This window comes from Petromyzon marinus, chromosome 34 (genome assembly GCF_048934315.1).
Source record: "Petromyzon marinus isolate PM22_M1 ecotype Great Lakes invasive population chromosome 34, UKy_Petmar_22M1.pri1.0, whole genome shotgun sequence".
NCBI classification, from domain to species: domain Eukaryota; kingdom Metazoa; phylum Chordata; class Hyperoartia; order Petromyzontiformes; family Petromyzontidae; genus Petromyzon; species Petromyzon marinus.
Window position 1 is genome coordinate 7,829,749 of NC_133700.1, and position 72,089 is coordinate 7,901,837.

At 49.2% G+C, this 72,089-nt stretch overlaps 1 protein-coding gene across 1 annotated transcript; it reads left to right on the plus strand.

Annotated features, from left to right (window-relative positions):
* Positions 1-2,152: 2,152 nt before the first annotated feature.
* LOC116948660 (homeobox protein Hox-A13-like) lies at positions 2,153-35,400 on the plus strand. The gene is made up of 3 exons (XM_032965562.2): positions 2,153-2,670; positions 6,261-6,932; positions 34,560-35,400. Exons 1-3 carry the CDS (start codon positions 2,532-2,534, stop codon positions 34,805-34,807), a joined length of 1,059 nt encoding a protein of 352 aa, XP_032821453.2. The 5' UTR covers positions 2,153-2,531; the 3' UTR covers positions 34,808-35,400.
* The last annotated feature ends 36,689 nt before the right edge of the window (positions 35,401-72,089 follow it).

A 72,089-nucleotide genomic window follows, 5' to 3' on the forward strand; every position in this document is an offset into this window, starting at 1 on the left:
GCAAAAATATATATCTATATATAAAGCTCCGGGCTGTGAACTATGTAAAAAGTTTAAACATCGGAGTTTCAGATAAAAGAGATGAACAGTCTAGGCGGAGGCCCGAGACTGGCTCCGATAATCACCACCACCACCGATGTTCGCCGTGGAAGGGAATCGAACTCGTACCGTCAGGTCCGTGGCGCGCCGCACACACGCATGCAACACACATGACAAGACACGCTCACAACACACGTACGCACAAAGATAAAGACCCCCCTCCCCTCGTGTAGCCTTAACAGACTGTTGGGACAAGTGGTGTTAGCGAGCAGCACCTAGGAAGGTCGGCACGGCATAAGAGGTGGTTAGGTGGTCAGCACCACGCCCGGCCTCCCTTTGTCTCGATCGTGGCGATGTTTACAACACCGCACCAGGTTCCCATTGGACAACACGCAGCCACACACCTGTACACAACGCAGCCACACAACTGTACACAACGCAGCCACACACCTGTACACAACGCAGCCACACACCTGTACACAACGCAGCCACACACCTGTACAACACGCAGCCACACACCTGTACAACACACAGCCACACACCTGTACACAACGCAGCCACACACCTGTACACAACGCAGCCACACACCTGTACAACACGCACCCACGCACCTGCACAACACACAGCCACACACCTGTACACAACGCAGCCACACACCTGTACAACACGCACCCACACACCTGTACACAACGCAGCCACACACCTGTACAACACGCACCCACACACCTGTACACAACGCAGCCACACATCTGTACAACACGCACCCACACACCTGCACACAACGCAGCCACACACCTGTACAACACGCACCCACACACCTGTAAAACATGCAGCCACACACCTTTTCAACACGCACCCACACACCTGCACACCACACACCTGTAAAACACGCAGCCACACACCTGTAAAACACGCAGCCACACACCTGTACAACACGCAGCCACACACCTGTACAACACGCACCCACACACCTGTACAACACGCACCGACACACCTATGCAACACGCAGCCACACACCTGTACAACACGCACCCACACACCTGTACAACACGCACCCACACACCTGTACAACACGCAGCCACACACCTGTACAACACGCAGCCACACACCTGTACAACACGCACCCATACACCTGTACAACACGCACCCACACACCTGTACAACACGCACCCACACACCTGTACAACACGCACTCACACACCTATACAACACGCACCCACACACCTGTACACAACGCAGCCACACACCTGTACAACACACCTGTACAACACGCACCCACATACCTGTACACAACGCAGCCACACACCTGTACAACACACCTGTACAACACACACCCACACACCTGTACAACACACAAACAAAAGACAAATATCCCCCCCCCCCCTCCCATATACCCTGAACAAACAATTGGGGCGAGTGCTGTTAGCGAGCACCTATGAAGGCCGGAACGGCACACGAGGGGGTGGGTGGCCAACACCACGCCTGGCCACCGCACCATTCGAGGCTGAGTCTACCTACACGCGCACTTACACACACAGAACACGGAACACGCACAAACACAGGCGGCAGGAAACAACGATTGCCAAAAAAAATACACGAAAAACCGCGTCTCATTGCTTAAACCCACCCATCACTTCTCGTCCCAAACTCCTCTTTGGCAATTTAGCATTCCTTCCACGGCCCGCTAACCCCCCCCCCATCGCCCTCCACCTTACTCCCCTCCCCTACCCTCCCCCCGAAGAAAGGTAGATTCAAGTGAAGATTTTCACGTCTGCGCGTCAATATCCAATTTGCATGTCACGTGGCGGCGGTGGTGGTGATGGGGCTGACAAAGAAGACCAGCCAGTGGCTGCAGTTGCTTGTACACCCCCCCACCATCACCCCCCCACCACCCACCGACTCCACCCAGCCTCCACCCACTACCCCACCCCCCACACCACCGCACACTCAACCCACAGCGCCCCCACCACTAAACCACTCCATCCTGCCTCCAGACACGCTCCGTAAGAGCCACCTCCTCCCCAAAAACCTCAAGACCCCCCCCACCCACCACCCCCCCCACGTCGCGTTAAAAAGGAGAAACCCGTGGCTGGGTCTCGCTCGAATGCCGGACTCGAGTGGGCTATGACTCGGGACTCGAGTGGGCTATGACTCGGGACTCGAGTGGGCTATGACTCCGGACTCGAGTGGGCTATGACTCGGGACTCGAGTGGGCTATGACTCGGGACTCGAGTGGGCTATGACTCCGGACTCGAGTGGGCTATGACTCCGGACTCGAGTGGGCTATGACTCCGGACTCGAGTGGGCTATGACTCCGGACTCGAGTGGGCTATGACTCCGGACTCGAGTGGGCTATGACTCCGGACTCGAGTGGGCTATGACTCCGGACTCGAGTGGGCTATGACTCCGGACTCGAGTGGGCTATGACTCCGGACTCGAGTGGGCTATGACTCCGGACTCGAGTGGGCTATGACTCCGGACTCGAGTGGGCTATGACTTCGGCGTTGGTGTTGCACCCGGGTCTGGGAGACCGCATCATGTTCCTTTACGACAACGGCGCTTTGGACGGCATCGGCAAGGGGACGCCGCTGCAGCAAGACAGCATGGCGCCCGCGAACGCTGGACAGACGGGTTAGTGTGTGGTGTGGTGCGGTGTGTGTGTGTGGGGTGTGTCGTGGTGTGTGTGGTGTGTGTGGGGTGTGGTGTGTGTGTGGGGTGGTGGTGTGTGTCGTGGTGTGGTGTGTGTGTGGTGTGTGTGGGGTGTGTCGTGGTGTGTGTGGGGTGGTGTGTGTAGGGTGGTGTGTGTCGTGTCCTAGGGAGCGATAGTGTAGCGGTTAGCGCTCTGCGCTATGAACCCGGCGACACGGGTTCGATTCCTGCTCACGGCCAACACCGGTGACGATTATCTGAACCGGTCCCGGGCCTCCCCTAGGTCTACCCAGCCTCAAATGAGTACCTGGTGCGGTGTGTAAACATTGCCACTAGGGAGACAAAGGCGGTCGGGCGTGGTGCTGGCCACCCACTCCCTCGTGTACCGTTCCGGCCTTCATAGGTGCTCGCTAACAGCACTTGCCCCTACAGTCTGTTAAGGCTATACGGGGGATCTTTGTTTTGTACGGTGTGTCTGTGCGGTGTGTCTGTGCGGTGTGTATGTGTGGTGTGTATGTGTGGTGTGTATGTGTGGTGTGTATGTGTGGTGTGTATGTGTGGTGTGTGGTGCGCGCGTGTGTGGTGTGTATGTGTGGTGTGTATGTGTGGTGTGTGGTGCGCGCGTGTGTGGTGTGTATGTGTGGTGTGTATGTGTGTGGTGTGTATATGTGGTGTGTATGTGTGTGGTGTGTATGTGTGGTGGTGTGTGGGGAGCGGTGGTGTACCGGCCAACGCTCTGCGCTACGAACCTATAGACCCGAGTTCGAATCCCTCTCACGGCCAACACCAGTGGCCATTATCCGAACCCGTCCTGGGCCTCCCCCAGGTCGACTCAGCCTCAAATGAGTACCTGGTGTGCGGTGTTTAAACATCGCCACTGGAGAGACAAAGGCGGCCGGGTGTAGTGCTGGCCACCCACCCCCTCGTGTGCCGCTGCGGCTTTTATGGGTGCTCGCTAACAGTACTTGCCCCAAAAGTCTTGTTACAGGCTATACGGGGGATCTTTGTCTTGGGGTGTGTGTGTACTAGTTGTGGTGGTGTGTGTTGCGGCAAGAGTTATGTTAACGAGCACCTATGAATGCCGACACGGCACACGGGGGATGTGGGTGGCCAGTACAACAACAGCCTTACAGGCTACACGGGGGGATCTTTGTGCGTGTGTGGTGTATGAGGAACGGTGGCGCAGTGGTTAGCGCTACGCCGCGCTACGAGCCCGGTTACCCGAGTTCGATTCCCCCTCACGGCCACCAACATCAGTGACGATTATCTGAACCGGTCCTGGGCCTCGCCTAAGTCGATTCGGCCTCAAATGAGTACCTGGCGCGGTGTGTAAACATCGCCACTGGAGAGACAAAGGCAGTCGGGCGCGGTGCTGGCCACCCACCCCCTCGTGTGCCGTTCCGGCCTTCATAGGTGCTCGCTAACAGCACTTGCCCCTACAGTCTGTTAAGGCTATACGGGGGATCTTTGTCCTGCTGGACATGTGAAAAAGAGCGTCACAGTTCATTGGATTTAAACGAATCCAGCAAGGGCCAAGTTCGATTGCCGCTCACGGCCAATGGCATATTTTGACCTTCCACCCCCCTCTAGGTCGACTCGGCCTTAAATGTGTGACCCGGTGCGGTGTGTATCGGGGAAAAAAAGGGCGGCCGGGAGTGGTGTTAGCCAGGAGCGCCTTCATCGGTGCTACTCCCTAACATATCTTGCCCCAACAGTCTGTCACAGGCAATACGGGGGATCTTTGTCTTTGTGTTTTATACATAGGTGGGGAGTAGTGGCGCAGTGGTTAGCGCACTGCGCTATGAATTCGGCAAACACCCGAGTTCGAGTCTCGTTTATTCTCTTGCCAATATATCGGACCATCTAAACCAGTTCCTGAGATAGATTGAGTGAGTGACCTGGTGCGATTTGTAAAATATCCGCACCGGGAGAGACGAAGGCGGCCGGTCGTGCGTGGTTCTGGCCAGGCCAATCCCTCCCTTTGTCCGCTCCATGATAGACGCCCTCCTCCTTAATCGGTTCTCGATTGCCGTGCCGGCTACACTGATGATCTTCATATTATTCACACACACACAAACACACAGACACACACACGCGTGTGTGTGTGTCTGTGTGTGCGCGCGAGAGAGATTGGTTGCATGTACAGTACTGTACGCACGATGGGGGTGGTAATGATTGCATCGATTGTGATCATACGTCGACGTCGTGGTTAATTTGCGTTTGTCCCGTGATCATCGTGATTTATACAATCATGAATATGTCGCTGATGGTTGCATCTAGACATCGTCGTCATCATCGTCGTCATCGTCGTATCTTCGGACAGCATCGTCGTCATCGCAAACGGCACGCGTCATCATCTCGATGAAATTTGACCGCGAGCCATGAAGGAACACCGCGGATACTCGCCGCGGTTGTGTGACAGTCTCCAAATCAATCAATATATTACCATAATAATAATCATCATCATAAATATTGTCATTATCATTGCGTGCTGTGGCATAGTCACAGCATCGTGTACAACACCAACACCATCATCATCATCCTATCGATGTCTTTGTCATTGCACCATAATTATCATCATCGTCGCCAACACCGTCGCGTGACCATCATCATCATCATCCCCCCATCATCATCATCGCATGCCTTCTACGTGGCTGGACTAGTACACGCATCGGTGTTGCAAAAGGAATGCGTGCGCCTCAAAAGATCACAGAACACAGCCATCGTCAGCATCACGATCACTGCATCGTCATCAACAATCTGCCACCTCCTCACTGGCCTTCAGCGGGAATCCAACTCGGGTCATCGGCGAGTTCTTAGCAGCGCTACTTCAGAGCTCCCCACAATGTGTTCGTGTGAGCGCATTCGGTAACACACAAAGACAAAGATCCCCCGTGTAGCCTTAACAAACCTGTAGAGGGGCAAGTGCTGTTAGCGAGCACCTATGAAGGCCGGCAAGTGCACACGAGGGGGTGAGTGGCCAACACCACGCCCGGCCGCCTTTGTCTCCCTAGTGGCGATGTTTACACACGGCACCAGGTACTCATTTGAGGCGACCTCGGGGAGGACCACGACCGGTTAGATAATCGTCACTGGTGTTGGCCGTGAGCACGTGTATACACACACGCGAGCACGTGTATACACACACGTGAGCACGTGTATACACACGCGCGCGTGTACACGTGGCACACAATCCACACACCATTTAACACGTAGCACACTTTCGCGACCAACATCGTCCACAAGAGAGGTTGCTTTGGTCAGATCGCGTAAATATAAAAACGTCGTACTCGGAGTGTAAATGTTGTGGCTTGGTTCTCCAACACAACGGTGTGCTGAACTAGTGAAGAATTGTCACGTTCTGTTTACGTAACAAACCCTTACTAGTTGCCTGCGTTGGGTGGTGGCGGTTTTAACGACACACACATTTGCGCGATCTAACGCAGCAAAAACCTCTGGACAATACACCATACATCCATCCGCGCGCGCGTGTGTGAACACTATAGTATCGTAATCAATCAAATCACCCACTACCGCCACGTGTGTCCACCCCCCCCCCCATCGCTTGACAGACGGCGTGAAGACCTCCTCCTCCTCCTCGTGCCCACCTTGCCAGGCCCCGCAAGGTTCCCCGACGGCCGCCACCCTAGGCTACGGCTACCCCTTCGGCGCGAGCGGCTACTACGGCTGCCGCGTGGGTCACGGCATGGGCGGCGCCCACGTTAAGGCGGCCTGCGGATCCGCGGCGCAGACGGCCGCGAGCCTCGCCTCGGGCTACGGGCCGCACTCGCTCGTCGACAAATACGTGCAGGACGTCTCCGTCGGACTACAACCGAGCAACGGTGTCGGCTCATCCGTTGCTGCCGGAGGTGGCGGTGGTGGTGGTCTCGGTGGTGGTGGAGGCGGTATCGGTGGTAGCGGTGGTATTGGTGGAGGTGCCGGCGGTGTGGGTGATGATTACACGAGCGGCCGGGCAGCCAAAGACTTCGCCTTCTACCCCAGCTACGGCAGCGCTTATCACCACCACCACCATCATCAGCACATGCCGGGCTACTTAGACATGCCCGTGGTGCCGCACGCGTCGCTCGCACCGCCGAGCGAAGGTCGCCACGACCCCATCCTTCACCACGGAATGGACGGATACCACCATCAGCCATGGGCGCTGCCCAATGGATGGAACGGGCAAATGTACTGCGCCAAGGAGCAGAGTCAGCTGTCGCACCTGTGGAAGTCGCCCCTTGCAGGTGAGGTCGGAGTGAATGCGAGCGGCTGTGAGCGTGTGGGTGAGCGGCGTCTGCACGTGTGTGAGCGGCGTCTGCGTGTGTGTGAGTGTCTGTGTGTGCGTGTGTACACGGGTGAGTGTCTGTGTGTGTGCGTGTGTACACGGGTGAGTGTCTGTGTGTGTGCGTGTGTACACGGGTGAGTGTGTGCGTGTGTACACGGGTGAGTGTCTGTGTGTGTGCGTGTGTACACGGGTGAGTGTCTGTGTGTGTGCGTGTGTACACGGGTGAGTGTCTGTGTGTGTGCGTGTGTACACGGGTGAGTGTCTGTGTGTGTGCGTGTGTACACGGGTGAGTGTCTTTGTGTGTGCGTGTGTACACGGGTGAGTGTGTGCGTGTGTACACGGGTGAGTGTCTGTGTGTGTGCGTGTGTACACGGGTGAGTGTCTGTGTGTGTGCGTGTGTACACGGGTGAGTGTCTGTGTGTGTGCGTGTGTACACGGGTGAGTGTCTGTGTGTGTGCGTGTGTACACGGGTGAGTGTCTGTGTGTGTGCGTGTGTACACGGGTGAGTGTCTGTGTGTGTGCGTGTGTACACGGGTGAGTGTCTGTGTGTGTGCGTGTGTACACGGGTGAGTGTCTGTGTGTGTGCGTGTGTACACGGGTGAGTGTCTGTGTGTGTGCGTGTGTACACGGGTGAGTGTCTGTGTGTGTCCGTGTGTACACGGGTGAGTGTCTGTGTGTGTGCGTGTGTACACGGGTGAGTGTCTGTGTGTGTGCGTGTGTACACGGGTGAGTGTCTGTGTGTGTGCGTGTGTACACGGGTGAGTGTGTGTGCGTGTGTACACGGGTGAGTGTGTCTGCGTGTGTGTACGGGTGTGAGTGTCTGCGTGTGTGTACACGGGTGAGTGTCTGTGTGTGTACACGGGTGAGTGTCTGTGTGTGTACACGGGTGAGTGTCTGTGTGTGTACACGGGTGAGTGTCTGTGTGTGTACACGGGTGAGTGTCTGTGTGTGTACACGGGTGAGTGTCTGTGTGTGTGCACGGGTGAGTGTCTGTGTGTGTACACGGGTGAGTGTCTGTGTGTGTACACGGGTGAGTGTCTGTGTGTGTACACGGGTGAGTGTCTGTGTGTGTACACGGGTGAGTGTCTGTGTGTGTGTAGCGGTTAGCGCGCTGCGCTATGAACCTGGCGACCCGGGTTCGATTCCCGCTCACGACCAACACCAAGTGACGATTATCTGAACCGGTCCCGGGCCTCCCCTAGGTCGACTCAGCCTCAAATGAGTACCTGGTGCGGTGTGTAAACATTGCCACTAGGGAGACAAAGGCGGTCGGGCGTGGTGCTGGCCACCCCACCCCCTCGTGTACCGTCCCGGCCTTCATAGGTGCTCGCTAACAGCACTTGCCCCTACAGTCTGTTAAGGCTATACGGGGGATATTTGTCTTTGTTGTGTACACGGGTGAGTCTCTGTGTGTGTGTACACGGGTGAGTCTCTGTGTGTGTACACACGGGTGAGTCTGTGTGTGTGTGTGTACACACGGGTGAGTCTTGTGTGTGTGTACACACGGATGAGTCTTGTGTGTGTGTGTACACACGGGTGAGTCTTGTGTGTGTGTGTACACACGGGTGAGTCTGTGTGTGTGTGTGTACACACGGGTGAGTCTTGTGTGTGTGTACACACGGGTGAGTCTTGTGTGTGTGTGTACACACGGGTGAGTCTTGTGTGTGTGTGTGTACACACGGGTGAGTCTTGTGTGTGTGTGTGTACACACGGGTGAGTCTTGTGTGTGTGTGTACACACGGGTGAGTCTTGTGTGTGTGTGTACACACGGGTGAGTGTGTGTGTGCACACACGGGTGAGTCTGTATGTGTGTGTGTGTGTACACACGGGTGAGTCTGTATGTGTGTGTGTACACACGGGTCTGTATGTGTGTGTGTGTGTACACACGGGTCAGTCTGTGTGTGTGTGTACACACGGGTCAGTCTGTGTGTGTGTGTACACACGGGTCAGTCTGTATGTGTGTGTGTGTACACACGGGTCAGTCTGTGTGTGTGTGTGTACACACGGGTCAGTCTGTATGTGTGTGTGTGTACACACGGGTCAGTCTGTATGTGTGTGTGTGTACACACTGGTCAGTCTGTATGTGTGTGTGTGTGTACACACGGGTCAGTCTGTATGTGTGTGTGTGTACACACGGGTCAGTCTGTATGTGTGTGTGTGTACACACGGGTCAGTCTGTATGTGTCTGTGTGTACACACGGGTCAGTCTGTATGTGTCTGTGTGTACACACGGGTCAGTCTGTGTGTGTGTGTACACACGGGTGAGTCTGTATGTGTGTGTGTGTACACACGGGTGAGTCTGTATGTGTGTGTGTGTACACACGGGTCAGTCTGTATGTGTGTGTGTGTACACACGGGTCAGTCTGTATGTGTCTGTGTGTACACACGGGTCAGTCTGTATGTGTCTGTGTGTACACACGGGTCAGTCTGTATGTGTCTGTGTGTACACACGGGTCAGTCTGTATGTGTGTGTGTGTACACACGGGTGAGTCTGTATGTGTGTGTGTGTACACACGGGTCAGTCTGTATGTGTGTGTGTGTACACACGGGTCAGTCTGTATGTGTGTGTGTGTACACACGGGTGAGTCTGTATGTGTGTGTGTGTACACACGGGGGAGTCTGTATGTGTGTGTGTGTACACACGGGGGAGTCTGTATGTGTGTGTGTGTACACACGGGGGAGTCTGTATGTGTGTGTGTACACACGGGTGAGTCTGTATGTGTGTGTGTGTACACACGGGTGAGTCTGTATGTGTGTGTGTGTACACACGGGTGAGTCTGTGTGTGTGTGTGTGTACACACGGGTGAGTCTGTGTGTGTGTGTGTGTGTACACACGGGTGAGTCTGTGTGTGTGTGTGTGTACACACGGGTGAGTCTGTGTGTGTGTGTGTGTACACACGGGTGAGTCTGTATGTGTGTGTGTACACACGGGTGAGTCTGTATGTGTGTGTGTACACACGGGTGAGTCTGTGTGTGTGTGTGTGTACACACGGGTGAGTCTGTATGTGTGTGTACACACGGGTGAGTCTGTATGTGTGTGTACACACGGGTGAGTCTGTATGTGTGTGTACACACGGGTGAGTCTGTATGTGTGTGTACACACGGGTGAGTCTGTATGTGTGTGTGTGTACACACGGGTGAGTCTGTGTGTGTGTGTGTACACACGGGTGAGTCTGTGTGTGTGTGTGTACACACGGGTGAGTCTGTGTGTGTGTGTGTTTATGTGTTTGCGTATTTGTGGGGAGCGGTGGTGTAGCGGTTAGCGCGCTGCGCTACAAACCTGACGACCCGGGTTCGATTCCCGCTCACGACCAACATCAGTGACGATTATCTGAACCGGTCCTGGGCCTCCCCTAGGTCGACTCAGCCTCAAATGAGTACCTGGTGCGGTGTGTAAACATCGCCACTTGGGAGACAAAGGCGGCCGGGCGTGGTGTTGGCCACCCACCCCTTCGTGTGCCGTGCCGGCCTTCATAGGTGCTGCTCGCTAACAGCACTTGCCCCTACAGTCTGTTAAGGCTACACGGGGGGATCTTTATCGTTTGTCTTTGAGCGCGTGTGGTGTCTGTGGGGGGAGCGGTGGTGCAGCGGTTAGCGCGCTGCGTTACGAACCCGGCGATCCAAGTTCAATTCTCGCTCACGGCCACCAACACCAGTGACGATTATCTGAATTGGTCCTGGGCCTCCCCTAGGTCGACTGGACCTCAAATTACTACCTTGTGCGGTGTGCAAACATCGCCACTAGGGAGACAAAGGCGGTCGGGCGCGGTGCTGGACACCGACCCCCTCGTGTGCCCCAACAGTGTGTTAGGGCTATTTGGGGGTCTCTTGTCATTGCGTGTGGATGTGTGTATTTGCGTCAGGGAGTTTGTGTTTATCTGTGTGTGTGAGCTCGTCTGTGTTCGTAAACGTTGCGTTTGTTTATGGGTGTGTGTGGTGTACTGTATTGTGTGTGTATATGCGTGAGGATGGGCTGTGTTTGTGTTTGCGTATTTGTGGGGAGCGGTGGTGCAGCGGTTAGCGCGCTGCGCTACGAACCCGGCGACCCGAGTTCGATTCTCGCTCACGACAAACACCAGGTGACGATTATCTAAACCGGTCCTGGGCCTCCCCCTATGTCGACTCGGCCTCAAATGAGTACCTGGTGCGGTGTGTAAAATCATCGCCACTGGGGAGACAAAGGCGGTCGGGCGTGGTGCTGACCACCCACCCCCTCGTGTGCCGTGCCGACCTTCGTAGGTGCTCGCTAACAGCACTTGCCCCAACAGTCTGTTACGTGTATAATAAATACGTGTTGTGGAGTTATGTGTGTGTATATATTGTGTGTATATTATGTGTGTGTAGCGACATGTGTGTGTATATATATTATTTGTGTATATTGTGTGTATATTATGTGTGTGTAGCGACACGTGCGTGTGTATATATTATGTGTGTGTAGCGACACGTGTGTGTGCTTTAGTGTGCATTGTATGAACTGCGCATGTTTTACAATTATTATTCATGTAAAATACATAGACCTGTATATTGTTTACACTTTTCCGTTTACAATTGCATATTACGTTCACACACACAAAGTTGTATAACGTCCGTGCCATTTATTTATACATTGTGTATATTGTATATATGAGGTGCGTAATTATTGTGTGTACACGGCAGACATACGAGTGTATATGTACATATATATGTACACACCGCGTGTAAATTGTTAATGAAATTGGTATGTACATATGAAATATATGTTATTGTGTGTACACGGCAGACATACGAGTGTATATGTACATATATATGTACACACCGCGTGTAAATTGTTAATGAAATTGGTATGTACATATGAAATATATGTATTAAACGAGTGTATATATTATGTACAGCCTGAATGTACACTATACACGTAGTGTACATACATGCCATGTGCCCATTGCGTATTATATTCCGTATGTAATCGTTACGTGCATATCTAACAAGTACATACATATATATGTACATTCACATGTGTGTGTATATACGCACACACCTGTAAAGGTGCATTTAATTTGTGTGTACGTATCAAAGACGTACACACGCATGGTCTGTGTAGATTGTACACGCTGTTACTGTGTACACGCACACTCTCGTGTTGTAACAGTGGCATTCGTTAGTGTGTACATAATCAATTTCACGGGTAAATACGCGCACCGTGCGCATGCATTCGAGGTGCGCGGTACGCACGGTACCGATGGCCGTATTGAACAAAACAAAAACCGGTTAAAATACCGGTTACCGGTTTGACCGCACGTGTCGAAATCTGTGCAGCTCCCAAAATAACAAGGAGAAACATTTGCTTCGAATTCGGTACAACAACATAAACCACAGTGTATAGAGCCGCAACGTACGTCAACACAAGACGGTACTTAATAACGTCAACTCGTGTACGTGCGTTTTTGTTGTTGTGTAATTGCTACTTTTAGAAGGGCACGCGCGCACATTGATTCGCAATACCGCGTCACGAATCGTTGTTGAGATTTTGTTTTTGTTTTTAGACGTTCGCCAATTATCGAAAATAATTAGGGAGGGCGTTGTGTGATGTTTATTTTTCTCGTTACTTTGCAACTCGAGCTGTCGGGAGCTTCGAGGCGGTCCGCGTTAAAGAGTCGCGCGTTGCCGACCCCGTGCGCAATGCGATTACCCCCCCCCCGGCTCCGCTCGGCTATCACGAAATCACGCCGCTTGTCCCTTTACACCCAAATCACGCCGGCTGCGTTAATATAATTAAAATGCAAGATTGAGCTCCGTGTGCGTGCGTACACGCGTCCCGCGTGCGTACACGCGTCCCACGCGACGCAGACCGCGTGAATTGTTGAACAATCATCGGGCGCGTGCGGCGTGGAACGAGTTTACGTGTATTTAAAGGCGGGGAGTTTGGTGAACCCTCGGTTCGAGTGTTAAATGGAAAAAACGAGGCCAAAGTGGGCCACGCGGTTTGAATTGTTCGCCAGAATGGCAATAATTATACTACTTTTTTAAAAATGCAAAAATTCCACTTTAAAAAAAGTAACCGCCGGTTTCTCGAATTTTGAAACGGGAAAATAAATTCCTGAAACCGGTTCAACTACATTACCGGTTTTCGTTTCAGGTTCCTCTACTATTATGGATCGTGTCTTGCGCACGTAATTCTACATATCGAATACGTACACACTTAACGTATCAGGTACATAAACACTCGTGCGTATCGTGTCTGTGTATATTTCTAATATAAACAATAATAACATATATCTACATAGACACGCACATACGTTTTCAAGGTAATCGGGTATCCGATGCAATACGCCGTAAGATTTAACCGATGTCGAATTTTTTTTTATAATTAATACGTTAAAATCCAGTACATGGTCTTCAACACACCCTACCTGGTGTAAGACCATAATGCACATTGTGTGGTGCGCATATACGTACGACGATCGTATGCAACTTATGTTATTTGAGCGTATATACTTAATCTATTTAGGTACTTTAAAAAAAAAGTAATTTCCTTTACTTCGGTCGTGTTGAATTGTTTGTTGTTGAAACTTTCTGGCCCGCCCCCACTGGGTATCTGTGGAAAAAAGAGCTTCATAGTTCATCGGATTTCTCCAGGATAAATAAAGATTGAGTCTGCATACTAGTACTTGGGGTGAGTATCGTTTCAATTAATAAATATATCGGATAAAATTGCCTTTTTGAGAATATTGAGTCAAAAGTATTATTATATTCCATCATTACCATCTAGCATCATCAGGCATGATCAATCCACTGCTGGATGAATAAAGGCTGTCTACGCAAGAAGGCCTTGGCATGGTGTCCGTGCCTTCCCGCGAGATGATTATCATTTATTTTTGTTCACTAAAATTATATAATTGTGTCTCTAACCAAAAGAAAACGCAAAACAAACTTGTGTTTTAATTTAATCCGGAGATATAGCTGCAGCTGATCAGTTAATTGACATGGCGGAGGGAGATAATTTCCAGTACAAAGACAAAGACCCCCCCCCCCCCCGTATAGCATACACAGACATTTGGAGCAAGTGCTGTTCGCGAGCACCTATAAAAGCCAGCACGGCACGCATTTAATAGGACACGCACACAGCCACTTGTGAATGTATCTCCTCATAGGATTTGTATTGTTAAGAATATTACATTCAAAGTTACTACATAAAGTATTATTTACAGGCCCCCTTCATCAATCACACGCTGGATGATACCCTCCCCTCTTCCTCCTCCCCACGCCGTGTCAGTCATGGAAGGTTATTTGGCCATACTTCACCACACTTGACAATGCGGTTTGTTGCCGAAGGATGTGGTGGAGGAGTGGAAGCGGTGGGGTGGTGAGCGCAACCATCACCCATTCAGCTGTCACTTCGCCACCGATGTTAGCCATGGCTGAGAATCGAACAGAGGCTGCCGGATTTTACTTGTTACTTATTTTCTTCTCTCTCAGCGCGTTGTTGCTAACCACTGCGCCATCGCTCGCCCGCTCGCTCCTTCGTGTACACTATAGGTGTGTGTGTTTTTTTTGTTTAGTTTTATTACCGTCGAACTGATTATCAAGTCGTAGTGCACGTGTAAATATGTACTTTGCACTTGCTAAACCAGAGCTTCCCTCGCAATCGTACACATGGGCGGCAGGCGCAGGCGCAGGCGCGCGCGCACGTGCTCGGCACGTGCGTTGCCGTGACTTGGCTCAAACCATCGCCCACAGACTTGCGCGCGGCCGCGTTGACACGCGGTCGCCTACGACTCGCTCGCACCGCGAAAGCAACGCGTTTCCCGCCGAGCGGATTTCCCTTTCAAAAGCGAGCACCCATCGCCACGTCCCCGTCACCGCTCCACCACGTTCCCAGCACCCCCCCTCTCCCCCCGTCGCTGATGATTTCACGAAATGATGTCGCACGTGCGCGCGTCGGAGGAGCGGCGGTGCTGTGGTTGGGCGCGCCTAGCAATTATCTTCTATCAATTCCGCAAGCCCTCTCCCCCCCCCCACCCATGAGTTCGATACCCGGCCATCGGCTTGCCACCGGTGGCGAGCAATATCCTAGCCGGTCCATGGACAGCTACCAAAATCGTCTTTAGCGAGCCGTCGCTGACCCGGAATGGTGAAGTATGGTCAAACAATCCTGCGTGGCCGACAACAACGGTGGGTGGAGGCGTTTGTCCAGAAATGGCTTGATAAACGGCGGTGTTTCTATTTTTATATAGGGGGCGCTTTATTTACATCTGAAACCGTGCCATCTGTATGCTATGTAATGTCCCGACAGATACACATTATTGTAGATCGACGCACGTTCTGATACGAATTGTTGTACTGTGCTATGCGTATGCTGCCACGTCAATGCTCCCCGCTTTCAACTAACCAACTAGCAACTGCGCAGCGTGGTGAGGTATGGTCAAATGCCCGATGCGACCCAGCATTTGATGGACAAAAAGGGGACGGTCTGCGTGCTCCATGTTTCACTCCACCGTCATCATCAGCCTCAGCCATGATCAATCCACTGCTGGATGAAGATTGCCACCATCACTCGCAATCGATCCACTGGTGGATGAAGACTTCTCCCATGTCGGTCGGTCATCGGAGGTGTTTGACCATACTTCACCGCACTGGTCACTGCAAATTCGGCGAAACGAGGCCCACGACCGGTTCTGCAATTGCTCGCCACTGATGTTAGCCGTGGCCGGTAACCGAACTTCGGGTTCGTAGTGTAATGTACATGTGTGTACTGTATGTTAAACTTCTTTCGCACTGTACGTAGCCAACCTTGGTAATTGGAGGTGCACACTGAGCTGATCTTCATCAATGCTCCATCTCCTCCTCCTGAATTGACATCCTCTCGGTCACGTTCCATTGCTTGCCTGCGACTTCCTCATCATTCAGGGCCACCATCATCATCATCATCACATACACTGCGTCTTCCATCATCATCACCACCATCATTACTACCATCCTCATCTTTCATTATCATCTACCATCATCGTCATCTACCATCAACACCACCATCCTCATTCCATCATCATCTTTAATCATCATCACATACACTGCATTTTTCATCATCATCAAACACGCCTGATTTTTTTTGGCCGGGCATTCCAATTTCCTCCAACACATATAAAAGCACTCATTCACTTTTGATGAAAACATGTTAACATATACATAGAGGATCGCAGAGCTTGGATAAGTATTGGTACGCCGGCTCGTCACCACGTGGCGGCTGCTGCTGCTGCATTCACTGCTCCTCGTCTGTGGCTCCTCCTCCTGGCGCTTCTGAGTCGTTCCCTCTCTCTGAGTCGCCCTCTCTCTGAGTCGTCCTCTCTCTCTCAGTCGCCCTCTCTCTCTCTGAGTCGCTCTCTCTCTTTCTGAATCGCTCTCTCTTTCTGAGTCGCGCTCTCTCTCTCTGAGTCGTCCTCTCGCTCTCTCTCTCTCTGAGTCGTCCTCTCGCTCTCTCTCTGAGTCGTCCTCTCGCTCTCTCTCTGAGTCGTCCTCTCTCTGAGTCGTCCTCTCGCTCTCTTTGAGTCGCCCTGTTTCTCTCTCTCTGAGTCGCCCTCTCTCTCTGAGTCGCCCCCTCGCCCTCTCTCTGAGTCGCCCTCTTTCTGAGTCGCCCTCTCTCTCTCTGAGTCGCCCCCTCGCCCTCTCTCTGAGTCGCCCTCTTTCTGAGTCGCCCTCTTTCTGAGTCGCCCTCTTTCTGAGTCGCCCTCTTTCTGAGTCGCCCTCTCTCTCTCTCTGAGTCGCCCTCTTTCTGAGTCGCCCTCTATCTCTCTCTGGGTCGCCCTCTCTCTCTGAGTCTCCCCCTCGCCCTCTCTCTGAGTCGCCCTCTCTCTCTCTCTGAGTCGCCCCCTCGCCCTCTCTCTGAATCGCCCCCTCGCCCTCTCTCTCTCTCTCTGAGTCGCCCCCTCGCCCTCTCTCTGAGTCGCCCTCTCTCTGAGTCGCCCTCTCTCTGAGTCGCCCTCTTTCTGAGTCGCCCTCTATGTCCTCTGAGAGCGAGGAGCGGGACACTGTGCTGCGTTGGCTGCGCCGTTGCTCCAAGTCGCAATCAGTGTAATGATAAAACTAAACTTTAATAATACATTTTACTACCACGATCAATCCACTGCTGGATGAATGTATATCCAACCCCTACGCATCCCTGCTGGCCGTGCACATGCCAACAATCCGCGCATTGTCTGCGCAGTGTTACTAATTGGCTTTGACAGGTACTGGAAACACTTGGCTTCCACATGCACGCATTCCACTGTGCCCGCCTGTGTTGTGTATCCAGTGTCCTTTGCTTTACCGGCGAAGTAACCACGTACGGATTGTTTGCGTGGGCCGATCGAGAAATGCCATTATCAATCCACTGCTGGATGAAGGGGGGGGGGGATTGTTTGACCATACTTCCCCATGCTGCTAGAGTTGATGATGTTAATGGTGGTGGTGTAGTACCGGGGTGGTGGTGGCGTTGTGGGACTGAGAGGTTCAGAATCACAACTGGAGAAATCCGATGAGCTATGAAGCTCATTTCCAAAGATGTCCAGTCGGTTACAGAACTAGTTCAGATATTACTCGACACTAATGTTAGCCGCGGCCGGGAATCGAACTCACTGCTCCACCCTCCCCATGTACACATGTCGAGTGTAGAGACATCTGTGAAAAAAAGAGCTTTATAACTCATCGGATTCCTGCAGTATACATATTCTGATTATAAACAGACATTGAGTATTACGTCCTTGTACATGGGTACGCATATCTGTGTACACGTAATTGTGTTTTACATGCACGTTGTGCGTACATTTAGTATGTCGTGCTGATATCTGATGTTTTTATACTGTATGGCGCTGTATCCACCTTGTACATGTGTCGTGACTGACTTGTAGACGTACCGACTTCTTGGAGGCAATTCTTTAATTAAACACCGAGTACACGCTGCACACTTTACACAAGACACAACACCCTACGCTGTTGCACACTCTCTGTCTCTCGCTTATACGCAACTCCACGCTGGTTGCGAGCCTACAACACGACGCTAGCCGTCTGACACTGACGGCGCTGAACTAAGACGACCAACTCCGTCTAGCAGCGCAGTTATCAAGTGGAGACGACAGCGGCGGACGGCGACGATCTTCAGCAGCCACGACGACGACGACGACGAGGGGATCCCACTCCAAACGACAGCCCCGAGCTCCCGCTCGGGGTCCCCTTTTATCCCGTCAGCGTGGCCTCGCTCCGCCCCGGCCACGCCCCCCTTCTGGAACCCACTGGGGGGTTCTCGACGCGTCACTTCCGTAACCTTTCCCCTAAATCCCTCTCGGGTCTATCACGTGGCCTGCTGTCAGTCAGGGCTGCTGAAAGCTGCAGATCCCCATCCCTGCCAGCAGCCAGAGCTATGCTGATTAGTGACCAAGTCTATGTCACTACACTTGTGCAGCCCTTTGTAATTTCCACCGCTGGATGAAGACCTACCCCCAAGGCGTGTCGGTCCAGGGGGGTTTGCTTGACCATACTTCACCAAAGGCGGTCAGCGAGGGGATTCTGAAGGCAAAACATCGGGGAGCATAGACGTGCAGTAGAGTACAACTGTTCATTTTCCTGCACCGTCGCTATGCTGCCCGCAAAAAAAACGTAACCGCGAAGCAGCCTGCAAGTCGGTGGACAGAGTGGCCGTCCATCCACGTGGTATACAGACTCGCACCTGCTTGGGTTGTTGGTGTAAGCCTGCACGTGTGTGTGCGTCAGTGTGTGTGTGTTAGTGTGTGTGTGGGGAGCGATAGTGTAGCGGTTAGCGCTACGCTGCGCTATGAACCCGGCGACATCGGTTCGATTCCCGCTCACGGCCAACACCAGTGACGATTATCTTAACCGATCCCGGGCCTCCCCTAGGTCGACTCAGCCTCAAATGAGTACCTGGTGCGGTGTGTAAACATCGCCACTGTGGAGACAAAGGCGGTCGGGCGTGGTGCTGGCCACCCGCCCCCTCGTGTGCCGTGCCGGCCTTTATAGGTGCTCGCTAACAGCACTTGCCCCTACAGTCTGTTAAGGCTATACGGGGGATCTTTGTCTTTGTCGTTTTTATACAGCTCCTTGTGATCTCCGGGTGAAAGACGCTTTAGTAGTGTCAATTATTACTATTCATGATGAATCTGCGTTGCTTCCGAGATCCGAGGAGATGATCGGACACGCCCCGAGTGGTCTGGTCACAGGCTAACGATAATAGTAGTAGTACATGGGGCCTAGAGACAGGATTGTGGTGTAGGTTTTTAATGATGTTCTAGACGGGCTAGAGAGGTGAGATTTGGCACAAATCTAGCCGAGCCCCTGATTATGATACATAAAATAGCGAACGTATTTTGTTGTTTAAAACGTTGCTGGGGGGGGGGGGGCTAAAAGCGGAGGCACGCGGAGGTCGCCGATTTGGTTTCACGGACGGGGGGGGGGGGGGCAGCCTCACTCAGCCTGGAGCCCCCCAGCGCTGCTGCGAGTCTCAACACTCACGCGGGATACGAGACCCGTCAGCAGCATCATCATCATCAGCAGGAGTGGACCGAGTAATTCGCCTCGCGTGGAGTGTGACGCTGAAGCCGACTGAAAGCACACAAAGCACGCACACGTACGCCTACATACATACATAGCTGCGTGCGTGCATGTACTCGACACTCACGCAGGATACGAGCCCGTCGTCGTCATCATCAGCAGTTGTCGTGGTGGTGGTGGACTGAGTAATTCGCCCCCGTGGAGTGTGACGCTAAAGCCGATGGTAAAGCAGGGGGGAGGGGGGTGAAATAATAACGAAACGTCACATTAATTATCAGGCGGGGCGGGGGGGACCCCTTGCATGTGTAAAGCGCCGCGCCTGAACGAGTCTGAATTTAAAATCAAATCCCGGCTGCAGTTCAGTTTTGTCTCCGCGTCCGTCCGTCCTTCTCGGGGGTGAACCCAACGCGGTAGCCGTGGTGTGGGAAGTCACGCGGTGGGCCCCGCAACGAATACACACCAGGTCCCGCCATAGGAATGTGGAATTGTTTTCATCGTTGGCTTTGACGCGGTAGACGTGGGAGAGGAGGCCAAATACCACCGTAGAGGGGCCAACCCGATGGCTCTCTCCAGTTAGAGGCCCTTCCGGCGGCAGTGGCGTGAGTAAGCAATTGCAGGGCTGCAACTTTATCCTTTGACAGGCCTGGCTGCGTACGGTGCGAAAGAAGTTCAACATGGTACATAACCAACATCGTCGATCAATGCATCAGCAGTTGCATGATGATGATAAGGATGGTACTTCAATGTATTAGTCGTAGCTTTAGGGTAAAATTACTCGACACAATCGTCAGCAACGCTTCCTTCAAGTAAAAAATATGTCGGCGTCGTTTCTGGCAGTGGTCCTTCTCCAGCACGCATTGCGTGCCACGAGTAAGAGCCATTGAAGAGGGCCATTGATTGGAACGTTGCGAATTGGCACATGCTGCGTGCTGAAGAAAGAGAGGGCCCTTGCCCGAAACGTCGCTGATTGTCTCCCCACCCCCCTTAAACATTTTTAAGGCTAAGGATGTTGTCGTCGAACCTCAGCCAAAAATAAATGCGTTCAGTGGTAGTTTAAGGAATATTTAATATTTCAATCGAATATTGCAGTTCAGCCGTTCGTCCACAGGTGACGCTGTGGACGAGTCGCCCGCGTTGCACGATTTCAGAATCGGAATGTTTATTTATCCTGGAGGAGAAATCCGATGAGTCATGAAGCTCTTTTCCACAGATGTCCAGGAGGGGGGGGCGGGGTCGGAGCGTTATAACAATAAAAACAACAATCCAAAAACACGCAAGTATAGGAAATGTAAACAAACCACTTAAAAATATAAACAAACTAAATTGAATCTCGCCAGATAAAGCCCCACTAGGGAATTAACGTATTTTTGTTTTAGAAGCGGCAAAGCTATCGCAAATGATAGCTCAACAAAGTGGTTTTGGGGCCGTCCATAAATGACGTCACGCACCTAGGCGGGGGGGGGTCAGACATTTGTGACGATGTGTGACGAGGGGGGTGGGGGTTTGAGAAATGTGACGTCACATCAAAATGCGCAACTTTAAATAAATATAGACAACACGTTCTACTTAATTAAATATACTTTTTAATAAATGTTTTCTAAAAAATGTTTGTGGGGGCAGAGCTTTGTGACGTCATATATGAGGGGGGTGGGTCTGACTTCTTGTGACGCCGTGTGACGAAGGGGGGGGGGGGGGTTAAAAATCATCCAAAATCGCGTGACGTCATTTATGGACGGCCCCTTTTATCCCGTGGACATTTATCGAAGCAAAATAATCTCAACATTTGCCCGCTCACGCCGTCTCGGAGATGGAATTCGCCTCTTGACCATGGGACGCTATAGCAACTAAAACTAAACTATATATTATTTTTTTTTACCAAGTAATGCCCCACTGAGCTGCATAGCACTTTAACAGAAGCGACCCGGCAATCACAAATGATAGCTGAACGTTAGTGGCTTATCATCACGTGGAAATTTATAGAGGACGTAATAATCTAAACGCATGTTTCAAGACACGCACACACATTTATATTCTCATTTCCGTGGCTGTGCGCTATCCGTTTTGGCTGTGGAAATGAAGACTTAAACAAAAAATAAAACTAATTCGTGTAATCAATTGTCGAATTTATCTTCGCCCGCAACAACAGTCGCCAAACATCAAGGGCCAAAAAGGCCAGGAACAAACAGCACGACAAAAATTGTAAGTGATGAGAGGTGTGTCGTTTGTTTTGTTTTCGACTCGAGTAAGGGCTTCAGAGGTTTTTAAGGTGACGTAGTTTTAGTATTTATGATGTAAATGTGTTTACGGATGGCAGCTGGGTACACAACAGAGAACGTGAAGGAGAATAATCACGGAGAGGCAGAGTGAGATGTCCTGGGACAGGCGGTGAGAAAATAGGAGAGGGTGAATACGATTGTACGTGTGCACGTTGAACTTCTTTCACACCGTACGTAGCCCACCGTGCTCATCGGAGGTGCGGATTTGTTACCAGATGGCTGAATTCGCAAGACCAGAACAGTGACCTGGGTGCATTAGTCTGCCAGTAGGGGCGGAGCGGGGTGGGGGGGGTGATGATTGCTGCTGTGTAGTCTCGCCTAGGGCACCCCCAAGTGGCAGCTGTCCCTGTACGGCATAACGTGACTCAGCCCCCTGGCCACGACCCAAGTTCGATTCCCGCTCAGGGCCAACACCGGTGAAGATTATCCGAACCGGTCCTAAGCCTCCTCCCTTCGATCGACTCGGCCTCAAATAAGTACCCGGTGCGATGTGTGTAAACATCGCCACTGGGGAAATAAAGACGGCCGGGCCTGGTTTTGGCCACTCACCCCCTTGTGTGCTGTGCCGGCCTTCATAGCTTCTACTTGCTAACAACACTTGCCCCAACAGTCTGGGGGTTTTTTGTCTTTGATCGCAATTGAGGAATTCTTTGGGGTGATTTTTCGAAATTGGAAAATGTGGACCCCGACGCGGGCACACAACCTCCCGCTCTTGCGAATGACGTCACGGAATCGTTAACGTCCACTGTGACGTAGACGGTGCGCAGTGTTGTCATGGTTACTGTAACATCTGCGCAGGATTAATCGGGGCGGCCGCTGGATTTGAACTGTGACCCCCCCCCCCCCCGCAACAACAAGACGTGGCGAAGGCACGGGAGGGGGGAAAAATACGAAGATGACGGTGGTGGTGATGGTGGTGGCGATGGTGGTGATGGTGATTACAATGGTGTGGACGAGTTTACAAAGTGAAGAAGTGCGAGGGAGCAGTGTTATGACCTGCAGTGTGTTGAGTGGGTGACTGAGTGGGTGTGTGAATGGGCGACTGAATGGGTGAGTGAATAAGTGATTGAGTGACTAAGCGGGTGACTGAGTGGGTGGGTGGTTGGATGAGTGGGTGGGTGACTGAGTGGGTGGATGGGTGAGTTGCGACCTTGCATTGTGATGGTTGAACCCAGTGTGGAGGAGTCGACACAGTGGTCAGGTTGGTAGACCAGAGGCCTCGACATGGCTTGACCATTCCCGTTGTCAGAAAGGGTAGGGGTGTTCGCGATGCGTTTGTGTTCGCCTGCTAATACCATTATTTTTCACGATGAATTCACGAAAGCAATTGGTTTTTTTTTGCATCGTATCGTTGAGACTGCGTGGTTTATTGTTTACCGTATCATCCGTTTTGTTTCTATGTCTGTTTGAAACGGTCCATATCATTGGTATTGTCTCGTTTTGCATTCGTCCATAATGTTCTGTTTCACTCTTAAAAGTTTTACACAGGCCACGTTCTGTTTACGTGACAAACCCCTTACTAATTGGCTGTGTCGGGTGGTGGCGGGATTCACGACGCAATATTTACATTCACGCTCTCTAACCCCCCCCCCCCCCGTACTATGGATAGTTCTGCACTGTTCGCAGTTTCTCTTTTGAACTCGGTGTGTCAGCCCTTTTTGTCTAAAAGCGATTCGGTGAATAGATACATCGATATCAGATCAATAATCGATATTAGAATCAATAACCGATGGGTGGTGCCCCCCCCCCCCGCCGCCCTCATGACGCCTTCAAACTAAACATGAAGTTTGGTATCTGCCACCTTTGATTTGCCGTCTTGCCCTAGGGGGGACGGATCTGACTCTACTCATTTTTATAATATCTGACCCGTTATTGTCCCGTTTCGTTTAGATTGTACACAGACCACCCCCCACCCCGTGTTGGTTGGTTGTCTGTCTCTCTATTCGCATGGTCATGCGATGTCTATATATACACACACACACATCGTAAAATTACCGATGGATCGGACACATTATCTGATGAAGCTGCTGCGTTGGTAGCGGTGCACAATTTATACTCACAACAAACTCAACACACTCGTGAATTAAAAAAAAATCACGTAGCTTTAAATTCAAATGAGTTTTGATTTAAAGCTTTCGTGACTGCAGTAATTCATATTCTTAGTTTTTTCGGTAAAGTCACGTTAAAGAGAAACAACAAAATAATAATATATATATAAAACAATAAAAAAATTCTCACGACGTTTCGACCATGATGACCGTTTGAGTTATGGTCGAAACGTCGTGAGAATTTTTTTATTGTTTTATATATATTTTATTATTGTGTTGTTTCTCTTCAACGTGACTTTACCGAAAAAACTAAGAATATCAAATGAGTTTGTTTAGTAGTAATGATTTTGTATGATTTAAGTGGGTTGTCTGGAACCCGATAACCACTATTAGTGTCACAATTCCTAATTACAAACTTTTAATTCAAATTAATTTGTTTAGTAGCAACGATTTTACATGATTTAAGTGGGTTGCCTGGTACCCGATAGCCACCGTTAATGTCACTATTCCTGTAAAATATTGTGGCTTTGCTCTACGAATTGGCATGTTTTGTTTACGTGACAAACCTTACGAATTTGCTGTCGGGTGGTGGCGGGTTGAACGACACATATATTTACGCGATCTAACCCAAAAAAAAACTATTATGGGTAATTATTCCTATTTGCAAACTCACGGTCATCGGAAAACACGTTTCAAAATGCAATTCTCATCATAAAACCCCGCTCTTATCCATCCACACTCTCTCTACTGGCCTCTCCATGAACTGTACGTGACATGAGGGCAACCGACCGAAACGTCGCCGATTATATATCATCGGTGAATGTGGTGCATCGGTGGGTTTATGTCGCCGTTCCATTATATTATTAAGAGCGAGCCATCGGGATGCGTGAACTGCTGAACGCTAGAATCGTTTCCTATCGATTTACCATCCCGTGTAAATCGACCTATGCCGATTATCGTACCCTATATATAGCGGCACGAAGTGCGCATAAATAGTCGCATTCTCGATTTTTTTAAACAAGTTTTGCTGGCTGGATGCATGGATGGATGGACGGACGGACGGACGGACATATGGACGATCGCATTACGAGATGCCTGTTGATTACAACAACAACTCGGTACGTTCGTCAATAACACCGTGTGCGTGGCTTTTAAGAGATAAAGAATATAGATAAATAGGTGACGTTTCGGGCAATGGCCCTTCTTCATTGCACCATGGCTCCCTTAGCGCGGCTGCCCGTGCTGTGCTTCCACGGGGCAGAGAGAGAGAGAGGGACACACTTAAATCACGTGGTTAACGCTCTGCTTGGTCGCTTCTATCCATTGCACCGCGAGTGGGGAGGATACGGAGAGGTCTGGGGGAGAAGGGCAGGAGTAGTGGGTTAGCACCAGTACCGCCTTGAACGCTCCTCCGTTCGTCGCTTCTCAAATGCACTGCGGTGTTTTTTTTCTGGAATATTTTGCTGTGTTTTTCCTGGATTTTTCTGTTGCGCGTAGTCACTTTAAGATGTTTCCTTTGGTCGTGTTTTTTTGTTTTGTTGCTGGTTGCACCCGAGTCAAGAGCCGCATGGCTCAGAGGGTTGTACCTAATAATAAATGAAATTGAAACTGCGTGGGGCGCTATCGACCTGACCCGCTTGAGTTCGATTCGCAGCCACGTTTCACATCGGTGCCGAGTGATGCGTGTTGTTTTTGTTGTTGTTTGTAAGCGGGCTTGGGTCTGCCCCTGGGTCGACTCGGCATTACATGAGCACCGTGGCCTCCTCCGGCAACTGGGGAGGAGACGAAAGATAATCGGGCGTAGTCGCACAAGCACCCCTCATGCGCCATGTCTGCACCTTAATAGGCGCTCGCTAACATGACTTCCCCATAGAGCCTCAGCCGGTGATAGGCTACACACGGGGGGGGGGGGGGGGTGTGCGTGTCTTTGGTGTGTGTGTGTGTGCTCGAGTCTGTGGGGAGCGGTGGCGCAGTGGTTAGCGCACTTCGCGACGAAATCCAGACACACGAGTTCGATTCCCCGCTCACGGCCAATAACAGTGGCGAATATTTGAACCGGTCCAGGGCCTCCCCTAGGTCGACTCGGCCTGAAATACCTGGTAGTGTGTGTGTACATATCGCGACGAGGGAGACAAAGGCGTCCGGGCGTGGTGCGGGCCACCCACCCCGTCGTGTGTCGTGTCGGCCTAACTTCGTAGGTCATCGCGAATAGCACTCGCCCTCAAAAGTCTACAAGGCCAGACGGTTTATCGTTGTCTGCATATTGATGCACACGCGCACAAGCACGTGAATATCTACACGCACGGACACAAAGGCACACAGCTTAACAGAGATGGTGGCGATACTATTATTATTATTATGGGTATCCATCCGCTCCTAAAAGTGCTCGCAGGCTGTATCAATGCGCCTCTTAAAGTATGCGCGTACAGTTGTGCGCACGGTTAATGCGCGAATTATATGCGCCACGTCGGTTGTGCCACGGTGGTTCTTTGGTTTCTTTGGCCATACCTCGCCACACTTTCGGGTTCGTGGTGCCGTGGGATTCTGGAACGTTCAGAGCGCGGTGCGGGTGGACGTCGCTGCACGCTACTCATTGCACTGCACTCCCGTGTACGCGTGGACGGTTTGTACCAATGCATCGTTAAACAGAATGCCGGGTTGAGAGAAAAATGCTCCATTGTTAAAACTGCAACACGGCCCCTTCTGTTTGTTCGTCGCCGCCGCCGCTGCCACGACCCACGGGGCAGATAGCCCCGTGGGTCGTGGCGGCGGCGGCGGCGGGCAGATAGCCCCGTGGGGTGTCCACTGGCACGTTTCGTCATTAGTTTTCCACTCCCCTCCGTCTTGGAGTGCACAAATGTGCTCAAATGGTGGCCACATCTTTCTGGCACCGATCTATTGCGATGTCGACATCGTCACGACGATTCTCCGCGCGGTCTTCCTCTTTTTCCGGCTCCTTCCATTTTTTTCCAAACGAACAGCGCACTTTTTAATGTTCCTGTTGTTGCCAATCCTATTGATGTCTGTGTGTGTGCGTGTATCCAAATAGTGCCCAGTTTCCTTCTCATCACTGCCTGCGTCAGCAGGTTGTCTTTTTCAACGTGCAACATTTTCTCACTTCTACTGTCGGTCCAGTTGAGATGCAGTCTCCATCTATAGCAGTCCATTTCGAATGCCCAATGTCTTATCTCTGTCAGTTTCTTTTTTTCTTCCAGTGCCCAAGTCTGGCGGGAACACGAAGCTGGCTGTAATGAAACACGCACGTTGTTCTTGAGATGTTCAGTCTGGTCTTTTAGCTGATGTGCCTGCTCCTCCAGATGCTGATGAATCCCGCCATTACTCCGTGTTTGTCTTTGTGATCCAACGCTCTTATTTTTCCCATGCCAGGAGACTTCCCAAGTATGCACATTCCTTCACGTGGACAATCTTGCTGCTTTCTCGTACTATTACTCAATGTAATCCCTTCCGAACACCGTCTTCGTCTTTTCCACGTTGACCCATCCAGAACATCACAATTCACAAAAGTCACTCATTCGCGGCCATGTACTGTCCACGTGTCTCACGTGCCATACCGCATGTGCATTACGTTTGGAGAGCGGTGGCACAGTGGTGAGCGCAACTGCACGATTTGTAACCCCGGGGGCTACTAGCGTTCGATATGTCGACCACGGCCCAAAATCCGTGGCAAAGGGATGGAGATCTGAACGGGACATGAACATTCACCGACCAGCTTGGTGAAGTGTGGTCAAACAACCCCTGTGACCGATACGGCATGGGAGGGATGCCTTCATCCAGCAATTGGTTTGACAACGGTACCGTTATAATCATTAAACTATTAATGAAAATATAGGAATACGCATGTCAACTCACTGAATCGTGTACAGGCACGAAAGATTGTGTATATACGTGCGCTGCACACAACTTGCGAGGACATGGCGTTATAGCTGACGTGTTTTTATAATTATTCGCAGTCCTTGGTCAATCTACTGCTGAATGAACGAACACATCCTAGCCTCCTGTCTGTTTACTTAAACTACTAAAACCACTTTTTATTTTTATTTTACCAAGTATGGAGGCCCATTGAGCTGCATAGCTCTTTTGCAGACGGGACCTCTCTATAAATGATATCTCAGAGACGTGCAAACTCCAAATATACAACAGGCGTCAGGGTCGGGATCGAACGCACGACCTCCTGCATACCAGGCGAGGTAGTTAACATCTCCTAGCCACCATGGCGCCCTTGAGTTGAATGGACCCTGGCTGCCAGGAGAGAGATACGAACGGAGGGCTTGCTAGTAGGCTACATATATAGATATACATTTGTATGGATCACATATATTTAAATAAATGCACGTATTCCTACGCATGTGTAACGTGCGCATGATCCGTTTATAGTGTAAGATGACGAATCTACACATTGAATTTGAAACGGTTTGCATTTCGCTTGGAGGTATATATGATTTTAAGGCCCGATATAAGATATTATACATTGTGTGAGACAGACGAACGACGATGATGATGATGATGTGTTTGTGTATTCAATACTTTGTCATTGCCCTGGCTTATGTACTTACATTCATATATACCTAAAGGCCCCCCCCCCCTATAGCCTTTACCAGGCTACAGGGGCAAGTGCTATTAGCAAGAACCTATGCAGGGGTGGGTGGCCAGCACCACGCCCATCGATGTTACTCATTTGAGGTTGGTCGACCGAGAGGAGGCCCAGGTCCAGTCGAGAGCGGGAATCGAACTCGGGTCGCCGAGTTCGTTGCGCGGTGCGCTAAACATTACACCTCCGCTCATCATACAAACACACAAAGATGCCCTCGATAGCCTGAACAGAGTGTAGGGACATGTGCTGTTAGCGAGCAAGCATCTACGAAGGTCGGCACGGCACACGAAGGAGTAGCTGGACGCCTTCGTCACCCCAGTGGCGATGTTTACTACACACCGCACCAGCTACACATTTGAGGCCGTGTTTTCCTAGGGGAGGCCCGGGACCGGTTCAGATAATCGTCATCCGTGTTGGTGGCAGTCCTGCGCTCTCCACTCACGAAGACGAAAGATCCCCCGCCCCCCGTGTGTAGTCTTTGACGGACTGTTGGGGAGCACGTGCTGTCAGCGAGCACCCGTGAAGGCCGTGGGCACGGCACACACGAGGTGGGTGACGCACAGTGGCACGTGTCACACAGCCGCTCTGTTTTTAAACGTTTGGCAACTGGATTGTTGCTTTGGGCAAAAATAAAACCAAAATAACCAGAAGAGACGGCGTCGAATTCGGGTTAAACAACAACAAAACAATATCAAATTTCAAGAGACGCAATTGCACGCGAATAACATCACGGGCTAGCCGATCCTTGCTCTCGATGTGAGTGAGTGCATTGGGATCGGTGGGAGCAGTGTAGGGAGGAGAGGCTGTTACAGAGTAGCAATATGGGGGGTCGCCCCCCCCCTCACCACCGCCCCCTATTTCAGTAAGGCATCTATAAATTGATCATCCTGTATTATTAACTTGTATTATAATTCACACGTAATCGTGGTTTCTTCAATACATGTAACAAACAGTCGTTATTGCACGCACGGGGAAGAATATAATACTTGGCTTAGACGCCGTCCGTTCTTCCACATAGAAGTCTCTGGCAATGATTTCCCAGAGTTTGTAGTTCGGCAAGGATTGCTGATGAATCCAAATGCAGGCAAAATCACTCCGTGTCTTCCCTAAAGAGCTATTTTCGTGCCAAACGTATGTATGTTTGTAGGGACGCCAGAGTAGCGAAATGTTAACTACCTCGCCTGGTATACAGGAGGTCGTGGGTTCGATCCCCACCCTGACTCCTGCTGTGTATTTGGAGTTTTCGTGTCTCTCTCTCCCCGTGATCGCGTGGATTTTTCTCCGGGTACTTCGGGTTTTCCTTCCACATTTAGAAACTACACGGGTTTGGAATATTTGGCTGCTATGAATTTCCATGTGATGATAAACCACTTCGTTGAACTATCATTTGTGGCCAGGTCGCTTCTCAAAAGATCTCAATAGCTCAGTGGGCCTTACCTGTTAAAATTAAAAAAAAATGTTTAGCTTTAGTTCATGTTGACATTTTTTATGGTAACGTACGTAGCCAACCGTGCTAATTGGAGTTGCGGGGGAAGGACAACAAAGTTAACATTTTCAAGACATGTTTAATACACAGCAATACTGTATGTTGAAACAATGTAAATGTACACACGTGTAAAATACAAACAACATGCGCGCATGTTGCTGCGAGCGAACAAATAATTTTGTGAAACGTGCGAGTGCGTGTCTGTGTGCGTGTGTATCGTGGGGAGCGGTAGTGTAGCGGTTAGCGCGCTGCGCTATGAACCTGGCGACCCGGGTTCGATTCATCGCTCACGGCCAACACCAGTGACGATTATCTGAACCGGTCCCGGGCCTCCCCTAGGTCGAATCAGCCTCAAATGAGTACCTGGTGCGGTGTGTAAACATTGGCACTGGGGAGACAAAGGCGGTCGGGCGTGGTGCTGGCCACCCACCCCCTCGCTAACAGCGCTTGCCCCAACACTCTGTTGCAGGCTACATGGGGGGATATTTGTATTTGTTGGTGAGAGGTCCAGGACCGGCTAACCGATGTGAGCCGCGGTCGGCAAACAGAACTCCCAGCGTGGTGCGCTAATCACTGCGCCACCCCTCATGTATAAAGATACCCCGTGCCGGCCTTTATAGGTGCGTGCTCGCAGCACTTGCCCCAACAAACTGTGTTAGGCTACACGGACGATCTTTGCCTTTTTTTACAATATACGAGTACTGTATACGCGTGGGCGTGTATAGATTTGAGTGTGTATACGAGCGTTGTTTATACACTCGTCGACGCATTGTGTATACGAGTGTATACGCGCGTATTGTGTATACGAGCATATGTATAGGAGTGTATACATATTGTGTATAGGAGTGTATACATATTGTACATGCGAGCGTATTGTGTATACGAGTGTATACACATTGTGTATACGACTGTGTACGAGTGTGTACACAATGTGTGTACGAGTGTGTACACAATGTGTGTACACAATGTGTATACACAATGTGTGTACACAATGTGTGTACACAATGTGTATACACAATGCGTATACACAATGTGTATACACAATGTGTGTACGAGTGTGTACATAATGTGTGTACGAGTGTGTACATAATGTGTGTACGAGTGTGTACACAATGCGTATACACAATGTGTGTACGAGTGTGTACACAATGCGTATACACAATGTGTGTACGAGTGTGTACACAATGCGTATACACAATGTGTGTACACAAAGTGTGCGAGTGTATGCACAATGTGTATACACAATGTGTGTACACAATGTATGCGAGTGTATACACAATGCGTATACACAATGTGTGTACACAATGTGTGAGAGTGTATACACAATGCGTGTACACAATGTGTGTACACAATGTGTGTACGAGTGTATACACAACGTGTGTACACACAATGTGTACGAGTGTAACTCGGGAGTTCACAGTTCCTGAGCACAGGCCCAAAGGCCCCAAAAAACGTCGAGGGGCCAGCAACGAACAGCACCGTCACTGTCCGCTTGCTTTCGCCTTCAGCGTCACACTCCACGTGAGAAGGCGATTTACTCGGTCCACTCCTGCTGCTGATGAGGCTGCTGCTGATGCTGACGGGTCTCGTATCCCGCGTGAGTGTTGAGACTCGGAGCAGCGTTGGGGAGCTCCAGGCTGAGTGAGGCTGTCCCCCCCCCCCCCCGTTCGTGAGTGAAACCAAATCGGCGACCTCCGCGTGCCTCCGCTTTAGCGACCCCCAACATTCTAAACACCTCCGTTGTTGTTGTCGTCGTCGCTGTTGTTGTCGTTGTTGTTGTCAGATCGTTCTTTAGGATTACAAAGTAGAGGACTCGGGGCTACGATGTCCAGCTCTCTCTCTATCTCTCCAGCCCGTCTAAGGACATCGCTAGAATTCACATCACTCGCTCGCCCTCCGATGACCACGGCGGGTTGCCTACGTACCGTGCGAAAGAAGTTCAACATGCACGCGTCCACGCACGGCCGTCAGTCGTACGCATCGCGTGCCAAGCTAACGCACTGCTGCCTCCCAGAGCCTTCAGAGCGCAGGGATCGGCGGGCACCTGCGGCTCCGAACCCGCGTGGGGGTTTCTCCTTCAAGAGCTGCGGCGGGAAACTCGCGCGGCCACCACCGCCGTCCCAATCTTGATTTGAAGTTTTCGTGACTGCAGGAATCCACATACTCTTGGGTTCTTTCGGTAGAAACAATACTAGATCACGACGTTTCGATCGCAACACTAAAATGTTTACTCTTTTTAAAAAATATATATATATGTTGGTTGCCAAAACCCCCTTGTTTTAGAACATAGTGAGAATTGACATCACTCGCACGCGGCTATGTTGAGTGTATATGACTCCGCCTCCGTTGGAGGTGTTCGCTCATGACAGCACCTGCCCGCACCTTGGCTACATGTGGGGGGGGGGGGGGATCGTTGTTGTGAGTGTGTGCATGTGTGATAGTGGGGAGCGGTGGTGCAGCGGTTAGCGCGCTGCCCCACGAACCTGGCGCACCCGGGTTCGATTCCCGCTCACGGCCAACAGCGGTGACGATTATCTGAACCGGTTCCCGGGCCTCCCCTAGGCCGACTCGGCCTCAAATGAGTACCTGGTGCGGTGTTGTAAACATCGTCACTGGGGAGACGAAGGCGGCCGGGCGTGGTGTTGGCCACCCACTCCCTCGTGTGTGGTGCCGGCCTTCATAGGTGCTGCTCGCTAACAGCACTTTCCCCCAACAGTCTGTTGAGGCTACACGGGGGATCTTTGTCTTTCTATCTATATAAGTGGGGCACCTATCGATTCTTCGCCACGGATTAGGCCAACATTGATTTCCACGATTCATGATCACAATTCTATTGAATAATTAATTCTTCACGTACAGTTTTCTCTCGGCTTGTGTTGTTTTTATTTTACTCCATATGGACAGATTGAATGGAATGTCTCGCACGACGTTTGCCGCAAACATTCCAATGATATCATTATTAGCAACGAGTCGCAGCGCGAATGATCAGTGAATGTGCATTGGTGCTCATCTCGAGTCGGTGGTGGAAATTCCACATTGCTATGGCGGGGTGGGTGTTGGGGGGGGGGAGGCGAGTCTACCCGTAGGCCAACAACCGCTGTTGACTTCTCCACAGAGTGGTTACTAGTTTTAACGACCCACGAGGGATGATGGGCTGAGTCGATGCCTTGTACTCGCGAGCCACTCGCTCTCCCGCTCGGCCACCTCGCGGTTCGATTGATCATCTTCTTTGGTTCTTTCGGTAAAGTCACGTAGAATGAGAATAAAATAATAAATTGATAAAATAAAATAACACAATAATATTCTCACGACGTTTCGGCCACAACACAAGCGGCCTTCATCAGGTGAAGGGGGCGAGACTGTCTGGTAGGACAGCCGCTTGTGTTGTGGCCGAAACGCCGTGAGAATATTATTGTGTTATTTTATTTTATCAATTTATTATTTTATTCTCATTCTACGTGACTTTACCGAAAGAACCAAAGAAGATGAATCATTGCAGTCACGAAAGCTTTAAATCGAAATTCGATTGATCATCTTTCACGAATTTCAAATAATCAATGTTCACCTGCACAATTATCACCACTCAGCTCATGCATCATCATTGATTCGAATCGATCGATCCATTGCATCTTGGCACGTCTAATGTGCTCGTGTGTGTGCGCGCGCGCGCGCATTGTGATTGATGTGTGGGGGAGGGAAGCGGAAGTGAACCCGTCAGCGCACTACGCTTTGAATCCACTCGCGGCCAACACCGGTGACGATTATTATTATCTTAACCGGACATGGGCCTCCCCTAGATCGACTCGGCCTCGAATGAGCACCTGGTGCGATGGGTAAACATCGCCACTGGGGAGCCAAAGGCGGCCGGGCGTGGTGTTGGCCACCCACCCCCTTCGTGTGCCGTGCCGGCCTTCATAGGTGCTACTCGCTAACAGCACTTGCCCCCAACGGTCTGTGAAGGCTACACGGGGGATCTTTGTCTTTGTTGTTGAAGGAACTGGGTAGATCCGAGTTCAATTCGCTCTCGCGGCCAACATCAGTGACGAGCTTTCAAACCGGTCCCGGGCCGCCTCCCCTAGGGTCGACTCGGCCTTGAAATGAGCACCGGGGAGACAAAGGCGGCCCGGCGTCCGGGCGTGGTGTTGGCCACCCACTCCCCTTTGTGTGTAACAGCACTTGCCGCAACAGTTCTGCTTAAAGGCTACACCCGGGAGGATCTTTGTCTCATTATGATTTCTGAACGTGCACATGCATAGCGATGTGGGTGCGCGCGTTTGTGTGTGTGTGTGTGGGGAGCGGTGCTGTCGTGGTTAGCGCACTGCGCTACGAACCCGACGTCCCGAGTTCGATTCCCCGCTCACGGCTAACATCGGTGGCGGTTATCTGAACCGGTCTTGCACCTCCCCTAGATCGACTCAGCCTCAAATGAGCACCTGGTGCAGTATTGTAAACATGGCCACTGGGGAGACAAAGACGGCCGGGTGTGATGCTGGCCACCCACCCCCTCGTGCGCCTTTCGCGGCCTTTTGTAGCTGCTCGCCAACGGCACTTGCCCCAGCAGTCTGGTTAAGGCTACACGGGGGATCTGTTTTTGTGTGTGCGTGTGTCTCCGTGCGTGTGTCTCCGTGCGCGCGCGTGCGTTGCCCTCTCGCAGACGGCTCGCAACCTCCTCACGAGATGAGCCTCTTCCGCCGGGGCCGCAAGAAGAGAGTCCCCTACACCAAGGTGCAGCTGAAGGAACTCGAGCGGGAGTACGCCGCCAACAAGTTCATCACCAAGGACAAGCGGAGGAAAATTTCGGCCGCCATCAGCTTATCCGAACGCCAGGTCACCATCTGGTTCCAGAACCGCAGGGTCAAAGAAAAGAAGGTTGTGTCCAAGATGAAAACGACTCACCTGTGATGAGGATATAGCGTCGGGTGAAACGCACGCATACATACACAAAGACAAATATTTGTTCCCCTCCTCGACCACCCGCCCGCTGCCGGTGTGGCCTCTCGAACAGGCTGCTGCTGTTGGGGCGAGTACTGTTTGCGAGCTCCTCGTGAAGAAGGCCGGCACGGCACACGAGGTTAGGTGAGTGGCCAACGCCCGGCCGCCTTTGTCTCCCCCGGTGGTGGTGTTTTTTTTTGTGCACGCGCGCACACACACACACACACCGCGCACCGGATAGTCAATTCACGGTCGAGTAAACGTCCACGAGGACGTCTAAGGTGCGGCGCAGGACCCGGTCCAAACATTCACAGCCACGTCACTCGTTGGTCGTGAGCGGCAGTCGGAAACTCGGGCTCGCCGCGTTCGCAGCGACAGTGTGCTGACCACTGCGCCACCGCTCCCCACACCGCACACACGCACGCACACACACACGCATTCACGCACACACGCATTCACGCACACACGCATTCACGCACGCCCGCGATGCGTCGAGCGCGGCGCTCATCACTGGCGTTCCGAACACGTGATCTCTGTACCTGACTGATTAATGAAGCTTAGATGCTGGGTTTTTTTTTGGGGGGGGGGGGGGACATGGGGGTGGGGGGGACTGAATAATGGCCGCGGGGGGGGGGGGCATCTGCAGTAAATTATTTGAAGGAATTGAATCGTTGAGTTAACGATGATGTTATTAATCACGATGGTGATGATGATGATGATGCCACTGCGTACGGTTTTTTTTGGGGGGTTGCGCTGCTGTACAACTCTCTCCGATCGTGTCTGTGTGCGTGTGCGTGCCTTCGGATCGTCCCGCGTGTCGTTTGTGGGCACGATGACCGGCGCGTCGCTCCGCACACGCCCGGAAGGCTTCTTCAATTCAGTTCGAGTTTCAAGATCGATTTTAGTTTTTTTGTTTTTGTTTTAACCCGCGTGAAGAACTGCAGAGATCATCTCACCTAATCGGTAAGAACTAATCGCATAAAAACCCCGAGTGCGGTAATCCTTCATTTAACGCAGTAGATGCGTTCCTGAAAAGTACCGCGAAAAAGCGAGTTGTTCCCGAAATTGGTCACATTGGTGCCTGTAAACTCAGCCTGCAACGCATCCCATGGCGGGAGACACAAACGTCGTATCATCACGCTCGGCCGCGCAAAAAAAATAGTCCGCCATCGATCGCTCAGAAATCGTGTTACAAGAGGCGCGCGTTCCACGTTGTAAGGGGCACATTCCGTGTTATAAAGGGCGCGTTCCACGTTGTAAGGGGCACATTCCGTGTTATAAAGGGCGCGTTCCACGTTATAAGGGGCGCTTCCGTGTTATAACGCTGCATGTTACACGTTACAAGGGGCACATTCCGTGTTATAACGGTGCACGTGACACGTTATAAGGGCGCGCACGTTACACCGTTGTAGCGACAAGTGTTCCCGAATGGACTAAGCGCGTTGGAACGAACACGCGCTGCTTCGTGAACCATAACTGCACGTCGAGCGAGGACCCCCCCGCCGTACGAAGAAAAAATAAAAACCGCTACAAATAATAAGAGCCCTGCCGGCAAAATCGAAAACCGCTTAATGCGAACGTCAAAATAACTATTTCAAATGGACGATCCCGCAACTATTGCATGAAGAAATATCCCGGGCACGTGGAGCGAAACGTCGGGCACGATGTGGAACAGCGCGACCCGATGACATGTCGGAGAGACGACGACGATGATGATGATGATGGTGATGATGAGTGATGATGACGATGTTGAGTGATGATGATGATTATGACGTCAGCAGAAGCGTGCTGAAGGGAGCGCAATTGGAGCGGTCCGTCTCGTACCTCGTTCGTGTTGATTTTGTTTGCTTGTCCTGAACGGGTTCGTGGGAAATTCCACATTCCCATGGCCGGACGGCGGGAGGTCAGGACTGCCCACATATTACGACCACTGTTGGACTTCCCACGATGTGGTACTAATTTTATCCAACCCCTGGCTAATAATGATTGGTGATGATGATGACGAAGGTAATTGGCTGCTGAGTCGACCGTCGGCTGTAATTTGAACCCCATATAAATATTATGATCGTGTTATTATAAAAGATATTATTGTTTGTACTGTATTGTTATCATTATTATTAAGAGTTACAGTTTAATACCCATAGTTCTTATGACCCATATGTCGACGATCGTTTACCGTCCGATGCTGTATTTTTCTAAGTAATCAATTCGGTTTTGTTTTACATTTTAAATATTTTACGTGTATTTAATGTTACTTAAAATAATAATTATTGCTATTGATAATTACAAATGGCATTGTTGTATGGTTATCCTTTCTTCTGAGTATCAATTCGAGGTGGAAATATGCAAAATGCACCAAAATACGACTTAAAAAAATATCGTGTTCGTTTTTAGTCATTGATGAAACTGTTGAACCTTGTATGTTTTAGTACCAATTGTAATCACCGTCGAATGCAGACATCGCTATTTGTTATCCACTGCTGGATGAAGGTTGCCTCATCACGCGACGTTGCCGGACATGGATGATGGGAGGGAGGGGTGGGGGATGGGGGGGGGCGTGGTTAACCATACTTCACCACTCCGTGTCAAGTGCGTTGCGTATATATGTACGTACAAATAATACTATATTATATATATGTTAAACAAATACAGTTCTGCTGTCTGGAGGGAGGGGTGGACGGACGGCCATGGCCAAAGGACGCGCGTGTGCGTTGCTAGTATACACACAATTATATTATAAAAACTAAATAAAAATTCTTTTTTTTTGCAGGAGATTGAGGAATAACTCAAAATAAATCTCGGGCACAATTAATTTGCAAAATTAAAATTTTAGGATTTTTTTTTATACATATATACACAAAGCGGCAAGTTTCCAACGGAAAATTTTGCCTGCCAGAAATTTGCCTGCACCACACACAGCGTTAATTCCGTCAGCCGAATGAGCGATGGGAAGAACTCCGATCCCACCGTGTTCAACGTGCACGGATTCCTCTCCGCTCGACGCGGGGTTCGCTTTATGCGGCTTGCCGCAGTCTGCGCGGCCGTCGCCGACTTTCTACCCCGAGCGTCGCCACGGGAGGCGCTTCCAAATTCGCTCGACATCGTGAGCGTACTGCGTGTGTACTGCGTGTGTGGGTGATGTATGTATGATATTGTTGTTGTTTCTATTATTTGTTCTATCTGCGTGGCTTTACCGAAAGACCCAAAGAAGACGAATGTACTGTTTGGGTGCACTGCCTGTACTGTGCGTGTACTGTTTTATACACTGTACTGTGCGTGTAATGTGTACTGTATGTACTGTCTGCACTCTGTACTGTGTGTGTACTGTTTGTGTACTATATGTGTGTGTGTACTGTGTGCGTGTACTGTGTGTACTATTTATACTGCGGGTGTGTGCACTGTGTTTGTACTATGTGTGTGTACTGTGTGTGTGTACTATTTATACTGCGGGTGTGTGCACTGTGTTTGTACTGTGTGTGTGTATACTGTGAACTGTGTGTACTGTCTACTGTGTGTTTGTCTACTGTGTGTGTACTGTGTATGTGTGTACTGTGTGTGTACTGTGTATGTACTCTCTGCTGTGTGTCTACTGTGTGTGTACTGTCTACTGTATGTGTCCTGTGTATGTGTGTACTGTGTGTGTGTGTGTACTGTTTATACTGCGGGTGTGTGCACTGTGTGTGTGTACTGTGTATGTGTGTAATGTGTGTGTATACTGTGTGTGTACTCTGTATGTGTGTACTGTGTATGTACTGTCTGCTGTGTGTCTACTGTGTGTGTACTGTCTACTGTGTGTACTATGTATGTGTGTACTGTGTGTACTGTGTATGTGTGTACTGTGTGTACTGTGTATGTACTGTCTACTGTGTGTGTACTGTGTGTACTGTCTGCTGTGTGTCTACTGTGTGTGTACTGTCTACTGTGTGTGTCCTGTGTATGTGTGTACTGTGCGTGTACTGTCTACTGTGTGTATACTGTGTGTACCGTGTACTGTGTGTATACTGTGTGTACCGTATACTGTGTGTACTGTGTGTGTACTGTCTACTCTGTGTGTACTGTGTGTGCACTTTCTACTGTGCGTGTACTGTGTGTGTACCGTGTACTGTGTGTGTACCGTGTACTGTGTGTGTATACTGTGTGTGTACTATGTGTGTACTGTCTACTGTGTGTGTACTGTCTGTGTGTACTGTCTACTATGTGTACTGTCTGTGTGTACTGTCTACTGTGCGTGTACTGTGTGTGTACCGTGTACTATGTGTGTGTACTGTGTGTGCGACTCGGCAGGCAGCTGTCTCCTCATGCGGTTTCACTTTGTGTGTGTGTACGTGCCCTTTTTTTTGGGAACGCATCTACTACTACTACCACTACTACCGCATAGAGCGAGGGAGGTTAGGGGGGAAACACACACACACACACGCGTGTGTGTGTGCCATATTTTACTTTAGTCGACGATGAAGAGCGGTCGGGAAGACGCACACAAAAATAAATCCCATCGCTCTTACCGAGATGCTGCGCGACTTTTACCCGAGCTGAAGGTTACAAAGACGCGCGGGTCCCGAGCGGTTTTGAGTCGAGGAGTGTCGCTCTCCCTTCGCGTCCTCGCTGGAGAGCCACCGGTAGTCCACCAATGACAAAAGGGCCCCACCGCACGCGGTGTCGCAACGATCGTGATCATCCTTGGGCGCGCACGTGGTGTGTGTCCTTAGTGGGGAGCGGTGGCGCGTTGCGCGCTGCGCTACGAACCCGGCGGCCCCGAGTTCCATTTCTCCGGCTCACGGCCACCAACAAACACCCAGTGACGATGATCTGAACCGGTCTTGGGCCTCCCCTGGGTCGACTCAGCCTTAAATGAATACCTGGTGCGATGTGTGTAAACATCGTCACCGGGGAGACAAAGGCGGCCGGGCGGGGGTTGCTTCATAGGTGCTCGCGAACAGCACTTTTTCCCAACGGTCTGTGAAGGCTACACGGTTGAATCTTTGTCTTTGTTTCGTGGGGAGCGGTAGTGTCGCGGTTAGCGCACTGCGCTACGAACCCGGCGACCCGAGTTCGATTCACCGCTCACGGCCAACCAATACCGGTGACGATTTATCCGAACCGGTCCCGGGCCTCCTCTAATTCGACTCGGCCTCAAATGAATACCCGGTGCTGGTGTGTGTAAACATCGCCACTGGGGAGACAAAGGCGGCCGGGAGTGGTGCTGGCGACCCCAAAGCTCCCGGACGTTTTCCGTGCCGGCGTTCTTTGGCGATGCTCGCTCACGGCACTTGTCCCGACAGTCCGTCAAGGCTACACGGGGGATCTTTGTCTTTGTTTAGATATAAACAGGTTGGTCGAGTTGATCGTGAGTTTAGCCGACCTGCTGGTTGTGGTGGTGGTGATGATGGTGCTGTAGCTGTGAGGGTACAAGTATCGCGTGCAAAAAGTGTCGCCAACAACGTCCAAACGAGCCGTGATCGGACTTTCACATTGCGACCGCTCCCATTGACTGAACTAAAAAAACAAACGAAGGGCGAATTCATAGCCGCGTCATTTATCGCGTTGTATGAAAAGGGCCACGACCAGAAACGTCGTCTATTATCAGCATTTCGTTTTCCTCTTAAAGCCACGCAGTGTTGTTGGTAAATGTGGTCAGATTTAGGGATGCTTTTAAAAACCAAAAAAATGTTTTTTGAGTTTATTCTCGAGCCTCGTTCTAAACGGGGGCTCTAAACATTGACACGCACGCTTGCCAAATTCCGTCATGGTTATTGATTTTAATGATGAGACATTTTTCAAGACATTTGTCAATAGCACAACGTGTTGAGTTGGGTTGTTGTTAATTGTGATCGTGCACCACTGCCAATGCAGCACCATTGGCAGTGGTGCACTATTGACGCTATATAAATATTAATTATTTTTTGTATCGTTAAATTCATCTATGACTGAAATTGCATAGGCCTAAATGAAAGACAATAATTAATACAGTATACATAAGCATACACAAAAAAGCTGACTAAAATTAACACTTTTAAATATCAAGCTAAAAAAATATGCGACGTTTCGGGCAATGCCCCTTCTTCACAGCGGATAGAAGGGTCATAGATGGCAGGGTGTTATTGACGCAATGTGCTGAGTTGATGGTAAATGTATTGTCCGTCACTCTCAACGCAGCAGCATCAACTAATTGGTATAAATATCGAGAAGTCTGCTTGACTCTTTTCAGGAAGTATCCCTGGAATTTCCAGATTCTTTTTTTATTGACAATCCATGCCTGATCTTAAGAAATATTCCTCAACCTTCCCGGAGCATTTAGGCTGATGCGTCTGTGAATAAACCTTGCCGAGTGAACTATGGTCAAACGTTGAAATTGTTCAGACTTACCGTCAACGTATAAACATAACTACACTATATCACGATACCAACTACTCGATGGCGCCAAACAAACGTGGTACGGACTTGAAAGTTCGTGGCATTCTATTTTCCTCTACCAGAATATTTGTTTTCATGCAACGAATGTACATACTAACAAAAACGAGCATAACAACAGCGGTTCACATCACCTTGGTCAATCCACTGCTGGATGAAGGCCCTCTTAACTCCACCCGCCACTATATTTGGTCGGTCACGGGAGGTGATGCATGTTAAACTAAACTATTTTAAATTTTACCAGGTAAGGCCCACCCAGGTGTCGAGCTCTCTTTCAGAATCGACCCGGCCACAAATGATATCTCAACGAAGTTGCTGATCATAATCACGTGGGAAATCACAGCGGACAGACTCCAAACGCGTGACGTTGATTTTGAATTGTTGGGGGGGGGGGGGGGGAAACCGGAGGACCCGGAGAAAAATCCACGGGAAGAGACGGAGAGAGAGAGAGAGAGAGAACCCGCAAACTCTAAATATGCAACAGGTGTCAGGATCGAACCCTCGACCCCCCTTCATACCAGGCGAGGTAGTCGACATCTCGCCATATATATAATACTTGTCGTTTGACCATACTTCACCACGTACGACGCAAGGCAATAACAGAAAATGGATTCATGCCAAAATGCATTCAATGGCTGCTCCTGCACGCGCACACACGCACACATACACACACGCGCACACTCACGCACACACACGCGCTCACTGCGTAATTGAACGCGCATTGGGCTGAACGGGGTAATGAGTTGGTTCATCTTAAAGGCGCAGCTCCTGCGATTTGCTCCGCCCGTGCCATTGTTTCGCGGATGGTGGCTCCTCCACTGTAACTGCAGAGGGAGCTCAAGAGGATCCTCCTGCCCCTCTCGACAGTCGAGATGACGGGGTCGAGGAGAGAGGAGAGGGGGGTGGGTGTCCTCCTCGCCCCGCGGCTTTCCCGTGGACGAGGTTGGAGTCACCCGCGCGTCACTCCACCATCTGTCGACTAATTTGTACATTCATGTAAATTGGTGGGTGCCTTTTGTTGTTGTTGTTTGTTTCTCTTTGTTTCTACACCCCCCGTCGTTAACGCGTTCGGAAGGAACGAGCCGGTCCGTGTTTTCGCCCATAACCCACGAACCATGTTTGATATTAACGGGCCGATCGCGATAATAATCATTGTAATAACGATATACCAGCATTTCCACCAATGCTGAACACACTTCAGTTCGCATATCGCGAACATGACCAGCGTACACTGTTTATGTATGTGTATATACGCCTCCTGGTTGTGCAACACGCATATGTGTGTATGTATACCCATTCTCACACACTGAGACAAATGCAGTGCAAATATTCCTCGCTTAGCTTTAAAGATAGCTGCGGGTGAGGACCGCTGTTAGCGAGTAAGCAACAAACAGCAAATGTTGTGTGCGTTTGATTTGCTGTCTTTCCACGCACTGTTTGGCTACGTACGGCGCGAAAGAAGTCCAACACACGTGGAAGGCCAGCACGGCACACGTGAGAGTTGGTTATCCAGCATCATTCCCGGCCGCCTTTATCCCTATCAGCGGCGATATGTACACACCTCACCAGGTACTCGTTTACTGCGCACGGCGCGAGGAACTCGCACGGTGGCTGAGTCGACCTAGGGGTTGCCCAGAATCGGTAGGTGTTGACCTTGAGCGGGAATCGAACTGCATCTAAACCACCACGCGCGCGTGTTGCCCCGACCCACGTGGCTTCCTGGCTCTCTCTGTCTCTCTATATATACAGTATTTAAAAAATAAAATACATAAGGCTGATATAATTTTAAACTCTTCAATTGTATCCTTAACTCGTTCATCCCAAATAAAAACCGTAAATAGGTGAATACAAAATCCTATGGGTTTTTTTTCCTACCCTGTGGCAGATTCGTCTGCTGTCTGCCGAAGATTAACCAAAAAAAAGTTACATAAATTTATATGTATAAATAAATATACTAAGTTTGATCGATGTAAGATAATTGTGAGCTTGTTATACGTTCTGCACGTTATATATATACACACACACACACACGAGGGTTTGACAGCAATGGATTAAACTAATTTTAGTGGCGTTTTTGGCTGTAATATTACCGCGAAGCTTTTGGTCTTACTCTTTATGCTCAACAAATTAATAAACCATTGTAAGTTCAAAGAGATCCGTGCTGGTGGTCATGTGTCTCTCCGTCTGTGCGTATCGCCCGTGTGTGTGTGTCGCCCGTGTGTCGCCCGTGTGTATTGCCCGTGTGTGTGTATCGCCCGTGTGTGCCACGTCGTTTATCAGACATCGCCTATCGTGGCCATGATGTTAACTACCTCGCCTGGTATGCAGGAGATCATGGGTTCGATCCCAGTACTTGACGCCTGCTGTATATTTGGAGTTTTCGTGTCTCTCTCCCCGTGGTCGCGTGGATTTTTCTCCGGGTCCTCCGGTTTTTCCTTCCACATTTAGAATCACGCGTTTAAAGTCTGTGGCTACTGCTATCAATTTCCACGCGATGATAAGCCACTTTGTTGAGCTATAATTTGTGGCCAGGTCGCTCCTTAAAAAGAGCGATGCAGCTCAGTAGGTCTTACTTGGTAAAAATTTAAAAAAGTTTATCGTTTAATATTCACTCAAGACATCTCCATTGGATTCCCCTCCCATGTGTCATCAAATTGTTCGAATCACTCACAGCGGTGCGACTTCATTCTGTCTTCCCCGGCTTATTGCCCTACCTCAAATGTCCCCAGTCTAACCCACAACGTCGGCGATCGTCTGGAACGCTCTTCCTTCCGATATTAGAATCATATTTTTTTATTATTAAACTGGAGGAATCCAATGAGCTATGAAGCTCTTTATTCATAGATGTCCGGGAGGGGCACGGGGTCAGAACGCTACAACAAACAATACAACAAACAAAACAGGAGTTAACAAATATAGGACAAGTGACCAAATCTCTCGGAAACCTTTTAAATCTAGATTTAAAACTAATTTCTTTAAAAAAAACGCTTTTTGTGTTCAGTGTTGTTGTCCTTCCCCGCACCTCCGATTAGCACGGTTGGCTATGTACGGTACGAAAGAAGTTCAACATACATCCAATCATATTCACTCTTGTTTTCTGATTGCCTGTCCCAGGAAATATAAACGTTGCATCTTTCTTTGTCATTCTCATTAATGCTCTTGTTGTGTGCCCAGCTACTATCGTTAACACATTTATGTTACTCATCTTGTGTCTTGTCCGTGAAATGTTTAACACCTTCCTTAAAATAAACTAAATTACTGCTGCATCTCTGTTGCTCTGTATGGTCTGTGTACTTGTCCAGCTTTCATAGAGACACGTCTACTCAAGTAGCGAACCATAGACTCATACAGAGACATTTTATTATTTAAACAATTTTTTATTTTACCAGGTGAGGTTCACTGAGCTATTCGGTATTTTTTCAGAAGCGACCTGGCAACACATCAAAGCTCAGCGAAGTGGCTCGTCATAATCACGCGGAAATTTATGGCAGGCAAACCACTCTAAACGCGTGATGTTGATTCTAAATGTGGAGGGAAAAAACGGAGGAACCGGAGGAACATCCACGCGATCACGGGGAGAGAGAAAGAGACACGCAAACTCCAAATATACAGCAGCAGGCGTCAAGGTCGGGATCGAACCCACGACCTCCTGTATACCAGGTGAGGTAGTTAACATCTCCTAGCCACCGTGATGATAATGATGATGAGAGAGAGAGGCACCGCAAACTCCAAATATACAGCAGGTGTCAAGGTCGGGATCGAAACCCACGACCTCCTGTATACCAGGTGAGGTAGTTAACATCTCCTAGCCACCGTGATGATGATGATGATGAGAGAGAGAGACACCGCAAACTCCAAATATACAGCAGGTGTCAAGGTCTGGATCGAACCCACGACCTCCTTCATACCAGGTGAGGTAGTTAACATCTCGCCACCGCGGCGCCGGACACATAGACTCACATAGAAAACATAGATTCACATAGAGACCCATAGACTCACATATAGACCCACAGACTCACATAGAGACCCACAGACTCGCATAGAGACCCATAGACTCACAGACACAGACTGACGTAGAGACCCATAGACAGAATCACGATTTCTCACCCACATAGGATAACAGAGCTGCATATGTAATACTACATCGTGTTATTTACAATTTATATATATAAATTAGATATGTTGAGCGAATTCTATATGCATTGATAGTGAATTCCCAGCCAGGAATCGAACTCGACTCGCGACTCACAGCACAGTGCGATACAACCGATGATGATGTCACAGCTCCTTTGTCAATCCACTGCTGGACGAGACAGGGGTCTCGCTTACAAGGCCGTTGCCGCTGGGGTAGCGATGGTGGCTGTGGTGGTGACGGTGGCGGTTATGGGGAGCGGTGGTGTAGCGGTTAGCGCGCTGCGCTACGAACCCGCTCACGGCAAACACCCAGTGACGATTATCTGAACCGGTCATGGGCCTCCCCTCGGTCGATTCAGCCTCAAATGAGTACCTTGTGCGGTGTGTAAACATCGCCACTGGGGAGACAAAGGCGGCCGGGCGTGGTGCTGGCCACCCACCACTTCGTGTGCCGTGCCGGCCTTCATAGGTGCGCGCTAACAGCACTTGCACCAACAGTCTGTGAAGGCTACACGGGGGATCTTTGTCTTTTTTGACTGTGGCTGTGGTGGTGATGGTGCTGTTGGACCATCGCCTGTACCAGGCTAGGTGCGCTTTCGCGTCCAGGCGGGAGTCGTGGGCGTGCAGTGTCACCGCGTGGCTCTGCGTCACCTGTCCAACCTCGGCGCCTGCTTACACATCCGAGATTTGTCGGGGTCGGTGAAATGTCTCGTGACTTGGCCATAGGCCTCCCCCGCGAGTGTATGTAGATTGTGTACATCGTTTCTAGATTTAAAGCTTTCTTGACTGCTAGGATCCATACTCTTTGGTTCTATTGGGTAAAGGTGCAAAGTCACGTGACTTTACCCAATAGAACCAAAGAGTATGTGTACATCGTGTACGCAATGTACATTGGTACAAGTGTACGCAATGTACATTGTGTACCAGTGTACGCGATGTACATTGTGTACCAGTGTGCGCAATGTACATTGGTACAAGTGTACGCACAACGTGCCTGTACGATTATAACAACGAGAACCGCCGTACGCCGCTAAGTAGCAGTGACGCCACCACGTGCCAGGATAGGTGCACCTTCAGGCCGTCACTTGTCGAAGGCTCGCCGCTGGCAAGGAGGTCACGGGGCAGACCCAGGAGTGTATCGACCGAGATGACCGATAGACGATTGCCAAGAAACGTAACACGGACACAAAACAAAATACAAATATCCACCCACCGCACCGCAAAGCCTCAACAGGTAAGTTGCTGTTAGCGAGCATCTATGAAGGGCAGAAGCCCTACGCAGGTAACGTCTGCAATGTTCACGATTTGAAGCTTTCGTGACAGCAGGAATTATTATATTCATTGGTTCTTTCGGTAAAGTCCCGTATGTAGAAATAAAATACATTTCTAATTAATCACGAATAAATTAAAATAAATCACGACGTTTCGAACGCAATACAAGCGCTCGAAACGTCGCGATTTATTTTAATTTCATTTTATTTGCGATTTATTTGCGATTTTATTTCTACGTACGTGACTTTACGAAAGAACCAATGAGTAATGTTCATGAAATTCTACATACGGGACTTTATCTGCTTGCTTTCTATCGGTTGCAAGCGTCATACTGTCGCTCTCTCTTTCTCTCTCTCTCCATACAGTATATAAATACATCTAAACTCACATTAGATACGTACATTACACACGGACACACTAAATTATTCATGCGTACACGAACGAAGAGACACGAAAGCATAGCGCGCTATTCTTGACTCGAATCGCCACTGCGAACGTGACGATGAATCGCGCCGTCTCGGAAGGGCCGAGCGGGTTTTGGCGTCTGGACGAAGCTTCGCCGATTTTATTTTATGTTCGCCGCAAAAAAAAACAAATCTGTTGGAACTCTCACGAGTACCTATTTTTTTTACCCACTGCGGCGTGTTTTTTGTGTTTTCGTACTGACAATCGTACTCAAATTCGAAATGTTGTCGATTCACTCTTCAAACACACCGGTGGGCTGAAGAAGTACCTAGTTGGCGTTTTGTTAACGCGACACATTTTTTTTTTACCGATTGGCCGTGTCGGGTGGTGGAGGGTTGCGACACATTTATACTTACGCGATCTAACCCAGAAACCTTGATTATGAATCGTCCACGGGCTGTTCCCGCTTTTGATCGGCTCCAACGTGGCGAATTACTCGGTCCACCAGCACTGATGATGATGCTGACGGGTCTCGTATCCCGCGTGAGCGTTGAGACTCGGAGCAGCGCTGGGGAGCTCCAGGCTGAGTGAGGCTGCCCCCCCAGTCCGTGAGCGAAACCAAATCGGCGACCTGCGCGTGCCTTCGGCTTTAGCGACACCCAACATTCAGCACAACAACAGCAGCAACAACAACAACACCATCAACATCCTCTGTGTTTCCGGGTTGTTCTTAGCCATTAGCATAGAGCAGAGGTCGCCAACCGAAATGACACGACGAGACATATTTTTTCTTTCGAATTCGGTAGCGAGAAAACACTCTCCAGATTTCAAGAGCCTCAATGCTTCGTGGTGGACAAACCCCACGAAGCAGTGACTTGAAACGCCGCGCGCCACTCCCGAGTGGCTGGTTGCCTTGCACCTGGCATCGACTCCACTTATGTAATGGGATTTTGTAGTTGTTGTTTTACCGAAAAGTTGATATCTATAGCCCTGGAACCTCATCGCGAGTAAAATAAATAACACGAATCGCACAGTCACCACCGCGCGTACTGCTATTAGATTCGAGTTTCGCAAACTCCACCCCATCGCGACTCGCGACTCTACCACGTGTTTCCGTTTTCACCAATTCACTACCCGTTCGGCGGACTAATTAAGCGTCGTTCCACGCTGCACGCGCCCGATGATTGTGAAAGCGTACCGCGTGACGCGCTAAACAATTAACGCCGACACTTGGAACACGTGTACACAAAGACAAAGATTCCCCGTAGAGCCTCAACAGGCTGTTGGGGCAAGTGCCATTCGCAAGTAGCTGCTATGAAGGTCGGAACGGCACAGGGAAGGGGTGGGTGGTCAGCACCACGCCCGACCGCCTTTGTCTCCTCAGTGGCGACATTTGCACATCGCACCAGGTACTCATTTAAGGCTGAGTCTACCTACAACAAACAAAGACACATACATACAGTGCTTTATTCCAAATTTATCACAGTACGTCCGCTCTATCAATAAGCATCTGGAGATGCTTACAAAACCATAATACAGGTTGTTGTTTTTTTATTAGGGGGGGGGTTAGAGCGCGTAAATATAAATGTGTCGTTAAATCCGCCACCACCCGACGCAGCCAATTAATAATTACAGAAGTTGTGCAATATTAAACGGCGTGGGTGTCGCAAAAAGTGCTACCCACACAGAGACAAATACACCCTCTCCCTGTACACACGGCACAGAACAACAACCGCCATTCGCCGCTAAGTCACCACGGCGCTTGTGCCAGGCTATGTGTACCTCGAGGCCACGTGAAGTGTCGAACGCCCGCCTGGCAGGAGGTCACGTGACAGACCCAGGTGCATGCCATGGATCGACTGTCTGAGATAATCTGAGATAATCACACACACGCTTACTCGCACGGATACTTACAGGTCTTACGTGTATACTTATACGTAGATTTATTCACATACACACTTGCATATGTGGATATACAGTATATATACACAAGCACATATATATTCACACATACACAAATATTCCCCGTATAGACTTTAAACAGACTGTTGGGACAAGTGCTGTTAGCGAGCAGCCTCTACGAAGGCCGGTACGGTTGCACACGAGGTGGTGGATAGCGTCACCCCCGGTTCCCTTTGTCTCCCCAGTGCAGATGTTTACTACACACCCACACCAGGCACTCATTTAAGGCCGAGTCGACCTAGAGGAGGCCACCGGACATGTTCAGATAATTATAACTGGTGGTGGTGGCCGTGAGCGGGAATCGAACTCGGGTTGTTGAGTCCGTAGCGCAGCGCGCGAACCGTTACACTACCGCTCTCATATTAATCGTATTATTTATTTTCATATAAAGTACTTATATAAACTTCTGTGTATTGTATTGGATGTGGTTGTACGTACCCACGCAAACACATGCCAAGTTATAAGGGATATGTATAATTTTGATTTACAGCTTTCGTGACTGCAGGAATTCATATTCTTGGTTCTTTCGGTAAAGAAAAATTTGAAAAAAATTTTGCTGTGGTTTTCACACCTGATGATGATTGCTTGTGTTGCAGTCGAAACGTCGTGAGAATTTATTGTTTTATATTTGTAATATTTTATTGTTTCCCTTCTACGTGACTTTACCGAAAGAACCAAGAATATGGGTATGTATAATGTTTTGGGATTCATCCTGATGTCTAGAGGTATTTCAATTAAGCTAATAATTGAAAATCCAATCTGTTCTTGCATGCACCCTGCTGTGTATGTATCTTGTACCCGTATTGTGCGCACTTACATACAGAACCGATACAACTATCGTATACTTGTGTGAGTTTATCGTTTTAAAATCAACATTGCATGGGTAAAATTTGCAATCGACATGATCAATTATCATCATCAACATCATTCTCCTACGATTCGTCTGGCTCGCTCCCGCCCGCTAAGCCGATTCTATCGCTCCGTCTCCTCGGCGGTGGCCGTGTTACCCTCCTTTAACTGCTACTCGCGATGTCGTTAGCGAGTCTCGATCGGCGACTATGAACCAAACCTATCGTTGTACATTTGGAGTCTGCGTGTTCTCCCCGCGGTCTCCAGGTCCTCCGGGTTTCCCCTCCACATTTAGAATGAACGTGTGCGTTCATAGAGATATTTGGCTGCTAAAAAAAAAAGTTCGCACGTGATGATGAAGCCACCTCGTTGAGCTGTCATGTTCGCTTCTGAAACAAATTAGCTTGGTAGCTCGGTGGGCGTTGCCTGGTCAAATAAAAATCGTTAAATAATTTGTTTATGGTAAAAATAAATAGTGAATAGCACCGATGAAGAAGAAGGGAAACGCATCGATTACAAGAGAACGCACATAAGTTAGACACCTGATTGTGGTGCTGGTGATGATGCCGCTGCTGCTGCGTTGGAAGTTTGTGCACAAGCACAATTAACAACATAAACAACTCAACACATGTGTCAATAACGCTGTGCGGCATTTACAATTATATATTATTGGCGACGTTTCGGGCAACCACCCATTTTTTTCATGACATAAAGCAGGCAATGTGTCATTGCCTGCTATATATATACACACATACATATTCAACAATACCCCAATTTACGTCTCCCCCTTTTACGTCGTTTCGCAGATACGTCGTCGCGTGAGTAACACCGCCGCCCGATTTGCGTCGCCTCTCCCCCGACACTTGCGTCGCTGACAGCGTCCCGGCCTTTGACTCCGCCTGCCCTGTCGACGCGAGCCACTCTGCGTTGCACCTCAAGAAACATTGTCCCGTGCCGTGGAGTTCAATATACTATTTACGTGCAGAATTACTCTTTGGTTATTTCGGTAAAGTCACGTAGAAAGACATTTTATCATTGAATGTATTATTATTTTTTCTACGTGACTTTACCGAAAGAACCAAAGAGTAATTCCTGCAGTCACGAAAGCTCCAAATCCAGTTTTTTTTACGTAGAGAATGTTGGTAAATTTGAAGAGGGAAACAAAGTGCTTTGATTTTACATCGTTTCAGGCAACGCATCCCCAACGTCAACCGGAGATTATTGTTACCGCGTCCAATTTATTTTCCGCAAAGGCCACCACCGTGTTAGTGACGAGGGCGGTGCGATCTTCATGTTCAATGCATCGCACTGACCGTCGATACGATGACGTTGGCTGTGATCTGAGCGGGCAAACGTGGGTGACACGTGTCAAAGCACACATCCCGAACACCGCATTGGCGTGCGGATATATCGGAGCCGAGTTGTGTCGTGAGGCGGTGTGGAAATCGCCATCGGGGAAATCCCACGGATGTCGGTAACTACGTAGGTATACTTTTAAGAAATTGTAAAGATGCGGGGTAATAATTGACAGTGATATAATAATCCTTAATTAATAATCGTTGATTAATAATCGCTAATCATATCACAGTGACGTTTTTTATTTATTTGGGCGATTAATATGATAATGCAGAAAATAAAATAATAATAATTAGTACCACATAGCTATGTCTGGAATGTGTAACATCGTTTGCCTGCGAGACCTGGACCAATAATAATTAGTAAAGTGCTGCATTTCATCCGTAGATCCCACCAATGCGCCCCCACTGTGCATGGGAAGCCAGGAAATAATCAGAACCTGCACAGGGTAAAGGGCACTCACTCATCCACTCACCCATTCACTCACCTACTCACTCACTCATCCACTCACCTACTCACTCGCTCGCTCACCTACCAACTCACCTAGCTACCCACTCGCTCACCCACTCACTCCGCCACTCACTCACCCACACACTCGCTCAGAACCGGGGTGAACGGCCATAACTAGGGGGTGAAGGCCAGTTTAAAGAGGCGAATTTCCAAGAAGACTTAAATCTAGCTAACCAATCTGTCTTATTAGACAAAGGCAAAGCGTTGTTCCAAATGTTGGGAGCTGCGCAGTGGAAAAATCCCGATCAGCCCCAGGAACAAAGCCATGACCTCGGAGTCCTTAGAAGAAGGCGACACGAAGATCTCAGGAACCTCGTTGGAAAGTCAACACCGATCAGTCCCTGTAGATGTAAAACTAATTTTTATTTTATTTTACAAGGCAAGGCTGCCAGCGAGCTAGAAGCTCTTTGTCAGAAGCGACCTGGCCACAAGTGATAGCCCAACGAAGCGGCTTATCATCATCACGTGGAAATGTATAGCAGTCAAATACTCTAAACGCGTGATGTTGATTCTAAATGCGGAGGGAAAACCCGGACGACTCGGAGAAAAATCTACACAGTCAAGGGGAGAGAGACACGCAGACTCCAAATATACAACAGGCGTAAGGGTCGAGATCGAACCCACGACCTCCTGTATACCAGGCGAGGTAGTTAACATCTCCTAGCCACCGTGATGCCCATATTACGGGGCCAACCCACTGAGCGCCCTGTAGGTCAGCAGCGAGATCGAATAGCCCAGGGGTCCCCAACCCCCGGGCCGCGGACCGGTACCGGTCCGTGGCCTGTTAGGAACCGGGCCGCACAGCAGCAGCAGGAGGTGAGAGCGGTGAGTCAGCGCGTGGCCCACCCCCCATTATTTTATTATTCACCACTTCCGTCCGCGCCTCTTTCCCGCACTGCGCACTTGTCACTGTCACAGTGTTGGTAAGCCCACAAGCCAACCCCTAGTAGCCACAATGAGTAAGCCCACAAGCTAACCCCTAGTAGCCAAAATTAGTAAAAAACAAACGTCGCTGGAGAGCTTCTTTGATAAGGGGGGAAAGACCCAATGATGAACCCCCCCCCCCACCCCCGGTCCGTGAAAAAAATTGTCTTCCACGAAATCGGTCCCTGATGATAAAAAGGTTGAGGACCGCTGGTATAGCTCACTCGATATATTGACAGGTAGCCAGTGTGATGATGCGTATACGCGTAAAGACGCCAGCACCTGCATTCTGAACGAGCCGGAGTCTAACCCAGGCACCTCACTAGGAAAGGGGAGACGCACAGAGGAAAGGAGGTTCTGAAATGTGGACGTGGAGGAGAGTAACGGAGAAAGAAAAAAAATCATCCGGAAAGGCGTCGAGAAGAAAACAAATTTCTTACGAAGGTCAGAGCTGCAGCCAGGCGGGACCAAGAGTTGAAACTCATTCAATCGATTAGCAAGATGATCTGGATTGGGCAGTGAGAGGGAATGAGCTGAAGGGAGTGAAAGGGTAGGTAGTGGTAATGAGGCGGAATAAGCTGAATGGAGTGAAAGGGTAGGTGGTGGTAGTGAGGGGGAATGAGTTGAATGGAATGAAGGGTAGGTGTTGGTAGTGAGAGGGAATGAGCTGAAGGGAGTGAAAGGGTAGGTAGTGGTAGTGAGGCGGAATGAGCTGATGGAATGACGGGTAGGTGTTGGTAGTGAGGCGGAATGAACTGAATGGAGTGAAAGGGTAGGTGGTGGTAGTGAGGGGGAATGAGCTGAATGGAGTGAAAGGGTAGGTGGTGGTAGTGAGGGGGAATGAGTTGAATAGAATGAAGAGGTAGGTGTTGGTATTGAGGGGGAATGAACTCGATGGACGATGGAGACTCGCGACTGAGTGGTGGTGTGCAAAGCTGGGAACGCACACAACGTGCAGATTCATCGATGCCACGGCGGCGAGATGTTAACTACCTCACCTGTTATACAGGAGGTCGTGGGTGCCTGCTGTATAGTTTGAGTTTACACGTTTCTCTCTCTCCCCGTTGTCGCGTGGATTTTTCTCCGGGTCCTCCGGTTTTTCCTTCCACATTGAGAATCACGCGTTTAGAGTCTTTGGCTACTGCGATAAATTTCCACTCGATGAGCCATTTCGTTCAACTCCCATTTGTGGCCATGCCGCTTCTGAAAAAGGCCAACATGGCTCAGCGGGGCTTTACCTGGTCAAACAATTTTTAAAAAGATATATTTTATCTTCTTAGTTTTTTCGGTAAAGTCACGTTGACTTTACCGAAAAAACTAAGAATATGAATTACTGCAGTCACGAAAGCTTTAAATCAAAAAATATATTTTATCGTTTAATCGGCCTGTGATGAATGCGCTGGATGGGATCGTCGCATCGTAAGACACCGTAGGAGGAGAGGCCTTCATCCAGCAGTGGATAGAACACGCGCGGGGATGACGATAACGACGACGATGATCGCTTGACGCGCGACGTCGTGCGCGTATCGTGAGGCGCAACGACAGACGATAATCGACGATTCGATTGATCGCAAGGTCACATCAACCCGCCGGACGTCTGTGAAAACAAGCGGAGCCGTGCAGCACATCGGATTCCTCCAGTTGAAATGAATATTCTGGTTCGGATTCCGAAGAAGAATCGCTCGCCTCCTCCTCCCCTCTCCCCGTGTCGGCGAGAGCGCCACGCGCTCCGCTCACCCCCGGCCGTGATGCAGCCGGGGGTCAAGGGTCACGGAGTCAAGGTCAAGGGTGACGATCTCGGCACCGAACGATTCACCCATTCAACCCCTCCTCACCCCTCGCCTCGCGATTCCACGAAACGGGCGTCACGATTCTTCTCCATCACATCGACTCATTTCAGCTCTCCCCGTGTCTCTGTCTGTCCCTCTCATCGTGTCTCCGTCTCCCCATCCTTCCGTGTCTCCCCCTCTCTCCGTGTTTTCGTCTCACCCTCTCCCCGTATCTCCCCATCTCCCCGTGTCTCCCCCTCTCTCAGTGTCTCCGTCTCCCCCTTGTCTCCTGCTCTCTCCGTGTCTTCGTCTCACCCTCTGCCCGTGTCTCCCCCTCGCCATCTCCCCGTGTCTCCCCCTCTCCCAGTGTCTCTCCCTCTCACAGTGTCTCGATCTCCCTCTCACAGTGTCTCCATCTCCCTCTCACAGTGTCTCCCCCTCTCTCAGTGTCTCCGTCTCCCTCTCCCCCCGTGTCTCCCCCTCTCTCAGTGTCTCCGTCTCCCTCTCTCCCCGTGTCTCCCCGTCTCTCCATGTCTCAGTCTCCCTCTCTCCCCGTGTCTCCCCCTCTCTCAGTGTCTCCGTCTCCCCCTCTCCCCGTGTCTCCCCCTCTCTCAGTGTCTCCGTCTCCCCCTCTCCCCGTGTCTCCCCGTCTCTCCATGTCTCAGTCTCCCCCTCTCCCCGTGTCTCCCCCTCTCTCAGTGTCTCCGTCTCCCTCTCCCCCCGTGTCTCCCCCTCTCTCCATGTCTCAGTCTCCCCCTCTCCCCGTGTCTCCCCCTCTCTCAGTGTCTCCGTCTCCCCCTCTCTCAGTGTCTCCCCCTCTCTCAGTGTCTCCGTCTCCCTCTCTCCCCGTGTCTCCCCGTCTCTCCATGTCTCAGTCTCCCTCTCTCCCCGTGTCTCCCCCTATCTCCATGTCTCAGTCTCCCCCTCTCCCCGTGCCTCCCCCTCTCTCAGTGTCTCCGTCTCCCCCTCCCCCCGTGTCTCCCCCTCTCTCCATGTCTCCGTCTCCCCCTCTCCCCGTGTCCCCCGGGTTGCCTGCCGGCTTCGTGTCGTTCCGTCTCGTGTCTGCTGGCCCCATTTGTGCTGTCTGCTTGGAATGGCATTCGGGGTTTCGGAACAAAAATTAGACCGACAGTACCTACCCTAGAGGGACAGTACTAACGAGGCGGAGAAAATGAAACCAATAGTCCCCCTGACGGTCAAAATAGACAGCGCCGAGACGTGGCGAGACGTTAACTCTCTCGCCTGGTGTACAGGAGGAATTCGTGGGTTCGATCCCGACAATCTCCGTTGTTTTATTTTGGAGTCTGCGGTGTCTCTCTCCCTATTTTCCGAGGTCGCGTCGATTCTTCTCCGGGTCCTCCGGTTTTTCCCTGCACATTTAGAAACATCACGCGTTTAGAGTATTTGGCTGCTATACATTTCCACGTGATAAGCCACTTTTAGTTGGGCTATAATTTGTGACCAGGTCGCTTCTGGACAATAGCTATATAGCTCAGTGGGCCTTACCTGGTAAAATAAAAAGTTTCGTTTTAGTTTGAACATCTACGAGACAGTATTTTTGCCAGTCGAGTATTAAGATGATAGAATAAAATAATTTACCCTTTTTGGCAATAACACAGGAGGTGTTAAGATGTTAAAACATCAAACAGATGCCCCTATTGCAAGGCTCCAAGTCAGCATTCACCTTCGGCAGGTTGTCTGTGACTGCATTGGAATCATTCATCCAACGTTGAGGACTCGGTCAACGAGATGGCTTCGCGTCTCATCCACGTTGTGCCCTACCACCTCACTGCAGGTCACAAGGACTCACCTACTCACCTACTCATCCACTCACCTACTAACCCATTTACCTACTCACCGACTCACCTACTCACCCACTCGCCAATTCACTCACCCACCCATTGACCCACCCACCCACTCACTCTCCTACTCACCAACCCATTCACTCACCCACGCACCCGCTCACCCACTCACTCGCTCACCCAGAGCGCGAACCACTGCGCCACCGCTCCCGACACACACGTCCACATATACTATAGCGCACGTACGTGCACACACCGTACACATTTGTGTACACAGACAAAAACAAAGATCCCCGTGCAGCCTTCACAGACTGTTGGGGCAAGTGCTGTTAGCGAGCACCTATGAAGGCCGAAACGGCACACGAGGGGGTGGGTGTCCAGAACCACGCCCGACCGCCTTTATCTCCCTAGTAGCGATGTTTACGCATCGCACCAGGTACACATTTGAGGCTGAGTCGACTTAGGGGAGGCCCAGGGCCGGTTCAGATAATCGTCACTGATGTTAGCCATGAGCGGGGAATCTAACCCGGGCCGCCGGGTTCGTAGCGCAGCGCGCTAACCGCGGTACCACCGCTCTTTTTTGTCTGTGTAAAACTGTCTTGGCAATGTTGCACAAGCACAGGCAACACCAACTCATGACGGAAGAAGGAAGCTTTGTCCGAAACGTCGCCCATCATTTATTTGCGTCTCTTTTATCAGGGAAGTGTTTGTGACGAATGTGTAAGATTTGTTGGTGCGCACCAGATATGCTCTTAATGGGCACAAACTCGATGTTTGCCAGCACAAAATATTCTTGGGTGTTTTGTTACTAGTTTAAAAAAATATGTGTGTTTGTTGAACTTCTCTTTCATCGTACTTAGCCAACGGTGCTAATCGGAGGTGTAGTGTTAAATCTATGGGCAGTGTTGAGTCTATGGGTAGTGTTGAGTCTATGGGTAGTGTTGAGTCTATGGGTTAATGTTGAGTCTATGGGCAGTGTTGAGTCTATGGGTTAGTGTTGAGTCTATGGGCAGTCTTTATTCTATGGGTAGTGTTGAGTCTATGGTAGTGTTGAGTCTATGGGCAGCGTTGAGTCTATGGTAGTGTTGAGTCTATGGGCAGCGTTGAGTCTATGGGTAGTACATATTCTTAGTTTTTTCGGTAAAGTCACGTTGAAGAGAAACAACAAAATAACAAAATATATATAAAACAATAAAAAATTCTCACGACGTTTCGACCATAACTCAAACGGTCATCATCAGGTGTGTCGGTTTGCATAAATTTATTTTGAAAACGGCATATTTATTTATATATATAAAAATAACGTTTGCGTCACGCGCAACGATGGCAGTTTGCCAGGACTAGTCCATCTATTTTTTGAAAAGAGGAGGGGGGAGACGAAATTTGTTTTTATGTATGCTGTCTGAAAGGCACTGTAAGCGTGAACAATCAATCAAGAACTGAAATGATTTATCAAATCTTTCCAATGATTGCTAAGATAGAATCCATCTTCTCGGTTGAAATTGTCTCTGTGTTTGTATATGTGGATAGCCTCATGAACGAATCTCTCATGGAAGCCAGATGGCTTACAAAGAACCTCCGTCTTGGAAAAGTCAATGGCATGTGAGCCTACTGAATTAGAACAATGATCTGCTACGGCCGAGGTGTTGGTCCTACCGTGTTTAAGGTCTGCTTTATGTTCACGAATGCGGTCCGAGATATGGCGTTTGGTTTCTCCAATGTAACTACTACCACAGAGGCAACTTAGTTTGTAGACACCAGGGTATTGTATGTCCGGAATCACATCTTTTACAGACGGAACCAGATCACGGATTTTATGTAATGTGTTGAAACGGACCTGGATCTTGTGTTTATTCAAGATTTTGGAGATCTTTTTTGTGATCCCAGCAATGTAGGGTAAAGTGATGGTTTTGAAAGGCTCCTCAAGAGGGTTCTTCTTCATGGTTTGAGTGATAGCTTTGCGGATTGTATAGTCGGAGTAACCATTAGCCCTAAGAGCTTGGTGTACGTGCTTGAGTTCACTGCTTATGTGTTCCTGGTCGGATATGCATTGGGCTCTATGATACAGAGTCTTGATGAGAGAATTCTTCTGTGATGGATGGTGGTGGGAATCCGGTTTCAGATAAGCATCTGTATGGGTAGCTTTCCTGTAGACAGAGTGGCTCATTGAACCATCAGGTCTCTTTTTAATTAGGACATCCAAAAAAGGTATCTTGCCATCTATTTCGACTTCCATGGTAAATCTGATGGCTGGGTGTATGGAATTGATGTGGTCGAAGAATTTGTCTAGAGCAGGCCGGCCATGTGGCCAGATGACAAAAGTGTCATCCACGTACCTCTTCCATAAGGTTGGGCGCAGAGTGGCAGTCTGGATGGCGTCAGTCTCAAATTTCTCCATGAAAATGTTAGCTATAACTGGAGAAAGGGGGGAGCCCATTGGGGTGCCCTCAGTTTGTTTGTAGAAAGTTCCATTCCAAGTGAAGTATGTATTGGTTAAACAGTGTCTCACCAGGGGGGGTACCTCAGTGTTTAGTCCTTGATGAACCAAGTCTTCAATGATTGCAATGGTGTCAGGTACAGGAACCTTGGTGAATAAGGAAACTACATCAAAACTGACAAGCAGGTCGTCTGGGGACAGGGAAATACCCTTGATTGTTGATACCAGGTGAGTAGAATTTTGTACCGCAGAGGTGGTCTTTCCAGTGAAAGGACGCAGGATTTCAGACAAAAAACGAGCTAGTTTGTAGGTGGGGGAGCTGATAGTAGAGACTATGGGACGAAGAGGTGTATCAACTTTATGTATTTTTGGTAAGCCGTATAATCTTGGTGGCCTGGCAGCAGAAGGTTTCAACGAAAACTGTTTAGATTGATCAATTAATGCGGTTGAATCAGAAATTATTTTGTTGGTTTGTGTGACGAGGCTGTTGGTGGGATCTCTTTTTATTTTTGTATAACTACCATCGTCGAGTAATTCTTTAATTTTGTTGTTGTATTCTATTTTATCCATGATAACAGTAGCATTGCCTTTGTCAGCTGAGAGAACTACAATATCATTCCTCTTTTTTAATTTATATAATTCAAAACGCTCATCTTTGCTGAGGTTGCTAGCTGGCATCTTAGCGTTTTTGAGGGTTGCAGCGATTTCAGATCTTGCTACGTCTGCAGCGATGTGACCCAGGCCCCTGAGAGCAACGTCTACTTGGGCAATTATATCATTAACTGGTATGTGTTTAGGTGTGACTGCAAAGTTTAGACCTTTAGCTAAAACGGATTTCAGACCATCGGAAATAGAACTGTTACTGCGATTAATTACGACTTTATTAACGTCTAACTTTTTGGTGTGTGGGTCCGGTCTTTTGTTTAAGAGGAGGTTAAATTTGGAAATCAGGTTTTCCTTACATTTGGTCGACATAGTAGCAGCTGAAGAGGCAGTCATATTGTCTACATGTTCCCAATCCGATGTGGACATTATTGCCGTCAATGATAAGTGTGATTTGTAGAGTGTCTTGTCTAACTGATCTAGTTCTGTGCGTATAAGTCTGATTTTTTCTGAGATAAGAGCTAAGCTAGTTTTGAAAAGAATTCGTTTCGCATTAGAAGAAGTTACAGTAGCAGAGGTGAGTGTAAATGCGATTGGTATTACCCCAGAGTCGCGGCATCTCTTCAGGAAGGTGAGAGACTCGATCAGCTGAGCTTTCTTATCCCGGAGTTTGTTGAAAGATCTTAAAGTTATGTGAAAACCCTCCCCGTAGAGGCGATTAAATTTTGATTTAAAGCTTTCGTGACTGCAGTAATTCATATTCTTAGTTTTTTCGGTAAAGTCACGTTGAAGAGAAACAACAAAATAACAAAATATATATAAAACAATAAAAAATTCTCACGACGTTTCGACCATAACTCAAACGGTCATCATCAGGTGTGTCGGTTTGCATAAATTTATTTTGAAAACGGCATATTTATTTATATATATAAAAATAACGTTTGCGTCACGCGCAACGATGGCAGTTTGCCAGGACTAGTCCATCTATTTTTTGAAAAGAGGAGGGGGGAGACGAAATTTGTTTTTATGTATGCTGTCTGAAAGGCACTGTAAGCGTGAACAATCAATCAAGAACTGAAATGATTTATCAAATCTTTCCAATGATTGCTAAGATAGAATCCATCTTCTCGGTTGAAATTGTCTCTGTGTTTGTATATGTGGATAGCCTCATGAACGAATCTCTCATGGAAGCCAGATGGCTTACAAAGAACCTCCGTCTTGGAAAAGTCAATGGCATGTGAGCCTACTGAATTAGAACAATGATCTGCTACGGCCGAGGTGTTGGTCCTACCGTGTTTAAGGTCTGCTTTATGTTCACGAATGCGGTCCGAGATATGGCGTTTGGTTTCTCCAATGTAACTACTACCACAGAGGCAACTTAGTTTGTAGACACCAGGGTATTGTATGTCCGGAATCACATCTTTTACAGACGGAACCAGATCACGGATTTTATGTAATGTGTTGAAACGGACCTGGATCTTGTGTTTATTCAAGATTTTGGAGATCTTTTTTGTGATCCCAGCAATGTAGGGTAAAGTGATGGTTTTGAAAGGCTCCTCAAGAGGGTTCTTCTTCATGGTTTGAGTGATAGCTTTGCGGATTGTATAGTCGGAGTAACCATTAGCCCTAAGAGCTTGGTGTACGTGCTTGAGTTCACTGCTTATGTGTTCCTGGTCGGATATGCATTGGGCTCTATGATACAGAGTCTTGATGAGAGAATTCTTCTGTGATGGATGGTGGTGGGAATCCGGTTTCAGATAAGCATCTGTATGGGTAGCTTTCCTGTAGACAGAGTGGCTCATTGAACCATCAGGTCTCTTTTTAATTAGGACATCCAAAAAAGGTATCTTGCCATCTATTTCGACTTCCATGGTAAATCTGATGGCTGGGTGTATGGAATTGATGTGGTCGAAGAATTTGTCTAGAGCAGGCCGGCCATGTGGCCAGATGACAAAAGTGTCATCCACGTACCTCTTCCATAAGGTTGGGCGCAGAGTGGCAGTCTGGATGGCGTCAGTCTCAAATTTCTCCATGAAAATGTTAGCTATAACTGGAGAAAGGGGGGAGCCCATTGGGGTGCCCTCAGTTTGTTTGTAGAAAGTTCCATTCCAAGTGAAGTATGTATTGGTTAAACAGTGTCTCACCAGGGGGGGTACCTCAGTGTTTAGTCCTTGATGAACCAAGTCTTCAATGATTGCAATGGTGTCAGGTACAGGAACCTTGGTGAATAAGGAAACTACATCAAAACTGACAAGCAGGTCGTCTGGGGACAGGGAAATACCCTTGATTGTTGATACCAGGTGAGTAGAATTTTGTACCGCAGAGGTGGTCTTTCCAGTGAAAGGACGCAGGATTTCAGACAAAAAACGAGCTAGTTTGTAGGTGGGGGAGCTGATAGTAGAGACTATGGGACGAAGAGGTGTATCAACTTTATGTATTTTTGGTAAGCCGTATAATCTTGGTGGCCTGGCAGCAGAAGGTTTCAACGAAAACTGTTTAGATTGATCAATTAATGCGGTTGAATCAGAAATTATTTTGTTGGTTTGTGTGACGAGGCTGTTGGTGGGATCTCTTTTTATTTTTGTATAACTACCATCGTCGAGTAATTCTTTAATTTTGTTGTTGTATTCTATTTTATCCATGATAACAGTAGCATTGCCTTTGTCAGCTGAGAGAACTACAATATCATTCCTCTTTTTTAATTTATATAATTCAAAACGCTCATCTTTGCTGAGGTTGCTAGCTGGCATCTTAGCGTTTTTGAGGGTTGCAGCGATTTCAGATCTTGCTACGTCTGCAGCGATGTGACCCAGGCCCCTGAGAGCAACGTCTACTTGGGCAATTATATCATTAACTGGTATGTGTTTAGGTGTGACTGCAAAGTTTAGACCTTTAGCTAAAACGGATTTCAGACCATCGGAAATAGAACTGTTACTGCGATTAATTACGACTTTATTAACGTCTAACTTTTTGGTGTGTGGGTCCGGTCTTTTGTTTAAGAGGAGGTTAAATTTGGAAATCAGGTTTTCCTTACATTTGGTCGACATAGTAGCAGCTGAAGAGGCAGTCATATTGTCTACATGTTCCCAATCCGATGTGGACATTATTGCCGTCAATGATAAGTGTGATTTGTAGAGTGTCTTGTCTAACTGATCTAGTTCTGTGCGTATAAGTCTGATTTTTTCTGAGATAAGAGCTAAGCTAGTTTTGAAAAGAATTCGTTTCGCATTAGAAGAAGTTACAGTAGCAGAGGTGAGTGTAAATGCGATTGGTATTACCCCAGAGTCGCGGCATCTCTTCAGGAAGGTGAGAGACTCGATCAGCTGAGCTTTCTTATCCCGGAGTTTGTTGAAAGATCTTAAAGTTATGTGAAAACCCTCCCCGTAGAGGCGATTAAATTTTGATTTAAAGCTTTCGTGACTGCAGTAATTCATATTCTTAGTTTTTTCGGTAAAGTCACGTTGAAGAGAAACAACAAAATAACAAAATATATATAAAACAATAAAAAATTCTCACGACGTTTCGACCATAACTCAAACGGTCATCATCAGGTGTGTCGGTTTGCATAAATTTATTTTGAAAACGGCATATTTATTTATATATATAAAAATAACGTTTGCGTCACGCGCAACGATGGCAGTTTGCCAGGACTAGTCCATCTATTTTTTGAAAAGAGGAGGGGGGAGACGAAATTTGTTTTTATGTATGCTGTCTGAAAGGCACTGTAAGCGTGAACAATCAATCAAGAACTGAAATGATTTATCAAATCTTTCCAATGATTGCTAAGATAGAATCCATCTTCTCGGTTGAAATTGTCTCTGTGTTTGTATATGTGGATAGCCTCATGAACGAATCTCTATGGGTAGTGTTGAGTCTATGGGTAGTGTTGAGTCTATGGGTAGTGTTGAGTCTTTGAGTAGTCTTGAGTCTATGGGTAGTCTTGAGTCTATGGGCAGGGTTAGTCTGTGGGTTGTGTGAATATGTGTAGTGATAGTCTATGGGCAGTGTTGAGACTATGGGCAGTGTGAGTCTATAGGTAGTGATAGTGTATGGGCAGTATGTATATTGGACTTCTTTCGCACCGTACGTAGCCAACCGTGCTGATCGGAGGTGCAGTGTTGAGTCTATGGGCAGTGTTGAGTCTATGGGCAGTGTTGAGTCTATGGATAGTGTTGAGTCTATGGGTAGTTGTTATTCTATGGGTAGTGTTAGACTGTGGGTAGTTGGTCGATGAATATTGTTGAGTCTATGGGCAGTTTTGAGTGTATGGGTAGTGTTGAGTCTATGGGTAGTGTTGAGTCTATGGGTAGTGTTAGTCTATGGGTAGTGTTGAGTCTATGGGTTAGTGTTGAGTCTATGGACAGTGTTGAGTCTATGGGTAGTGTTGAGTCTATGGGTGGTGTTAGTCTATGGGTAGTGTTGAATCTATGGGTTAGTGTTGAGTCTATGGGCAGTGTTGAGTCTATGGGTAGTGTTGAGTCTATGGGTAGTGTTAGTCTATGGGTAGTGTTGAGTCTATGGGTTAGTGTTGAGTCTATGGGCAGTGTTGAGTCTATGGGTAGTGTTAGTCTATGGATAGTGTTGAGTCTATGGGTAGTGTTAGTCTATGGGTAGTGTTAGTCTATGGGTTAGTGTTAGTCTATGGGCAGTGTTGAGTCTATGGGTTAGTGTTGAGTCTATGGGCAGTGTTGAGTCTATGGTTAGTGTTGAGTCTATGGGTAGTGTTAGTCTATGGATAGTGTTGAGTCTATGGGTAGTGTTAGTCTATGGGTAGTGTTAGTCTATGGGCAGTGTTGAGTCTATGGGCAGTGTTGAGTCTATGGGCAGTGTTGAGTCTATGGGTAGTGTTGAGTCTATGGGCAGTGTTGAGTCTATGGGTATTTGTTAGCCTATGGGTAGTTGTTAGTCTATGGGTAGTGCTGAGTCTATGGTTAGTGTTGAGTCTATGGGTATTTGTTAGCCTATGGGTAGTTGTTAGTCTATGGGCAGTGTTGAGTCTATGGGTAGTGTTGAGTCTATGGGTTAGTGTTGAGTCTATGGGCAGTGTTGAGTCTATGGGCAGTGTTGAGTCTATGGTTAGTGTTGAGTCTATGGGTAGTGTTAGTCTATGGATAGTGTTGAGTCTATGGGTAGTGTTAGTCTATGGGTAGTGTTAGTCTATGGGCAGTGTTGAGTCTATGGGCAGTGTTGAGTCTATGGGCAGTGTTGAGTCTATGGGTATTTGTTAGCCTATGGGTAGTTGTTAGTCTATGGGTAGTGCTGAGTCTATATGGGCAGTATGTACGTGTGTTGAACTTCTTTCGCACCGTACTTAGCCAACCGTGCTAATCGTAGTTGCGGGGGGGGGGGGGGGAGAGTGGAGAGAACAACAAACGAAACCCCACGCAAAAAAAGCAGTTCTAACCGAAATGAGTTTTCAATCTGGACGGTTTTAAAAGTGCACCGCTCCAGTGGCTTCCTAATCTCGGAGGGACGATGCAGACGATTAACACCGCTCGTAGCAAACGCATAGCGGGGGGTTGCTGGGAGGGGGGGGGGGGGGAGACTGTCTGACTGCTTTCTATCGCCTTGAGCGTCACACTCACGCACAGTGTAAGTGCCGCAACCCTTTAAAATCCAACGGGGTACGATGACATCCGTCACAAACCAAACTTTGAAAAACAAGAAACTTTTACCCACAACAACAACAACAACGGCACCAAAACAACCACGTTCTAAATTTAGAAGGGGGAAACCCTAAAAAAAATGTATATTTTAAAATGTATTTATTTATTCTCGCACGTTTATATTGTTCTCTCTGTGTGTGCGTACTCTTATTTAATAAGATGGCCGGCCATTGCCCGAAACGTCGGCAATTATATTTTAAAGGCCACAGCGCGATTGGCGAACGTGTCGACCTGTTGTAATTATAACGGTATATCAGTCACTCCAGTCTTCTTCTTAATTCCGTCGTGTGAAAATAACAGCAGCACGAGGCTGCCGATGACACTTCCAGATTGTCACCCACACCACGGCATCCCGGGATGTAGCTGAGAGGAGTAGTCCGCTAATTCCACCAGGATACACGCGGCTGTATCGGGGTAGCTGAGTGGAGTAGTCCGCTAGTTCCACTAGGATACAGCGCGTTGTATTGTGTTATGTGTACATACGCAGCACACATTGATTTAAATGCGAAATCACTGAGTTCATCGATTGCTGTACATTAGTTGTATATTGTACACTGTGGGTTCACTGACTAGGAAGACGAGCGAATGCACCACCACCAACACACGCACGCACATATTATATAAATACGTATGGGTACACGTATTGAAATGTATACACATAGCATGTACAAAGACAAACGTGCATATTTATACACATTCATATGTAAGATATGCTTGCAAAAATACGCACGTGATTACGTTAATATTGTGTTGTAGAGAACAACGAGCCAACATAAACCCTGCACTAAAGCCGATGCAATAGACAGGGTCCCATATGTACTCTGAATGAAAGTAACAAGTAAGTTTGGAAAATATGTTTTGAAATATGCAAACACATTTCTTATGATCATCGTAACAACAACAATTATGTATGAATACATATACGAATACACGCATAGAGTGTATACGAATACAGACGGACATACTTTAGACCGAGGATCGGCAACCGAAATAACAAGAAGAGCAAATTCCTTTCGAATATGATAAAACAAAATATATATAAAAAAATAACCCTCAAAATTTAATAAGTCGCAAAGTGCACGTGGTGAATACGGGACCGGCGGTGGGTCCTGGGTATAGAACGTCTCAAGAAGCGCCCTTAAATTTAACCGGAGTGGCAGGTGGCCGAGCCCAACTTTGTTCGTAAGTATATACGTATCAATTAATACGAGACAAATATCGCCCCCGCCGCCCCCCTGTATAGCCTTGAACAGACTGTTGAGGAAAGTGCTCTGAGAGTGAGCAGCGCCTATGAAGGACAGACACGGGCAAGCGAGCGCGTGGGTGGTCAGCACCACGCCCGACCGCCTTTGTCTCCATCGGTGGCGATGTTTACTACACACCGTGCCAGGTATACTCGACCAAGGGGAGGCCCAGGACCGGTTCGGATCATCGTCAGTGAGTGGTGTTGGTCAGCCGTGAGCGGGAATCGGAACGCGGTGTCCTGTGGTTCGTAGCGCAGCGCGCTAACCGCTACACCACCCATCCCCACAGCGGACCCATCGCGATCGCAGTGCGATGGCGAACAACATCAGTCGAGATGGGCGATATAATTGAGACCCAGGTCATCACTCTTGCAAATGAAACTATTACCCCGCTCTGTTTAGTTCTTTACCAGCGCGGTAAAGCAGCGTAAACTTGAACTTAATTTTTCGTAATAATCGGAGCCGCGTGCCTTGAGCTGTTACGGTCGGAATCAAAGACCTACCCGGTTCGATACGGCTACTCGCCACGGTGGCTAGGAGATGTTAACTACCTCGCCTGGTATACAGGAGGTTGTGGGTTAGATCCCGACCCTGACGCCTGCTGTATGTTTAAAATCTACGTGCGTGTCTCTCTCTCTATCCCCCCGTGGTCGCGTGGATTTTTCTCCGGATCCTCTGTTTTTTTTCCCTCCACATTTAGAATCAACGTCACGCGTTTAGAGGATTTGGCAGCTAGACATTTCCACGCGATAAGCCACTACGTTGAGCTACTATTTGTGGCCAGGTCGCTTCTGAAAAAGGCCTACATCACTCAGTGGGGCCTTACCCGGTAGAATATTAAATATTAATAACAAACATATTAGATTAGATCTCGCACATCACACAAGGGAGGTGAGATATTGCACGTGACACGGCCTGCAAAACTTAACGCGATATTATCGGCTTTTACCATCCTCACCGCAGGTTCGACAGCTGCCAATAGTCTCAACTATTAATACATACACGCACAAAAGTTCAGTTGTTTACGCACCGCACTGCCTGATGATTGGTAAACACGTCCCCGGCTCGTGACGAAGGAAGGGCCGTGTTGGATTAAGACAAGAAAAAAACAGCAAGAAAAAAACAATCAACACTTAGGTCATGACGCTGCTTTTAAATGGAAATTATAGGCGACATTTCTGGAAATTACCCTTTTTCAGCACACATAAAGAGGGCAGAGCAGTAATAGAGAGCCAAATTTAATACGGACACCCAGTTCTCTGTCTGTGCATTATATATATATCACTATGCATTATATATGAATGCTGTATATACCACGTTGTATATAATCATGTGTTCCGGTATGTGGTGTATATATGTACTGTGCGTATGTCTTCATGCAGCAGTGGATTGAGGAAAATAGGTGTCTATGTAGTAATACCTTTATTTAATGTTGTTTATGTACATACTATGTCCGTGCAAGTGCCACATGTATATACACACGTGCAACATGTGTCGGATTTTAACGACACATTTATATATTTACGCGATATAACCCCCCAAAAAATAACCTCTTCTGGATGATATTGGTCGCGAAAGCCTACGTGTTAAACCCAATAAGGGCACATATTGTGTGGATCAACAAAAACATGTCACGATTTACAAACCTTATTCAATCCACTGCTGGATAACGGCCCTTCTCCCAAGGCGGTGTAAGTCGCGTGGCTCGTTCGACCATACTTCACCACGCCGGTCAGTCAGTGGGTGTTGCTGAAGATTGGGGGAGCGGTAGTGTAGTGGGTTAGCGCTACGCTGCGCTACGAACCCGGCAGAAAAACCAGTTCGACTTCCCCTTCACGGCCACCAACACCACAGTGACGATTATCTGAACCGGTCCTGGGCCTCCCCTAGGTCGACTCAGCATCAAGTGAGTAACTGGTGCGGTGTGTAAACATCGCCACCCTGGGAAGACAAAGGCGGCCCGGGCATGGTGCTGGCCAAAAACACCATCGCGTCCCGTGCCGGCCTTCATAGGTTACTGCGACTCGCTAACAGCACTTTCCCCGAGTGTCCGTTAATGCTCTACGGGGGATCCTTTCGTACGTATGCACGCGGATACCATTGTACATATGAGGGGTGGCGCAGTGATTAGCGCACCACGCTGGGAGTTCTGTTTGCCGACCGCGGCTCACATCGGTTGGCCGGTCCTGGACCTCTCCCCGAACATTCAGCAACAAAGACAAAGATCCCCCGTGTAGCCTGCAACAGACTGTTGGGGCAAGCGCTGTTAGCGAGGACCTCTGAAGGCCGGCACAGCACGCGAGGGGGTGGGTGGCCAGCACCACGCCCGGCCGCCTTTTTCTCCTCAAGTGGCGATGTTTACACACCGCACAAGTTACTCATTTGAGGCTGAGTAGACCTAGGGGAGGCCCAGGACCGGTTCAGATAATCGTCACTGTGGTGTTGGTGGCCGTGAAGGGGAAGTCGAACTGGTTTTTCTGCCGGGTTCGTAGCGCAGCGTAGCGCTAACCCACTACACTACCGCTCTCCCAATCTTCAGCAACACCCACTGACTGACCGCCTTGGGAAAAGGGCCGTCATCCAGCAGTGGATTGAAAGAGGTTAGTAGTAAATCGTGACGTGTTTTTTTTTATCAACGCGATATTTTTTAGACGTCATTAACGATTGTATGACTTCGCGTGACAAACCCAGGTCGCCCGGTTCGCATTGCAGTGGTGACTTAACCACCGGCCAGCCTGGGTCGCCTTCATCCAGCAGTAGAATGACAAAGGGCTATAAATTGTTATCATGATTATCATACGTCGTGCAATGAACGCATGTAATGCTCTGTATGTGTGTAATCTGCTTTTGCACAGCACTAAATAGCAAGTGTAACTTTAGACAGTGGAATGTCACTCTGAGAGCGAGTTACAACATTGGCAAACTGCCGTGTGTGTGTGGTGCCTGTAGGTGCTCCCCTAACAGCACCTCGCCCCAAAAGTCCGTTAAGGCTATACGGGAGACCTTTGTCTTTGTCGCTGTGTACACGCATGGTGTGCAGGGTCGACTGAGCCTCAACAATAGTAGCTGGTGCGGTGCGTTAAACATCGGCGCTGGGGAGACAAAGGCGGCCGGGCGTGGTGACGACCACAACGCTCCCTCGTGTGCCGTGCCGGCCTTCAATGGGTGCTCGCCAACGGCACTTGCTCCGATGGGCACGGTTCGCTACATACGGTGTGAAACACAAGTCCAACACACGTACATACACAGCAAAGGTTATATACGCTGGGCAGTTGATTTTGTATGCTTGCGTGTAGCTGCCTTCAGCGTGCACCTAGCCTGGCACGAACGCAGCGGTGACCTCACCGCCACTACGTGACGAACGGCGGCTGTTGCGTGGGGAGCGGCAGTGTCGTGATTAGCGCACTACGCTACGAACCCGGCGAACCCAAGTTCAATTCCCGCTTCACAGCCAACATCCGTTACCGCTTCTGGGCCTCCCCTAAGTCGACTCAGCCTCAACACGTGCAAACATCGCCACTGGAGAGACAAAGGCGGTGGCTCACGGCCAATAACGCTCACGAATATCTGAACTGGGTCAGGATCTCCTTTAGGACGACTCAGTCTTGAATTAATTCCAAATGTGCAGAATGTAAATGTCAGCCCTGGGGAGACAAAGGCGGCCGAGCGTGATGCCAAGCACCCACCCTCCTGCCTTAATAGGTGCTCCCAAACAGCGCTTGCCCCAACAGTCTCTGGTTAAAGGGTACGTTGGGGAATTTTTGTTATTGTTGGCATCCTTCTGTGTATATCCATGTGCATCTGTGTGTGTATGTGTGTGTGTATCTGTGTATATGTGTGTGTATCTCTGTGTGTATATCTGTGTGTGTATATATGTGTGGCTGTGTGTATCTGTGTACGTCTCTGTGTGTTTATGTAGGTGTCCGCTAACAGCACTTGCCCCCAACAGTCCGTGCAGGCTATACGGGGGAACTTTGTCCTCGTTTATGCGACGATCATCTGAACCTGTCCTGGGCCTCCCCTAGGTCGACTCAACCTGAAACGAGTACCTGGTGCGGTGGGGAGACAAAGGCGGCCGGGCGTGGTGTTATCCACCCCACCCCATCGTGTGCCGTGTCGGCCTTCTTCATACGGCGCTCGCTTGCTTACAGCACTTGCCCCAAACGTCTGTCAAGGCTATACGGTGGATCTTGGGTCTTTGCCCGGTTATGTAAATCTGTATATGAGAAATGGGGATCCTGCAGGTGCCTTTGCACTTATATAAATAAATATTTACACACACACGCACGCACACACGCGCACCTCAATAGCAGCAGCATCGAGGTTCGACACATCACATTGATGCGCTGTCCACTCCCCTTGGCTACCAGGGGTCCTCTCAGCGACCAATAATAACCGGGGGGGGCTCTCTGTGTGAGATCCAGACGGCATATATACACGGGGACTGAGCTCTCTTGGCTCGGACGACGTGGCGGGTGGAGAGAGGCGAGACGTCTGGATCGTGGGGGGGGGGGGGGGGGGGGGGCGGGCGGGGACCCCACATGGAGAGAAGAGAGGAAGAGGGAGGGAGAGAGCGAAGGGAGTAGGGGGGGGGGCAATGCGCGTGCGTGCGCGTGTGTTGAGGCTGGAGGTCTTCAGTAGCAGTCCCACGCGGGATGCCCACCAGGGCAGTTGCTACACGAGACTCGTTACGGTGAGAACTCAGTACGCGACTTTTGCGTGTGTAGTGTAGTTGTTTGTGCGTGTGTGTAGTGTAGTTGTTTGTGTGTGTATTTGTTTGTGTGTGTAGTTGTTTTTTGTGTGTGTGTGTAGTTGTTTGTGCGCGTGTGTGTGTGTCGTTGTTTTGTGTGTGTAGTTGTTTGTGTTTGTGTGTAGTTGTTTGTTTTTGTGTGTGTCGTTGTTTTTGTCCGTGTGTGTAGTTGTTTTTGTGTGTGTGTGTAGTTGTTTGTGTGTGTAGTTGTTTGTGTGTGTAGTTGTTTTTGTGTGTGTGTAGTTGTTTGTGTGTGTGTGTATTTGTTTGTGTGTGTCGTTGTTTTTGTGTGTAGTTGTTTGTGTGTGTGTAGTTGTTTTTGTGCGTGTGTAGTTATTTTTGTGTGTGTGTCGTTGTTTTTGTGTTTGTGTGTAGTTTGTGTGTGAAGTTAGTTGTGTGTGTAGTTGTTTTTGTGTGTGTGTGTGGTTCTTTGTGTGTGCAGTTGTTTGTGTGTGTGTAGTTATTTTTTGTGTGTCTAGTTATTTTTTTGTGCGGCGTATGTGTGATTTGGTGCTGGACTGATTGTGGGGTTTTTGTTGGGTTGTAAGTGGGTGTGAGTTGTTTGAAGAGTGGCGTGTGTAGTTGTGTCCTTGTGACTGTTGGTGTATGGTTGTGTGTGATTGTGTCAGTGTGGGGAGCGGTAGTGCAGCGGTTAGCGCGCTGCGCTACGTACCCGGCCGTCCCGAGTTCGATTCCCGCTCGCGGCCACCAACCACCCAGTGATGATTACCTGGGCCTCCCCTAGATCAACTCAACCTCAAAATGAGTACCTGTTGCGGTGTGTAAACATCGCCACTTGGGAGACAAAGGCGGCCGGGCGTGGTGCTGGCCACGCCTCGTGTGCCGTGCTGACGTCATAGGTGCTCGCTAACAGCACTTGCCCCGACACGCTGTTAAAGGCTACACGGGGGGGATCTTTGTCTTTGATGTGATTGGACGATTGGGTGTCCAGGCAATTGCTCTTGAACGTGGGGGTGTTCGTGATTCTGGGTGTGTTTTTAATTGGGTGTTTATAAGTGTATGTGTGTTGGTAGTGTGTGATTGGGGTGTTTGTATAGTTTTGTAAGTTGGTATTCTTGTGTATATAATTGCTTTTGCGTATGTAGTTCGGTGTGTGTGTGTGTATAAAAGTGGAATGTGTGTGCACCGAGCCTGGCACAA

What these genes read in the sequence shown, in the direction of transcription:
- LOC116948660 (XM_032965562.2), top strand. Translation starts at nt 2,532, where the DNA reads ATGACTTCGGCGTTGGTGTTGCACCCGGGTCTGGGAGACCGCATCATG. An exon ending in CGCGAACGCTGGACAGACGG is followed by an intron (nt 2,671 to 6,260) that starts GTTAGTGTGTGG and finishes ATCGCTTGACAG; the next exon opens with ACGGCGTGAAGACCTCCTCC. An exon ending in GTGGAAGTCGCCCCTTGCAG is followed by an intron (nt 6,933 to 34,559) that starts GTGAGGTCGGAG and finishes GCCCTCTCGCAG; the next exon opens with ACGGCTCGCAACCTCCTCAC.